Source organism: Oxyura jamaicensis, chromosome 2, assembly GCF_011077185.1.
Source record: "Oxyura jamaicensis isolate SHBP4307 breed ruddy duck chromosome 2, BPBGC_Ojam_1.0, whole genome shotgun sequence".
Lineage (NCBI taxonomy): Eukaryota > Metazoa > Chordata > Aves > Anseriformes > Anatidae > Oxyura > Oxyura jamaicensis.
This window is the reverse complement of record NC_048894.1, coordinates 18,634,718-18,706,806: the sequence shown is the minus strand read 5'-3', so window position 1 is coordinate 18,706,806 and position 72,089 is coordinate 18,634,718. Positions and strand designations below refer to the sequence as shown.

Sequence of the window (72,089 nt, the reverse complement as noted above, 5' to 3'; positions counted from 1 at the left end):
GAAACACTAGCAGCTTACATAGAGACCCAATATTATTAAAAATGTTACTTTTAATAATGCAAGTTTTTTTTTTTTTTTTTTTTTGAACTCTAATAAAATGCTTGAACATTATTTCATTGTAAACAGTCTTTATGCAGTAAGAAACTTTAAATTAGTCCTCTGAGATAATTACTAGATTGGATGTTTTTACTTAGAACTTTCACCAAGTCCTGTAGAGAGACTAGCACTAGAGAAACCAGTAGTGCTAAGGAAAGAGCATGAGCAATATTTGAGAAATTAACTAAGACTCTGATCTGGCAGTGGTCAACTAGAAACCCTGCAAAACAAACTTACTTTTAAGTAACTGTTACAGCTCCTAGTGGGCTTAGGTATTTGTTCGCTCACCCTGGCTATATATTATCATCAATTGCTGATGCTCAAAGAAGACCCTTTAGTCTTAGACAAAATAAAGCGATTTGAAATGGAAATTGAATGAGCTTTAAATGGTATCGCAACTATAAGCGTGGTCATAATATTTTACTGTTTTAATGAAAGGCTGTAAAACACCCACAAGACGCTTTCTTCCCAAACTTCCCCTTCGCAGATTACTTAGGCAAGCTTTAGCTCTAGCTCCACCATCTGCCAAGCCCAAGAACTGCAGGTCATTAACTATTCAGTCTCCTGCTGCAATGAGGACACTCATTAGCAAAATGAACAAAGGGACAATTTTCTGTAGCTACAGTCATCTGTTACACTTTGAGTGGCAGGTTTTGTAGCAATGTTCTCTCTACCATCTGCCCACAGCGGTAGCGTTTGGCTTGCTTAAACTGGGGAACTTTTAAGTTGTAAGAAAAAAGGGCTAAAGGTTGGAAGGCGATTATAGCATGGATTGTACAGGATACTTCGACATTTCTCACCTTACCTAGTTTATTGCCACCATTCTAACATTTTTACCACCTCAAATTAAAAAAAAAAATGCATATTTTAAGCCTTAATAAATTCAACTATATATTTATTTAATATTAACTTTTACTGGTTGTAGACTTTTACAATGAGACTTCTATTCTAGCTAGATCTGCATATATAATTTTGGACTATAACAAACTTTAACCAGATTCATCCATCGATAAGCACAGTATTCTAGACAAATAGTCCTTGAGGTAATATTGAGAGAATGTAGCTATTTGTTATGCAGTTGAGAACAACTCATTTCACTTTGATATCTTGTGGAATTTAATATACACTCAAAATATTTGTCTGTTTGAATAACAAGTATGATTTTTGCACTTTTACTGCAAAGAAATAAAATGCAAATTACTGATGCTATCTTAACATATCAAACAAGAAAATATTTGAACTTATGCTAGGCAAAATTATAAACTGAAGTTTGGATCTGCTGCTGATATATTATGAATTTGCCTTGAAAAAAAACCTATTGTGGAACATCTGTCATTTAAATTATGATGTACTTTTCCCTTTCTAAGCTGTTCTTTAGGTATTTAAAGTCTATTATTTATACCACAAGAGGGTGCAATTGTACAAGATGTCATGAGAAACATTCAAAATATATGAGTTTTGAGTTGGAAGGGAAATGATCATTTAAATGTTTATTTATGTTTACTGCTGGAAAATCATATATCCATAACATGTTACATAACACATTTATAATTTTAAGTCTTGCACTGAGTATATGTATGCATCTCCAATATTAAGGTTGAGTGTGAAAATTTCTAGTATGGCCAATGGTTGAACAGAAGCCATTACCTTTCAGACAGTCACCCTCTTATTACACCCCTATCTTCAAATCAGCTAATGGATATATTCTAAAAGGGCTTCCAGTCTTGAAAATTTCAGGATATCAAGATGCTTTTATTCCTTCGGAAACTCACTCCAATCAGCAATCATTTTCCTAGGTGTTTTAATCTCCTAGCCAATGTATTTGATTATGTCGAGTCTTTTAAATGTAACAGAATGGAGGCACCAGCAAGGATGAGATTAACAAGTAACTACTGGCCCAAATAGCTCCTTTTATCTTTTTAAGGAATGACAGAGCTGGAAAAAAAGTTAGGGTAGTATAGCTTTGGAGGGAGAATAGGCATTTCATTGCAAATTCCTTGACAGAGGAAAACAGAATGTTCCCTTTGGTATAAATGCAGAACTCTTGGAGAAGAAGCAGAGTTGATTCCTCATTTCCAGGTATTATTTGAGATCTTTCATTGCTGGACAAGGGTTTTGCCCAAAGGAAATGTTACCTCTTTCGTAAATTATGCAAAGTGCAGGACCTGGACAGAATCCTATCTTATTGGAGTGACAAAGACAAATGTCAACAGGAGATATTTACCCTACAAGCTCCACAGTCCACAAAACTAATGTAACACTGAGGTTCTCCTAAGTGAAAACTTCACCACTGTGCCTCTTAGTTTTCCCTGCAGGCAAACGGCCTCATCCACGAATACCCACCTCTACCCACGGTCTGAAACTACAGACTTCAAGGAGCTTCCCACCCCTATAGTTGAAGGTCACATAGCTAAACTTTAAGGCATGACATACACATGTAGCACATTTAATGCTATATTTTAAACACTGCTACTAAATCAAACACCTTTCAAAAGTCTTGTGTTGACAGGTACCATCCAAACAAATAGCTATCCTACTGAAACAACGAAATCAGCTTTGTCAGAAAATTTCTATTTTGTAAAATCTGCAATACTGATTAAGAAAAGCCAGATTAAGTTTTTCATTGTGTTAACATACTTAATACAAACAGGTCAGCTCTCTCTGGGGTATTCCTGAACCTAAGCTATTTGGGTTTCTTTATCTACAAATGCTCACTCTCTGCAAACATTTTAAATCCTTTCTGGAGGCTAGTAAATTAGAAAGTAATTGCTACCCTGTGATAGAAGCACATTGTTCTGCCTCCTCCTCTATGCAACACATCCTTTCTTAAAATGCCAGGATTTTCACATTATAACCAATTCAACAATTTTCACGTAATAGTAAGCTCATGCAACTGCAGACATTTCCTTTGCTCCCAATATGATAAGATCATTTTGTCTTTAATATTGCCATTTACAGTTCTTCGATTCATTGTCTATTTTATACCCTTCAGAAACTTCCAATGTTAGTTGGCATCATTTTTTTTCCCACATTTTTTATACTCTGCTTTAATTTACATCATTTACATGAGATAAAGAAGCCCAGAAACAGCTGTGAGAACTGCTGAAAAAGGATGAAACTAACCATCAGATGGACTTGAAGGAGCCTTTGTCACAGAGTATAAGCTAAGTTGCTGTGGGAATTTTATTATAATTACTCCTGTAAAAATGGTAAACAGGGAAACTCCTAAATGGATATTTATTAAGGGAGGGGCTTTGTAAATAACAGAGATCAGTTAAGTGTTACCACAGTATATATCGGGTTTCTGGACATAGCTTGTAAATTAGAACAGAAGTCTAAAAGGAACAGTGTCTAAAAGGACACCCTTAGGGAAGAGGGCAAGGCTGGATAGGGAACCAGTGCTGCGGCCAGAAAAGTCTGCCAAGGGCTGCAACCCTTTGGGCTGTGACTGCCGATCACCATGACCCTTACCGGACCTCTTCTAGTCCTATTTGGGGTCAGTTTCTTGGCCCAAGCTACGACAAACAACTGCAGTCAATGTGTAACAACTACTAGAAAAGGATGGTGGAACTCCCAAACATTGGTGTATCATACAATCTATGACTGTAAAGGGGATGCTCTGTGCAGGGAAGGTGACAGGACCGTATGCTATGATCCAAAAGAGCTCCCTTATCAATATTGGGTAGGAATGAAGACAGATTATCAATATTGAACTATTATTCAATTCATTCTATCATGAAACGGAAACTGGAGTAAAAAAAATGAAATCCCCACAGTTGTTAAACCTTAGTAACTGCTGTTTAGAGATTGATGATGAAGAAAAAGCTGTGAATGAACTTCTAAAGGAAATGAAGAAAATTGCACATCCCGATTCAAACTTGGAATTAAATCAATTTAAGAAAATTATGGGGGAACTTTATGGGTGGTGGTTGGCTCACTAGGATCGGGATAGTTGTATTGGGAATATGTGGAGGATTGTTAATAATTCCATGTTTAATACCCTGTTTCACCAGATTAATACACTCGGTTATACAAGGAATGCAAGTATCTGTGGTACCTGTTGACCCAGAACCAGGGGAAGGGAAAACCCATTCCATAATGATACTAAAAAGATCCAATATTGGAACCAATTCGGCAAATATTGACTCAGTTGGAAAGGAGAACACGAATCAATACCATGAAAAAGGAAATGGGGGATTGTGAAATATGTTCATCTGATTCGTGTCAATGTAGAGCAATGCTAGGGCCACATGATAGAATGTGACTGTCTTATATATCCTTGTATAACCACAAGATTGGAGAAATGGAGATGGTTAATGTTTGTATATAGTTATTGTGTTTGGTGATCAATGAATGTATATGGTTTTTACATTCGGTGGTTAATGTCTGTATATAGTTCTTGTGTTCTGCTATGGCCACCTGACAGGAACAGCCTGGACCAGTGTTGTTGCTAGGCATAAGACTGTGGGGGGGGGGGGGGGCGTGCATGTGGTTTGGGGTCGAGAAGGTTCGAGAAGATTCCAGAAGAAGAAGGCATGCTCGAAGGAGGACACAGCCACCAATGAATATGCATTAGTAGAGGAGATATAAGCCTGAAATGGCAACTTTGGGGGTGTGCATCTTGGTGGAGCAGAGATTCCCGGTGCACCCAGCGCTGTTTGCTTGCCTTTATTCCTCTAATAAATTGCTAACTTCAATTGGAATTCTATTTGAGACTCAATCATTTATCACACTTCTTTCTGTACATGAGAACTACTGACATAGCTTAAATATCCATTTCTAGAAAAGGTTGAATAGTTATTAATTCCAACTGGAAAGAGAGCTCATTTCCTTACAGGGTACATTTGCAACCCCACCTTTTTCTTTTACAGGTCAAACTGACTATCTTAGATGGCTGCCAGAAGCAGATGGCATTTTCAGATCTCATTAGTACTATACATCTCAATGATGTATAGGGAGATGAGATGAAAAGATGAATCAAGTGTCAGGCTTTGCTAGAACCTCTTTAAAGCATGAGAATGCTTTTCATCAGTCTAAGCCATATGTGAAGTTTGGAAAAGGTACTACAGATTTCTCAATTTCAGTGAGCTGCAGACAAGTATACTTAATTTGCGTAGGACATGTTTATGTTACAGAAGGGATAAGAAGATGATGTATGAACTTAGGTGGCTGAATTATGTTTACCATTTGAAGGCTACAGACTGAATATTTAAGACAGCTCTTAGCCTTTGTATCTAGCTATTTATGTCTGCATTTGTGGGGGGAGAAGAATCATAATTGAAAAGGGCTTTTCTATTAATGGGAGTGCCCAAGTAACTGTCATACTCAGATAACTTCTATTGCAGGAGTTAAGAAAAATTAAACATAAGAGATTTTAATCTTCATTTGGATACTTGAAATACCAGTTTAAATGATTAACAACACAATTCTGAAGAAAATAAAATGATTTATTCCAGAAGTTATTTAGAGACAGAAGGAACAAAGAGAAACATGAGAGGAAGTAATCTAAGTAAATTCTGTAAGAAGCAGTAGGACAGAGATGGACTTTTTGTAACTGAAATGTTCATGTATGGAACAAAAATAGCATTGAAACCAATATTTTATTGAAGATTTATAATTTTTAAAATGTTTTTGTTAAGTATTTATAGAAGTGTTTTAATATATTTTTTATTTTATTAAAAAATAGACCAAGAGACAGTACCACTACAAACCCTTGTTCAGACTATCACTGATACAAAATTGTGTGACGTTAATACAGCACTGTAGATTATTTTAGTCAAAGTACTTACCTTTAGCAAGGGTAGTGTGGTAGTATTTCCCATCCTAGTGTTTTCGATAAAAATAATGTGACTAGAAGTATACTTTGCAGAAGGTGTTTAAAGATTTCCCCATTCAGACAATGAGTTTATGATCTTTTTTTTTTTTAAAACAAACAAACAAACAAACAAACAAACAAAATACAATTTTAGCCCTTCCATTTTCTTGACATTCCTGCAGTTTTCTTTCCAGATTTTTAATTATGGACTCCTTCTCACACAGTTTGTTACATAAAAGCCTCAAAAGCTTTCCTGGTGAACATTCTGTGTCTTCTATATTTATGTCGCAATACTTCTATTACAAGAAGAGATTCTTGAATGAGAGTCTTGCATAAACCACACAGACCTTTTTTAATTCTGCGTTTGTTTTTTTTTTAAATATTATTATTATTATTATTGTAATGTAAATACATCACAGGACATATTTTACATTACAGAGTTCTGTTATGGTATTGAAAATAAAATTTTACTGTATCTGACATTTCAAATATATAAGCAAGAAGTATGTTATATCTAATACACAATTTATAATACCATTAAAAAACACAAAGAAAAATGGGGAAAAAAATTCCATATCTTATATATTAATATATATATATATATATAAAACTCATATATAAAACACCTCCCACCACACCAGGTTGCCCAAAGCCCCATCCAGCCTGGCCTTGAGCACCTCCAGGGATGGGGCATCCACAGCTTCTCTGGGCCTGTGCCAGGGCCTCACCATACTCATAGTATCAAATTTACCATTACCCCTTGTCCCATCACTATACTCCCTGAGAAAGGGTCCCTCCCCAGCTGTTCTGTAGGCCCCCTTTATGTACTGAAAGGCTGCTGTAAGAGGTCTCCCTGGAGCTCCAGGCTTAACAACCCCAGCTCCCTCAGCCTGTTTTCATAGGAGAGGTGCTCCAGCCCCTTGATCATCTTCATGGCCCTCCTCTGGACCCACTCTAACAGCTCCACATCCTTCTTGTGCTGGGGGCCCCAGAGCTGAACACAGCACTCCAGATGGGTTCTCATGAGAGCAGAGCAGAGGGGGCAGAATCCCCTCCCTCCCCTGCTGGCCATGCTGCTTTTGATGCAGCCCGGGATCCAGTTGGCTTTCTGTGCTGCAAGTGCACATTGCCAGCTTGTGTCAAGCTTCTCATCCACCAATACCCCCAGGTCCTTCTCCTCAGGGCTGCCCTCAATCCATTCTCTGCCCAGCCTGTATTTGTGTTTGGGGTTGCCCCAGCCCAGGTGCAGGACCTTACACTTGGCCTTGTTGAACCTCATGAGGCTTGCGCAGGCCCACCTCTGAGGCCTGTGCAGGTCTCTGTGGATGCCATCCCTTCCCTCCTGCATGTTGACTGCACCACACAGGTCGGTGTCATCCACACACTTGCTGAGGGTGCAATTAAGTGAAGATTAACTATTAAAATGTTAGCTTCTGCATTACTGGCATTTATTTTTGCTTCTTCTTGATTGCACTAGTAAAGTTCTTAAATTGCATTAAAGCATTAAAAAAATAAGCATCTACAATGGATGATTTACTTCCTATGTAGTCACAAAATAAAAATATGATATTCAAAAAAAAAATGTGTAGCCTCCCACTATACAGAAATGCATATCCATGGTGGTATAGGGCCAACAACTGGCCATTACAAAACACTAAGCTTAAAAGTATGTGTGAGCTCTTCCTTCATCAGTACCTAGACACCTAGTTTAAGTCTTTTTCCAAGGTTAGGTGATTAAATATTGTTTAACTTTCATAAAATATTAATATTAGCAGCAATAACTACCTCTGGTGCAATACCTTAACAATTGTAGCACTCACTGAGGAATTGAAAGAAGCAGGGTTCAATTATTTCCCCAGATACAGTGGAGTCAAACTCAGTTCTTTCTTGGGGCACCCTACTCACTGAGCTTGCATGCCTAGTGTGGGGGCAGTCTTTACCTGGTTGCTAAACCTGGTCTGAAAGTATCCAAGAATAATGCAAGATTTTCCAAAGGGAAAGAAAACCAAAGGGAAACCGACCCTGCGATTCAATTCCCTGCTGCTACTACACACTCCATGGAATTCAAAAGTTTTTAATTGGGAAAGAGAACTTGTCACACACAAAATAAAGCTTCCATTATTCCAGATGGCCTGTGTAGCAGTTACTTGATCATACGCAGACGTTCACATTTTAACTAGTCACACTTTGTGTTTTTAATAGAAGAAGAAAGATAAAATTTAAGTTCCATACTTTCTAACTTGGATCATTCTTACTGTTCCCGTTATACTCTGAAACCTGTTAATACAAAAGTTGGTGGCACAGTCCCTAGAGGGCAGTAGAAAGTCACTTTGCACATGATCAGCCATCATCATCTCTACCTGGCAATCTCAGTGTTACAGTATCAAATTTATCAAGACATACTCATTTTTGTTGAACACTGAACAGTATTTTATGTGATCACCATGTTTCTGCTTCTGAAGAGACCTAATCACAGACTGTCTAGATTTATAGTAACATAACTACAAAAGCATAGGGTTCCTCTTTTTTCCCCTTTTAATGGAACAGACTATGTTCTATATTAAGACAACTTCACCCACCTCTTACAGCTGCCACATCTTTAATGTGAATTCAAGTTTACCTTTCCACTAGCGAGTAGTTCCAGGAAATCCCCTCGCTTGCTTTGACTTCTCCTATCCTTGTGCAAAAATAAGTGCTGACTTGGGTCTAATTAGACCCCTATTTGGGTCTAATTCTTTGCTTTTTAAATATTTTGTGGTCATTTATTTTTCAGTAGTCAAGAAATGCAAAGCTGTGCAATTTTTGCTTTCTTCCACTGATGCCTACTACCATACTCCTCATGTATGAGGTAGTAACACTGTTACTTACCTAAAACTGTATTCAAGTATGCCAAACTGCCCACTTTAATACTAGAGGGGGGAAAAACGGTACTTGTAAAAACAGTATTTTGTGCTCATTACATTCTTTCTACTTAATATAGTTTACATGCTTAGCCTTCATGGAAAATTTAAACATATCCTTCTCCAGATTTTACAAGAGAATTGACTTACAACATATTACTACTCCAACCAGCAGTCTACTACTAAATTAATGGTTAAAACCCACCTCAGTATTTGCTCTGAGAACAGCCAATGCATCACATAACTGTTGTTGGTAGCTTTGATGAATTTGGATTTCCTTCTGAAATTTGATGTGCAATAAAAGGAAGTAATCACTAAAACAAAACAAAACAAAACAAAACAAACAAACACCAAAGAACTTGTACCATGCCTTCTTTTTCTTTCAGCAAAATTAAATGTTATTAAAACTCTTGAATTTAAAAGAAAAAATACTAAGCTTATGCTCCTTTTCTATCTTTTTTTCCCAACACGTTCTTTAATCTCTTTTCAGCTTTTGGCTAATTAATCAAAATGTATCTCTTCCTCTACAAAAGGTAGGTTCAGAAGTGCTTTAAATACAAGCACTTATTAAATAAGGGTTGTTTCAGGTGTTTAAGATGGGAATTAATACCTTGATTTTTTTTTAACCTTTTTCTTCTTTATGCTCATATCAGAAGCTTAAAAATGAGATTGAATGTTTACTCATACTTCTCCCTTGTAGTGAGTGCAACCTATCTGCAATATGATTGCCTACAAGCATTAATGCTGCCGTGGACTGTGGTCCATGAGACCCTGAAGATCTCATGGAAAGTCCTAAAGATCACTGAACATGTGAAAGAATATGTCAAAGAAATGCACGGGAAAAGAACAGTAAATAATGTATGCACACAAAGTGTGCAACGTTTCTTGCCTATTACAGTATTATTATGAAGAATTTTGCTAGAAATAACTACACTAGAATTTAAGATGATTTCATAGCTATCATTGTTAGTAGGCAGAGTACAACATAATCCAAGTTTTGTTAATTGCAAATTTGCAAAAGACACCTTACACAGTCATTTTTCAAAAACCTATGCTAGCATTTTACTTTATTTTCTTATTTTTAATACTTCGGTGAATTGCTTTTTATTAAATATCCTATTAACCCACACAAGGAGGATATATGAATGAGAACTGGCATATATTGAAGGTTAACATATAAGTGAACAAGAATTTTTCTCTTTACCCGTTTATGAAAAGACTCAAGGTCTGTCAGTCTATCTTTTACATATTTACAGAGATTTGAAGCCTGCTCTTCAATTTTTTCTTCATATTGTGCTTGAATGGTGCTTTTGTAGATGAACAAATCTTGCTGGAGGGATTGAGTGAGCTAAAAATCAAAATTCTGTTATTATTTATTTTTATATACAAAGTAAGATTGACAAAGAAAAGTTTAACTATTCCATTACTGTGTTCAAGGCTATCATCATTCACAGGTGGCATCATTCATTCACCTAAACACAAGTATCTATTGCATTTCTATGCCCTGTTATGTGTAGAGATATTTAGCTTTCTCAAAATGAAGCATTTTAGGAATACAAAAATCTGCCAAATGATAACTAGCTAGATTTTGCAGAATAGATCCATACACGTGTATCAATACAGGTATCAAAATGAAAGCCTAGAAGTGTTCAAAATCTGTTTATAAAACTTAAGCCAGTACTCTGCAAAGTATTTTACAGGGAAAGAAGAAAAATATATGCATTTTTGCAAAAAGTGACAGAGGAAGTGTTGTAGGAAATGCATTCTGCTTTCCACTGACTTAGATGAGCAAAACAAATCCTTCAGGGATGTGAAGTAGAAAGAGATATTGCTTCTACAAGTAGTACCAAAAGCACTGAATTTTAATGCTTGTGTATATTTACGTACCATTTGAAAATTGGAAAGAAAAGTGTTTGTTTGTTTGTTTGTTTTCTTCTAGGAAATTAACTTTTTGAACACATAACTATTTTATATCCTGAAGCACCTTCTTTTGCAATTTCTTACACAGTTAAGGGACAAACAGAAATGTCTCATTTTGATGGAATGGATCTCCCTCCACAGGTCTCTGGCAGCACCAGTCTTCCTTCACAAATTGTTAAGGCATTTATGTTAAGCAGGCTGCAATGTTCCTCATTATGGACTGCATTCTTCCTCCAGAATCTAAGGATTAAATTTCAGTGAGACACTGTTTAGGTTACATATATTACTGTGCAAGAGCAGATAACACCATTTGGACCTTCCTTCTAACTTACTCTGTATATGATTTGTGCAAAGCAGAAGCACTGCAGTATTTTATTAAATCTCCTTAAAAGGATGTGTTAAGTCACCTTAGCTATATTGTAACTGAGTAGGTAGGTATCAGTGGAATGTATAGGCCCACATTCAATTCCAGACTTTTAGCCCCTATCAAACAAGTTTAAGTCTGCAGAATTTATCATTTTCAGCATTAAAAAATGGCAACACCTACATAATCTCTGATGCAACAGTGTGCTATTCTATTTTGAAAACAGAAATTTATATGATTTGGCTGAGATAGGTATACGAAGACAGAAAAAAAATCAGAAGATTGCTTAAATATTACACAAAAAAAGAGATGACTGACAAAAGTATGAATACCACGAGGAAGACTAATACTTTCCTAGTTTACCTTGATTAAAGCTTGCGTAGCAATCTCTAGCTCATTTAATTCTGGTATCTCTTTGATATCTCTTTGCGTTGCATGATCTCTGCTGTCATATCCTATTTGTAAATCATCTGAAATGCAAGGCCTGCAAAAACAAGACAGATATGAAAAACAACAACAACAACAACAAAAAACATACACACTTGAAATAGTATAGTAGTTGCTTTAATAAAATTAATTGATCTATTAATAATGGATATTCGGAGATAAAGTGCCTATAATTTCTTTCATAATTTCATTTGTATGGCTTTTTAAAGATAAAGGGTAACGAACACATTAACAGCTTCTGTGTTTCATGAAGACAAATGTCATGAAATCAAATACTGAATAACTAAAATTCAAGCAACACTACCATTATGCTAAAGAACATAAAGGAGAATGCCAAAGAAGTAATTGCATTCTAACATAAAATAATTGTCAGTGTTCTTTAGAGAAATGTATCAGTCCAAAAACTGGACTGTAGATTTATTTAGGAGCTTGATCTTCTATTTCACTGATAGACTTGATTATTTGTGTATTACTAATTTTCTCAAAATGACACTTAACGCTTTTACATTCTTAATAAAACATTAGATCATTGGATTGTTAAAAATTTGGGATTTTTGGCACTGTCAGAATTCTGTTATAAATGGATAGTGTCAGACAATTCTTGCCCAAGTCTACCTAATTTATAGGTAGGTGATCACAACTGGACAAATCGGTTTAAAATTTAAATAGTACTCAGCCAGAGGTGTTCTGAAGACTCCTTTATCCTCTGAACATTCCGATACATTCCCAGTACTATTATTGTCAAATAAGAATGGCTATGAAGCTGTATTATCACTTCCCAAATCTCTGCGTTTTAGGATGGGATGCATGAAACTTCTCACCGAAGCGAGACTACACCATAAGGAGTACAATCAAAAGGCCTGGATGACCGTGGGCTACATTAACTTTAATTCAGCACGCAGGGAGATTCCTTTCAATTTAAGCACAAGGAGGTTCCCCAGGACCGGGGACCCCAGGACCGGGGACACCGCCCGGCCTCACCGGCGCTGGGGCAGGCAGCAGGGCAGCGCCAGCAGCTCCAGCGTCGCCGGGGCGAGGCACCCCCACCTCACGGCCGCTCACGGCCGGGCTGGGACGGGCCAGGCCGGGGCCGCAGCGCCGCAAAGCAGCGCCCGCCCCCGGCAGGCGGAGCGGAACGAGAACGCTTCCGTTCGGGAAGGGGAAGTGGCTGCTGTCAGCGCGGGCCCCCGGCCTTCTGCGTCGGGTGAGGGTGCGAATCGTCCGCTCGCAGCCCCCTCTGCGTTCCAGGTAACCGCGGTTAGGGGCAGCTGGCTGCCCGTGGAACCTGCTGGATTGAAACATAAATGGTCAGGCCTTCTGGGAGGCGCACTGAGCGGTACCTGAGGAGAGCTGGTGCACTGTATCTGAATTACTGACAGGTGAAGAAACTCCCCCCCCCCCTCCCCGTCATGGCGTGTTGCAGAGGAATTTGTTAATTGTTTTAGGTGGTCATCGGGCACCCAAATGCAGCATGGATCATCCTGGAGGCGATGCACCTCTCCCTCCTCCAGTCTGCTTGAAAACAGAGGTGAGAAGCCCAGGTGGGCTCTTTGAGCTACATCAGAACCAGAAGCAAAATCTAGAGGAAATAGGGAATGGTGAGTTAGGTGCTGGAGGTCGAAGAAAGCCAAATGTCTTCCTCGTTATGACTGCAAGCTAGAAAAGGGTAACTTATCAGTCACTCATACCAACATATTTGCTTTCATTGTAATAACAAAGGTAGGTTTTGATTTTTTTTAAATGTTTGAGATGCCAGTATGATGACCAGAAGCTACTCAGATTTTTCTCATAAATCTCCCTTGATAGAAGTCCATCCGAGTATGGGCTTGCTGGAAAAAAATCCTTAGTAATTTGTTTGTGTTTCAATACCCTGTGATCTGCAGTGCTCTGAAATCAATGTTGGCATTTGCACTAAAAATCATGTCAATTTTGTTTGAACTCAAGTTGCACGTAGAGAGAAAGCAAATGTTTAAGAGCAAACCACATCAATACAGCCCAATCCTTTAAATACAGGAGCAAAATAATGCCTTATTAGCAGAAATCATAAGGATTTTTAAATGGGATGAATTCTTCTAATTTTCCTAAGATTAACACCTATGTCTGTTCAATGTGATACATAATATTTATGAACCAGAAGTTATTACAAACTTTGTATACACAATAAATCATCATTTATGATATTTGGAGTCGTTAGCATGGATGAAATCTTTCCAATTGCTGTGAATCCACAAGGTGTGGATTCATACGGCTTATAGAAAAAGTGTGCCTTCCATTTTGAGAAAACAATTTTATTAATTGTGCCTCTTTTTTGCAATCTCTGGGCACCATTTTACATTGTCCACAGAAGAAATATGGAAAGAGATAGAAACTAACGTGAAATTTAAAATGCTAGATTTTATTCTCTTTCTTGAGCTTAAGGTGAAAAAGATGTAAAGCAACAATCTTTTTATATGAGAGAAGTGTAATTGGTAAGAAATGAGCAAATGTTATCACTTGTTACTTTCACAAATGCTACTAAATTTAATATAAAAAGAGTGATGTCATTTTGATGTCATTATGAAGTCATGTGCTGAGTAATAGTTTAAACTTATGCTTGTAAACTTATGCTTGTAAATGCTCGGTGTTCTCCGACATTTTCTCTTAGTTTAGCAAAAACGATAAGGGCAATTGAATGAAAACCAAAAATATGTTGCTTGGCTTACAAATACCATTTGTAAAACTTGCCTTACTTTTAGGACACCTTCCAGCAATAATAATGTACAGAAGAGTTCATTTTGTTTGGGGAAGAAGTGTAATTTTCCATTGGAAACAGACAGAAAGTTTATTAACATAGGCTGTAGCGTGATACATGGGAAAAACTGCCCCAAATTATACGTGTGTTATGCTGACATACAGGAATCAGATTAAAGGTTAAGAAAACTGTTTTTCATAATCCCATATATTGCTTGGATACATGTGAGAGGAACACCGGGGTACCGACCTGATGATTCACATTTATTTATAAAGAGAAAATTCAGCACTTTGCTTACGATGTATTTTATCCTGTCGTCGTTGTTTTCTTACTTTTGATTACAGCCTGGTCTTACTATTGTAACTACAACGTTTACGTTAAGTGGCTTGATGCTTCATACCTTAATTACTGCTGTCATAATAACCTTGTTTATTTAGAAACATCATTGCTGTCTAGTCGATTCAAGGTCAGCTACTGAATCTTCTGAGATGATAATCAAAAGTTATTTGTTTATTGTCTTTGTTCATCAAATTCCCTGAAATGGATTTCATGATATTTTAACCTAGTTAGGAGCTGCTGAAAATGGATTAGGAATGGTGCTGTTGCCAAATCTTAACTAATAGCACTTATGGCATAATAAAATATTGGCTTTAATTTTACAAAATGAGGTTGGTTGTCTCTCCAGGACAGTTGCTCTTTCACTAGTGGATTGGGTTTTCTCTTTCCTGTGGTTCCACAAGCAGGAGATGGGGCTTTGCATCGGCACCACTCCTCACCATGGCTTCTTGCTGAGCTTAGATGAACTTGACCTCTAAGGTACTGATGTTTACAGTTGAACATAACGTCTTTTCAGAACTAGATGCCCTTTTATTACTTAACTAAAACACAGCATTTAGGGTCCATTATATCAGAATGGAACAACAAAGCTTTTGTATCTTTACATGATAAGCTTGTTTGTCTCTTCAGCTGGGAAATGTCCAGATTCAACAACACAGGGGAATTGGCAATACCCGATAAAGCTCCTGTCCTGTTCAGCTACCTCAGATTTTGCTTCGGATTCTAATTATGATCATTTTACGCATCCTGCCTCCTTTGATTGACAGTCATCAAGAGTCAATGTCAGGCCATGAATTTCTGAGTCTCCAGGGTAACCAGGTTCATCATGTGCTAACAGTTCTTGACATTTTTTCTTAAAAAACAAAATTTGTCTTAGTCCTATATTTCAGAGAAACAGAGGAGGTGGCAACACAAGTGTGACAACTCAAACAATGCATGTATTTCCCATTTTTTCCTGATTATCGGAGGCATTTTTGACCCAAGAGAAGTACAGGAAGTCTGTTTTATTCTCACTGTCTTTGTTGGAATGAGTAAACAGGTATTTAGGTATATAGTTTCTTTTGAAGGCCATTAAAGCAGCAGCAAACTTCAAACAAAATGTAAGAGACAGTTGCTCTTTGTTCAGACTAATGACACAAATCCCTCGAACAATTTGTAAAAAAAAAAAAAAAAAAAGTGTAGTAGCACTTTCAGAAAATGGATGTATTTGCAGGAGGAGAGAATGACAGATCACAAACCCCTTGGGAAGCAGAAATAAATGGAGCAAAGAAGCAGGATGAGATTTTACTGCACATTCAGATTAAAGTCTTTACCAAGCTACTGCCATACTGATATCATTAAACCAAAATGGTCCTCGCATTCACAGGCCATCCTGTTTTCAACATCCTGCTACTAGTTTTTTGTTACCAGGATCCTTTCATGAAATTATTTGCAATTATGTCATATCTGAAAGCCAAGGCTATGAGTCAAGACTAAATTTATTAATTGCCAGGTTGTATCCATTTCATTTTGGCCAGCGCTGTCCTTTAACTTAATGAGCTCTTCTTGCTCCCTAGTATTTCATCTGTGAGATATTTATAGACAGCCCTTTTCAATCTTCTTTAGATAACGTAAGCCAAGAATGCTTGGTCTCCTCTTGTTAGGGAGTCACCAGTGCTGTGATCATTTTAATTCCCCCTTGCTTATGTCCCAGTCAAAATTTAACATCCTTAAGCAATGTTGACCAGAAATAGATGATATTCCAGATGAAGTGATAATGATGAAGCTATTCCACGACTGCATAGCATGTGTTGATTTTTCTTCTCTCCTGATGATTTCCCACAGCTGATATTCTTCTAACAGCAGAAATACTTACCTGTCACCAGGTGGATGATCTTCCATTTGCAGTGCTGAATTTCATCTATCCACGTAGGCAACTCTATTCCCAGTCTCCAAATGTTTCCAGTATGATATTTCAAAAATCATTGCAGTAAAAATGTTGCTCAGCTCTACAGCCATTAGTGAAAGTCAACAGCACGCCATGTGCTGGAGTAATTAATGAAAATATTAAACAAAGTCAATCCCAAGACCAATCTTTGAAGAACTCCACTAGCAAGTTTCTTTCAGCATAATGATTCCTTTAAATTATCTTCAGTTTTCTCTCCTCTAATGAGTCCCACAGCCGCCTTGTAGTTGTTGTTCTAATTCCCATTTTCATTGGTTTAATAATATTTCACACAGTATCAGAAACTTAATTTAGATCCAGCAAGATTAGATACACTAAATTTCCTCCAGTAATTATATACCAAATTCAGAAGGGCATGCACAAAGCCCTGTGTTCAGCAGAAAGGCCCAGGTCTGATACAGGAAGTTAATTTTAGTTGGGATTCTCACACTGAATTACTAAATGAGTAATTCATTTTTATAAAATTTTATAAAATTGTACTTTTATAGAAATCACAATTAGAAAAATGTTTATATTTTCATGTATGGATAATAAATGAGAATTAACTTGTAATTAGTAGTTTTTTATAACAATTTGAATGTTTCAAATGTATTTGAATAAGTACAGAGATGGAGATTGCTGAAATTTAATTTTTAAATGTCTATAGATGATCACTGATAACTGTAGAAACACTACTTTGTTTTTCAGGCTGACCAAATTGAGTTAAGATTCTATCTTGTTGGTAGTTACTGGTATAAATTTACTAATTGGAATGTAGTTGTTTCCAGCTTCTTCCAGTGAGAAAGACATTGGACTTGGGCTCACTGTTAAACTCTTTTCAATTACCTCTTACTATATTGGAACTTTGAAAATGTTGAATCAGAAAAATAATGGTGTATTCTACATTTAGGCATGAAAAACTAGGTTAAGAAGGTTTGCCTGTTTACAGGGTAGGATGTTAATAAGGATTAATTGATGTCATCCCTCCTCTCTAATGGCTCTACCTGCATTATTTTTTCTCATTAGACAGTGGAGTTAAATAGCTGTGATCTGACCTTGCCGTAACAGTTAGCTCTACGCGACGTAGGTGGAAACAAAGCAGGTTTGTAATTGCGATGAGGTACGTTCTTTCCCTAAATTTCATCAGGGCTAGAACATTACTCGTTGAGCTGGTTATACCGTGCGTAACCACAGTCCTTTCCCACAGGATGGACCAAGCAGTGGAATAACAAAGGTATTTTATGTAATTATATGCTATTCCATGACTCTGAAAACATGAACTATGCAGTGTGGTTTTCTGCTACAATCCTTGTCTGTATGAAGTGATGATACCTCCTTTGGCAGCTTCCTGGTGGAAAAAAGGTAAGGAAAGCTCTGCATTGCCAGGTTTTGGAGGATAGAGCAGAGGAGACTGCCGCTTGAATCAGCATCAGTCTCCAAAGCCTTTCTGTTGCAAGGCCACCCATGGAAATGTTGTCTACTTATTGCCTCACTGAAGCATATCTTAACTTCAGGAGTAGGCAGTACAGCAGCTTCTTTTCTGTCACAGTTTTCTTACATTTACAGATGTGGTTTTTTTTCATCAAGATTAATCTATTAATGATATTTCCTGTAATTGTACATGGCGATTTCCTGCTTCTGTTATTTCTGTATTGCAAACTTCCTCTACTACCTTCACAGTCTGTTCTTGTCAGAACTCTGTTCTGCTCTTGGTATGAGCCAGAATATCCACTTGCCTCAACCCTAAATTTGCCATTGACCAACATGAAAGGAAGAAAAGTTAACTATTTGATTTCCTATATCCGATAACAAAATGTAGACGTAGCAAACACTTCTATATCATTTGACGTTTATTAAGATATAACCCTTTCTAAATTACATACACATTTTGAAGCTTGTTTACATCATGTTATTATTTTTTTTCTCAGAGAAAATAGCATTGTTGATCCCGTTATTTTTCTGATAGCATCTCAAGGCTGTATTCACAATGACCACCACAAATGCCATCTACTCTTCTGAGTAGAAATGAGAGACTTGACCTGCGTCATAGCTCACATTTAGAGGGTCGCTTATCAAATGGGATATGAGTATGAGGCCCTGAGATATGAGTGAATGTCTATATTTATCACCAACAGTCCTTTTTCCACAGTCTTGCCACATGATGTCACAGTCGGTTACATCTCTAATGACTAGTGCACCCATACAATGAGTATGATTTTAACATGACAGTATAAGAGAAGCTAAACAACAAATTGTGAGGCAACTCTAAGATACATCCCTTGTTTTATGCACCATATTTATACTTCAAAAGTGAATGTTGGTATGCTTACTCTTCATTTTATGTTACTGGTATGTTAAGGGTTGAAGGAAGTAGATACAGAGTCATCGCAAGGCCATCACAAAGAAGCTGGCATCAAGAGAAGAAGAAAGAAACTGGGAATGGAAAGAGCAGAATTGGTTCTTGTGGCAGTGCTGTTAGTTCATGATGTCTTCACAAGTTCATTTAACTATATGCTGAATAACTTACCTGTAAGTCGGCAACTTTATCAATGATATGATCACCTGCAGCAACAAAGGATAAAACTAATGATTCGGGATGTTCTTTCTAGTTCCAGCTCATATGGATTTCTTCCCTGTCTTGGATGATCCTTGGTGTATATCCATAGTATGTATATATTTCTTCTATTATTTTTTAACTTTGTCCTTGATGTACTGCTCTAAACTATTAATAAAAATAAACATCTCATTGTCCAATTATGTACAAAGAGCTATCAATTCATGAAATACTTCAGCCAGAAATATCTTTGGCTGAAGGACAGTTGTGTTAGCAAGAAAAAAAAAGGCTATGGAAACGCTTATTCAGTGTCATTCAATACATCATTTAAGCTAACTTCTCTCCCCTTCTTCACTAATAAATGATCCTGCTGATGTAATTAATTTGTCTCTTCTGTGTCAATCATTAAAGTAGTTCCACTCTCAGGAACTTCAGTTTTACGTCACTGAATGCCACCGTTTTTCCACAGCTGTTTTTATATTGTGGTCTGCCTTCTAAACAATCTGAACAATTCCTGGAATGTACAACGTAACCAGGAATAATGATTATGTCAGGAGAAACTTTAACCTCAAGAGATATTTACACTTTATTGCTATAGAGATTGCTTTAAGATCTGTTCTGTATTAGCAAAGGACTGTACATTCACCTATACTGAATGAACCAGAAACCTGGGAGTAGTAATTTACTGAAGACAGTCAAAGGCATTTCCATGTTGTGTTCTGCTTGCTTTACAAAGCCTTCTCGTGCCTGTGTGGCCACAGTATGGAGGCAAAAGTGACAAGCTGAAAACGTCAGAATATTCCGGAAGCAGTCAATCTGCACATCATGTTTTATCCAGGCCACTCGGAAAAGCAGAGTAATTTTTCCCCAACAGCTGCTGTACATCCAGCTCAGAGACACTGCAAAAATGCATCTTCTGGTAGTAAAAGGTACAAAAGGCATAACCATGTGCTCCATCCTTGTATAGATATCATTGCTTTGAAGAAGTTCAAATTCTTCCTTGAAACTTAATTCTCACAGGGATTGTATTCGTAGCACCTAATCATTCCTCTCTGTTGCCACCTTTTTCTTCAGCCTGCAACCCTTGAGCAAACCATGGATTAAGAGGTAATTGTTAAAAACAGAAGTCAGATATTTAGAAAATGACCTTTCAGGTATGTGCTGACTTCTTGGTAACTCCTTCTATGAAAGCTGAGAACTAGCCATGAAAGGCTTGTGCTGCAGAGGCTCAATGGGATTTTTGTCACTGATTTCATGAGAGATTGGATTCCACCCAAGTGACTAACTCTAGGTGCTCAGTCACGGAAAATGTTGGCCACATTGCACTGTCAGTGTTTAATAACAGGTAAAACAACATCAAGGTGAACTTCTCTTTCTATTTACTTTGCATGGGAGGTAATTAATATGTTGAAAGCAGTATACTATTAACGTTAATACAGTGGTATAAATGTTTGTTTTCTCACTAGTTACCTAGTAACAGATTTTTGTATTTTAACATTATTAGGAAGCTGACTACATGCATTTTAACTGAAAACAGGAATGGCATTATTTATACCTGTTTATAGATGAAAAGAGAATAAAAGAATGATCCATCTGCTGACATTACCAAAAACTGCTGGTATATTTAACATCTATTTCAGGATGCTCCTTGGATTTTTATTCAGCTATAAATAACCTTTTTGTCCAGAATACGCTATAGCAGAGCATCAGAATATTTGGCAGAAAGTAACCAAATGAGGTTTAACAAAAGCAAGTAGAGTCCTGTACCTGGGAAGGAACAACCCCATATATCAGTACAGGCTGGGGGATGACCTGCTGGAGAGGAGCTCTGTGGAGAAGGACCTGGGGGTCCTGGTGGACGACAGGTTGACCATGAGCCAGCAGTGTGACCAAGAAGGCCAGTGGGATCCTGGTGTGCATTAAAAGGAGCTGGCCAGCAGGTCAAGGGAGGTGATCTTCCCCCTCTAGTCTGCCCTGGTCAGGCCTCACCTGGAGTACTGTGTCCAGCTCTGGGCTCCCTGGTACAAAACAGACAGGGATGTCCCGGAAAGAGTCCAGCGGAGGGCGACAAAGATGATACGGGGCCTGGAGCATCTTCCCTATGAGCAAAGACAGAAAGATCTGGGTCTGTTCAGCCTGGAGAAGACTGAGAGGGGATCTTATCAATGTTTACAAATATCTTAAGTGTGGGAGACAGAGGGATTTGGCCAACCTCTTTTCAGTGGTGTGTGGGGATAGGACAAGGGGCATTGGTCAAAAAGTGGATCACAGGAAGTTCCGCACCAATATGTGAAATAAATTCTTCATGGTGAGGGTGATGGAGCACTGGGACACGCTGCCCAGGGAGGTTGTGGAGTCTCTTTCTCTGGAGATATTCAAGGCTTGTCTGGACGTCTACCTGGGCAACCTGCTCTAGGGAACCTGCTTTGGCAGGGGGGTTGGACCTGATGATGTCTCGAGGTCCCTTCCAACCCCTACAATTCTGTGATTCTGTGATCAGAATACTAACACCATGGAAATTTGGGCATACATAATGAATCTGGTTCTTTCCTCAAAGGAAGCACCACAAACGTTGTACCTCCTTGTAACTAACAATCAGAATAAAAGAGCTGCCCATCGGTTACTGTTCCACTGTTCTATGGTTTTGGAGAGGCGGAACAGTCATTATTGGGTGTTTCTAGAACATCCTAGGAGAAATAAAACTGTGGTACTGAGTATTCAAACTGCAGCACTCATTTTTAACAGAAGTTACTCTACTGCATCCATTCAGTGCTCTCTAACAGAAAGAGCTGCCTCTCTCTCTTCCTTCCCCCCCAGCTCAGTTACCAGACTATCTAAGACCTTAAATCCACCACCCTGAAGTCAGCTCTGGCATTTACTTGTGGGCAGAACGATTCACTAAGAAAAAGTAGACATACCTTTTTTAAACTAAGAAAGGTAGGCAGAAGAGCTGGTGAGCATTAAGTAGTGTACGTCTTTATTACAGTAACGACGCAAAAAACCCACAGTGAATTGGCACATTTTAAACCCTCTGGGAAGGGACAACTTCCAGTGCTTTCACATTAGATCACCTATGAATATATTAGAATTCATTTTAGCTTGGGAATATACCTTGTAAAATTTTGATTAAGAAGCAAAACTAAACAGGAATCTTTCTTTTGCTCCAGGCCTTCGTTTTAAGGAGGAAAGCACTTTGACTTACTACCACTTGGCTGGTTTGTTTCCTCTCTGAGCAATTTGTCATCCAGAAATACAGATTCACTGACTGATCTCACATGCTATATTTAAGGCGGAGTGCTGAACATTCAGAAATACAGGAGTCATTCTGTAATTTCAGAGCAGCTGCAATACCTTATCGCCCCGTAAGCGGCTGCCAGAAACGCTCCTGGCTAATGCCCATCGCCATTTGTCCAGAGGTGTCAGCTTGCTGGCTGGGGCAGGGAAATCGGGGATTTGATTCAGAGCTGACACACCTCTTACACTTCAGAGGCAATGATTTTGGGTATGTGTTGACTCTAAATTTTTATGGAAAGGCTCCCGGTAGTGCATGGGGTTGGACGCTGTGTTACAGCCAAAACAAAAAAAGGGAAAGCAGATGCGAAAACTGTGCCCTTAAGCACCCCCAGTTTTTAGCACTGAAGATTTCAGTGTTTTTCACTCTACGTGCAGGTTAGGTGAGGAGGTCAGAAAACGTTTTCTACATAGAGGATGAAATGCTGTGTGGTATTGCTGCTACCACTGGACATCCGTTCAAAAGACAACTAAGGCTCCAAAGAAGAAGTTATTTTTGACACTGTGGTGGTTGGTCACGAGTGGTTCTGTTAGTTAAGGCTTTATCGTTTAATGTAAAACAGGAGCAAGGGATCCCTGTGATCTTTTTGAGCACTGTGCTTTCAAACCGCCCCCCCCCGCGCCACTCGCCCACCGCCACCAACTTTGCTATGGACGCACCAAGGCGGCCCAGGGGGCGTGGCCATCTGGCGGGGGCGTGGCCACTCAGAGCCCCGCCCCCCGCATTCCAACGTGCCCAGGCCCTGAGGTAAACACAGCGGCGGCCCCGCCCCCCCCCGGGCCCGGCCTCCAGCAGCTTCCAGAAGGGCCCGGGCCGCGCGCGCGCGTGCCCGCGGAGGAGGAGGAGGAGGGGGCGGTGCCGCGCGGCGGGAGCGCGCGGCGCCTGTGGCGCAGGCGGAATTGGGGGCGGCGGGGCGGGGAGGGGCAGGGCCGTGCCGTGAGGGAGGGCCGGGCGGCCAGGGGGTGATGCCCGCGTTTATTTTTACCCCCGCCGCTCCCCGCTCCCCGCCCCGGCTGCGGCGGCGCCGCCTATAAAGCGGCGGGGCGGCGAGGATGCAGCTGTATAGCTCGGTCATCACCCACTACCCGCCGGGAGCCGCTCCCCCGGCCACCGCCGCGGCCGTCTTCAAGGTCTCGCTGCCGCCGGGACCCCCCTCCGCTGAGGCGCCGAAGAGCGGAGCCGCGGGGCCCGGCCCGGCAGCGGAGAGCCCGGCTAAGGACGGCTCCGTGCCCGGCGGGGGCACCACCGCCACCACGAGCAGCGCCATGCCCGCCTTCTCCTCCTGCCTGCAGGTGATGCCGGCGGCCAGCCCCGCCGGCCCGCACTACAGCTCCTGCGCCCACATCGCCGTGGCCGCCCGCCGCCGCCGCCCGCTGGAGCGGATCGTGCCGGTGCGCATCGTGCAGCGAGACGAGGCCCGCGGGGAGACGCTGCCGGCCCCGCCGCACGGCCGCGCCTGGCTGGAGGGCGTCCTGGAGGGCACCCTGGTGCGGCAGCCCGGGGGGGACGCCGAGGCCCCGGCCCCCGCCGCCGCCATCCCGCGGCCCGCCGAGGAGCCCAGCAACCGCAGCCTGCGCCTCAGCGAGCACCGCCAGGCGCTGCAGGCCGCCGCCGGCAGGCCCCGCGGTGAGGGGCGGCCTGCTGGCCGTGAGGGAGAGGAGGAGGACGAGGAGGAGGAGGAAGAAGGCGGCCGTGCTGGCGGTGTGCCCCCCCGGGGGTTGTGCGGGCGAGCGGAGCGCAGCGAGAAGCTGGCGCTGTACCTGGCCGAGGTGGAGAAGCAGGACGGGTACCTGCGGCAGAAGGGCCGGTTCCGCTTCCACATCATCCCCGACGGGAACTGCCTGTACCGAGCCGTCTGCAAGGCGCTGTACGGCGACCAGCGGCTGCACGGCGAGCTCCGCGAGCAGACGGTGCACTACATCGCCGACCACCTGGACCACTTCAGCCCGATCATCGAGGGCGACGTGGGAGAGTTCCTCATCGCCGCCGCGCAGGACGGCGCTTGGGCCGGCTACCCGGAGCTGCTGGCCATGGGGCAGATGCTCAACGTGAACATCCACCTGACGACGGGCGGCCGGCCCGAGAGCCCCACCGTGTCCACCATGGTCCACTACCTGGGGCCCGAGGACCCGACGCGGCCCAGCATCTGGCTGAGCTGGCTCAGCAACGGGCACTACGATGCCGTGCTGGACCGCCTGTGCCCCAACCCGGAGTACGAGGCGTGGTGCAGACAGACTCAGGTGCAGCGCAGGCGAGACGAGGAGCTGGCCAAGTCCATGGCAGTGTCCCTGTCCAAGATGTACATCGAGCAGAATGCCTGCTCATGAGACCGCCTGGCCTGCGGGCTGACAGACTGACGGAAGGTGCGCTGGCTGTGATGGTGATGCCTTAATCCTTAACGAAGCAGCAACACCCCAGACTGAGAAGAGCCACAGGTTGTGGGGGATAAATCCAAACGTATTTGTAATATTCTGTTGTAAAAAAACCCTTAGCCTCGGATTATTTGCCAGCAGATTCTCTGTGTATGTTTGTGTTTCCCCTCCTCGCTGTTTCTCTATTTTCTATAAGAATGTATTTTTGCACAATATTTTTAAACTGTTACCTCCATCTTCTACATCTTGTGTTAGTAGTATCTGGCTTTGAGCTGTACAGCCAAAAACATTTGTAAACAGTTTTTGTAGATAAGGCTTATGATGTAACAGCTATTTTTTGCTGTGTTTTTTTTACCCATAAACCTTATATTTCTACCAAATGAAGTTGGTGTCAAACGACCCTCCCTAACTGATGAAAGCATCGTGGGTGTTTCTTGCAAAACAATAGTTTCTCTAGAAGTGCAGCAAAGTCTGAAAAGATTACTTCTCAAAACAGTTGCTTTCTCTGCCTCCAGCGCAGAACAGGTCCTTTGAGCCGGTTGGAATGCAGCTCACATGAACAGTACAGGGAGCAATTGACTCTTCTGTATTTAATTACTGTTTTGAGTAAACTGTCCTCTTGTTGCCTGGTTGGCTTACCCTCTGCTCCATTTATGTTATTTATCTGTAATAACAGAACATTAACTTGCAATAGAATGTTGTGACTAGATAATAGCCTCCCGCTTTGGCAATAATTGCCTTGGCTGCACCTCAGTGTTTGTGTCTGGTTTCTGGGGTTATGGTGTCTTTTGTACAAGCTCTGCTTCTTTTTTGGCACTTGTATTGCACCAACAAATCATTATCTGATCACAACATTTTATTCATTTAACGTTATTTTCTAATCAAGAAATCAGGAATGGTGTTCTGTATTAAAAAGTATTTAAATTGAGATTTGTATGGTTTGCTGGGTCAAACGTTCAAATGTTTCCAATCTGAATTCTGTTTCTTCTACTTTCTGATTAACTTGTTAGATATATTTATTAAGTAATGCAGTTTGTACTTTTTTATTTTGTAATATATTGTGATTTTGGAATTTATACTGTATTTGTATAATAGGAGTATTCTCAGCTAAAATGGAATGAATAAAGAATATAATTGTGCTCTTTATTGCACCCTTTGCATTCCTGGTGTGGTGAAAATCTGCAAGTTGACTCCCAAGAACTTTTATGTAGTTTCTCTGTCCTAGTTTCCCCAGTTAATAGGCAGGAAGCAGGGACATGATACTTGACAAATGTGAACAACCAATAATTCTGGTGTCTGTGAATGTGTGAAAGAAATGCAAACATTCAATGATGGAATTATTTTGTGATTGTAAGAGATCTTAGCATTTATCTTTGCCAATGAGAAAAATTTTTGTACATTATATCTTAGAAGAGGGGTTCCCAAATGCGGTACCTGCAGTAGCAGTAACATTGGTTATGATGAGCCAGCTCCCTGCTGGGCCCCTGCAGACTTGCACTTGGACCTCTGTGGTTGAGGAACCTCTGTTCCGCAGCTATTCCCAGACATTTTAGATTAGCCCTGTCACTATAGATACCTCTGTAATGCTTTTCTTGTTACTAGGATGGAGGTAATATCATAAGGAAATACATCTTTTTCCTTCCCTTATGAGAGTGAAATGCCTTGCGAGTTGCTAAACAGGGCCGTGGGTATTTACAGCTATCTTCACTCATCTCTAAAAATACTAGGTCATCCTTAACAGGAGAGGAGTGGCTTAAAATTAGGATTAAAGATGAACTAAGCAGCTGAAATGCTGCAGTCTTAATTGAGCACACGTGTTATGATAATGAGCTGCAGGGCTGATCATGTGTATATTTGGTACTCTTTTATACATTGCAACGAGGAAATGTAATAAATCTGTGTAATTTCCAAAACATTGAAGTGTTACACACAGAGTATATTCCCTCTCCCCCCTCCCCCCCCCCCCCTTTTTTTTTTAACGCATGCCATCATGCTCTTTCTTTAAAGGCCTAATGATGGTGGAAAAAGCAGTCTTGCTAGTCCGTTATTGCCTAGCTTGACTGAATCTCTGGAAAACTGGGTTCTGGGGTGAGAACAAGGCAAAGACAGGGACATGGGTGTCTCAATGAGAAGCAGAGATAGCTGATGAAGAAAACAGCTACTCAGGTGCCTAAGCACAAAAATGCAAGCATCGCTGTGTATCAAGGATGCATTAAATGTCTAAAACTTTGCATCCAGACTGTTTAGGTTTTGGGTTGGTAGTCCAAAGTTGTCAATATCCCATATTTGTTTAAAGAAACTAATTTTATTTTAGGTCTTCTAAAATTACCAGTTTCAGCTATATCATACATAGAATAAACCTTAGAAACACTCATGGAGTAAGTTAAGCAAAAAGGGATTGGTATTGCCTAGTGTTCACTTTATGAGAAAAAAAAAGTCTATTAAGCAAACAACAAAAAAGTAGCAGTAAAATGAACGTCACAGAACTCTGAGATAAGTTCCCAGAGGGTTCCTTAGTAGTTCTGATGCCATTGCACGGTTGAGTGGCGTACATATAACTTTAAGGAATTAAAAAATAAATAAATATTACTTGCTGAACTAATTTGCCAAGCTGTTAAGGATGTTTTGCTGAAGCATATAACAAGGTACTTTGTTTTGTGGCTCACATACATATTGTGTCAACTTTAAAAGGAAATGAAAACATGGCATGTTAGGTACCTAAAGCACGTGAAAGTGAAATTTTCTTTGTAACACCAGTGTTTAAAGTTCAGCTGAGACACTGAGTTCAGCTGCAAACTAGTGGCATCTTGCCTGAGCAGTAGTGTTTCATAGTGGCAGGGATCCTAACATGGGCAAATGTCTACTTGAACCTGTCTGAAATAAACTTTACTAGCAAAAGCACAAGTAGATCCCTTACTGATGCCTGTTACTGATTCCAGTAACTAAGGAAGAACAAATGTTGCCCTTGCTTATAATTTCAGTACCTGATTATTTTAACCTTGGCTAATCACTTGTATAGCCCAGCTAATCCTTAGACCTGTCTGGGGACTTTGGTCAACAGACTTGTTATTGGCCGTAAGTGAGAAGGAGAGCTTCGAGTATTTAGTTCTGTGGTTGTTTAAGGGGGGTAGAAAATGGTTTAATTCTCAACTGAGCAAACGTGGAGTCTGCTCCTGCAGGCTCCACATCAACATAAAACTTTGTAATGCCATCTTCTCTGGTATTCCTTAAAAGAATTGGGAGCTAGATGACACGTTGAATACTTCATGTCAGGTGTTTCTTAGGTTGCAAGGCCATGCCATTTTGTCTATTCATGTGCAATGGGTGTACTGCAATCCTTATGTGTTTTGATCAGGTGCTGGTACACAAAACAGGGTTTGTAAGAATGGAATCGGTTTGTATGTAAAATGAACACATCCCAAAATGGAGAAATGTGAGTGGAAAAGGAAAAATCTGTTCAAGTGTCATTGTTCTCCACCTCAGTCAATGGTTTGCTTCTTGGAAAGTTCAGCGGATGATTGTTCGTGCTTAGTAACTCAGTAGGATGTATAAAAGTTGCCTATTGCCAGATACTGGGCTTAGCCCTTCTGTTGTACTTTGCTAGTACACCACATGTGTAAAAGATAAATCTGTTACATTCATGTCACTTGTAAATAAAGGTGTATTTCAGTACTCCTTGTATACGTACCATCTGCATCCAAATGTTTCTTCTGTCTGCTTTTGCTCTTACTATGCTGGAATTGGTTGATAGGATTTTTGAGGACAAAAATGTGATTTTTGTTTTGTGGTGTGCTGGAGTGCACATCTGAATCTGACCAGAAAATTACCATAGGTATCTTGTAATACCTGGCATTAATTTTGCTTAAGATCAATATATTAGTTTTGCTTATATTTTTCATGCATAGTTAACAATTTATTGATATGATTAATAAGTGTTTGTAGGATGCTGGTAATTATAGTGCAAAACAAAACAACCTCAGCTTTGATGTTAAAGGATTCTCCCATTTTTTAATGGTATGGTTGCATGAAAGTATGCAGCATGCAGAAAGGCTTTGAATAACAGTTTGAAAGGACATCAGCTGTGTCAGATTTAATTCTGTAGTCATGATGACTTCTTTAAAGAAGCAGAAAAGTTTTAACTTTGAACTTTTAAAGTAAAGCACAGGCTGATTTATAACGTAGGTATGCATTTTAGTTTAAAGAAGTGGCTTTTGCATTTCATGTTCATTTTATATTATCTTTTTTGAAGTTTATAGTATTAATGCCATAGAAAAGCAGTAAGATACTGTCCTTGATATATATCTTAATAATAATATACTTAATATATATCTTTTCCAGATTTAGGATTTAAATTGTTTTTTATACAAGGAAACCCATTCATGGTATTCAGACTGTAAATTTACGGAATTAAAACACTGGCAAGTTCCAGGTTTCAGGCTGCACGAGTGGTTATTATCCTGCCTCCTCACGTATTTATCCTCATTGCTGAACAAGATGAGGATTCTCTGGAGAAAGTTTGTGTGCAATCGTAGTAGCATGATGCTTGCACACAAAGAGAGCTCATTTAAAATTTGGCATTTCCTCCATTTTTAGTGCCTATTTTTAAGCCAGTATGCTTTCAATGAGTGTTTTATGTTGAGTTGTAGAAAATAGACAGTTGTGTCCTTCTTACAAGGCATGGTTGGTAGCGTTTGAACCTTCAGCACTGTAGCACAGTTTAGCTATGTGAAGAATGGCATTTGAAGTAAGGAATGATGAATTAGGATGGGAACATGGCTGGGGGTGAAAGTTGGAGCTGGGAGATAGTTGTGAAGGAGTCCAGGTTGTCTCTTGTCCTTCACCTCCTGTGTTCACCCCTATCCCAAGTGCTGGGATCTCCCAGCTCGCTGTGATGTGGGGTGGGTCTGGGCTGTCTTCTGGTGGCAGCATGCATCTGGCTTAGTGCTGCTGCTCCTTGATGCTTAGCTACTGATTTCTTCTCCTGCCAAGCTTTTTGGGGCTTCAGATGAAAGAAAGGATGCAGCACTGTATCTCAGAAAAATAAATAAATAAATAAATAAATAAATAAAACAGAATTTCACAGAAAAAGTCAGCGCATTTTTCTTGCCTGTGAACTTTGCGTTGCTCCATACCAGTGAGTTAAAGCGTGGGTCACTAGCAAAATGGTTTACAAGAACCAATGCAATTTTAAAAAATCAAATAAGGCACATGTTAGCAGCTTTTTGAGACAGCAAAAACATTTGATTTTTTTTTTTTAATTTATCCAAAATGTCATTATTTAGACCATATTATTTTCACACGTGCAAGGGTCTAGCATTGTTCCTGCACATAACTTCTGTTTTTTGCTGGACATAAAACTTATTTTTTTTCAGCTATTCAACTAAGTGACAATACTGAGCAAGAAAGCACATGTTTTTGGATCTCTGGGTAAAGTTTGGAACTTAGAGAGCTCTGCTACTTTAACCTAATAAGGCTAAGAGCAATACTTTGGATGCTCTGCTCAAGTTTAGAAATAACACGAACTTTTGGAACTCTAACAGAGTTTCTTTTGATTTTTTTTTTTTTTTTTTTTCAGAGAGAGATGGTGACTAAAATATACTCCTTTTGTAAATAAATAATACAATACATTTTCTATTTCTCTGTTTTCCATTTGACTTAGAGGTTGAGCTTTGACTAAGCAATTGACTAACTTGTTTATATGATTTGTTTGCCTTCCTGCCAAACTTCAGCTCCACTGGATTAGGTTAGTCTCAGAGGCTGACCTTGCCTTTTGTAGCTTAAGGTAGGAGTGATGACAAAATTGATTGTCCCGATTACACACAATATTGCTCCTGCAAACCCTACCTACAGTCTTTTCATTCCTTTTAATTTCATTTTCTATTGATTGATGATTTTTTACCCTTTTAAATTTAAGCCCAGAAACTAATTATGCTGTACAATAAAGCCTAATTAGATAAGACATTTGAGTGAGTTTAGGAGTTGACAGCTGTTTTGCTGCTTGCCTATAATTGGAGGGAAAGGTGGTTCCTGAAATGAAGCAATTGTGAAAGGACTTGTTTTGCTCTGAAAGATGGTTATGTCAGCTTGTGTAGCATTGTGACCATTGATCTAAAAGCTTTAATGCACTTGTGTTTAATGTTTAGAAATAATCAGTGTTAGTTCACAAGTTATGTTTTTACTAAGCTGAGAATGGAAACACACGAGACTAATATTGGTAGATTAAAAAAGAAAATAATGTTCTGCTGTTAGGAGCCAGGAAGATATGTTTTTGTTGTTGTTATTTTTCATTTATTTCCTATCATGTCTACTATCCAGGGAAAAAAATAAATCTTAACTTTACATAAGGAATATTTGTGCATATGGCTAGCATTCTTCCCAAACTGATAGGCTGAATACATTTAGAATAAGACCTTTGTCTTCAGATTTATACCCACAGAAGGGAACTTTCCTTAGCTAATAGACTATCTTTTATACTGTAGACCATTTAGACCAACAAAGCTGCAATCTCACCTGGGACTTACCGGAGAGCCAGTGCTACTGACAGCTGCAGTGAGCATATGCTTTGCAGAGAACTGGAAACTTAATCTCTCACTTTTTGTTTATTTATTTATTTATTTTTTTGGTATGCATCTTATCTTGCCTATCAGGAAGTAAATATTTATGGATGCTTTCTCAATTAGGTAGCTGTCCTTTTGTATAAACTTACAACAATTCATGTGAATATGATTCATAGTAGATTTCCAATTTTCAGCTAGTGGTTCACAACAGCTGCACCAAAGAGGCCCTGTAACATATGAAATTCCTAGTAAATGGGAGCAAACCACAGGTATTTGATTGTGTATTTAACAGGATTTGTGTAGTTGGTTTTCTGTCCTTGTAGAGAAGCTTGATATAGTTCTGTCCAGAGAAACAAACATGTTTCAAAATGGGGATATAGGCAAATCTGGGCACTGCTAGCTAAATGAATTAATATCTTAAAGGGAAATAGTTATTCTGGAAAGCTTCACATTATCACAGAGGGGGCTGTTGGGATAGCCTAGGATATATGTTCTTCCAAACACTTTATTTCCACTGTTTTTTCAACAAAAACAAAAGAATGTCATATTTTACTACAAAACTATTCATAAAATGTCTGGACAGAATTGCAATAGTTCTCTAACAGCTTTATCCTACGTGACAGTGTCCCAGGTATTTTCCTGTTGTGTTTTCTTCCAAGAGCCCTTACAATTACTAGTTAAATGATAAATAACACATAGCAGTTTTAACACTTTATCTTTTGTGCCCCAGTGTGTGGTTAGTTAGGGTGGGAAGTGAAGGGGCAATATGCTTCCTGAAGTAAGCAGCACTAGTTTGTCCATACATCAGCTTTCTCTGTCTAACAGTAACCACAAGTTCTGCATTAACCAGTTTCCAAAAGTCAACTTTGTGACCCATTTATGGGTCACAAAAGTCCCTGTAATTTCAACTGAGAAGCTCAGCAGAGATGCATGACCAGACCATAGCAACACCTAACTGATGCAGATTGTACATTGTGTTGAATATTATTTGTGTGCTCAAACCTGCAGTTACAATATGTACCTGAAATACACTTTGGTCACAGGTGAGGTCCATCACCAGCCAACTACAGCATGCAGCCGGGCAGCGGTGAATCCTGAATGGTCTCCCATTCCCTGGGGCGTACTTGACCCAGGTTCTCTCAAACCCACTCCTCGCATTCCCCTTTGAAACTCTAATTTCCGTTACATTATTTGGTGGGTAAATAGCTGCTTGTAACAGAGAACTTCAGACTTTTTGTTGTTGTCTGGAAGCTTATGTGATTTATGGCACTAGACTCATCTCCAGGTGACAAAAGACAAATTGCTCCAGGTAGGCTGCGTTTGAAAGAAACCAGGCCTTTCCAGAGACAGCTAATACAAGAGAAATTTTGGCAGTGGCAATCATTCTGCCAACCAGACCTTTAGCCCTTGAGACCACATAAGTAGATGCTCTACTTCAGTCGAGGGATTGAGTTAATCTCTGCTAAGACTTTTGGTGCTTCCCCAAGCCTTTGTGCTTTATCTCAGTGCTCCCTGGATTGGGCTCTAGCCAGCCAGCAGCTGTATCAAATCTGCAGGTGCTTGATGTTGATAGAGGAGGTAGACACGAAGCAGGTGCTGTTACTGTGCAGAGAAACTCATGATCCAGTGTGTCTCATTGATCCTTCCACCAGTTTCTTATATCAGTCTCACTCTTGTCTAGGATGATGTGTGAGGAAAAAGGGTTTATATACCACAGAAACATCGAATCAGTCTCTCTCAGAATTCCATTAAAATCCCTCAGATAAAAATCTTCAAATCTGCTCCAAACCAGTTATACTTTTTTTTTCTTTTTTTTTTCCTTTCACCAAATTCAGCCCTTGATTCAGATTTATATCCTGTTCAGATATTTATTTCAGTCTATTTACTGCCACCATTATAAGTTTATTCCCCTCATAAACTTTTATGTGTTTGTTCTCATTGTATAGAGAGAAAATGGTGGGTACTGTTTGCAGTGACAGTGAATACTATCAAAACTGGAAGGAAGGAGGAGAGAGGAATATCTTATGGTATGGAATGGTACATGGGTGCTTTAAAACAACAAAATGCAAAAAAAACCAACAAGTTACTGACAGAGACATTTTAACTTTCAGTCTTCTTTTTCTTTTTCCTTTTTTTTTTTTTTTTGTTGTTTTGTTTTGTTTTTGTTTTTGTTTAAGTGAAATTGAGGCCAGATCTTATGTCTAGGTTGCTTTTCCATGCAGACATCTGTAGTGATTGCAGATGAGGAAGAACAATTGTGCGAAAACACAATTTAAGAAAAAGACATAAAATTTTATATATACACCAGAAAGATTAGGAACAGATTTCTGTCCTCTCACTACAAAAAGGCTGGCTCTTGGAAAAAATCTTTTCAGACTGGAAGCCTTCTCTAGAGAGCCTTTATTCTTGCTAAATATTCCTTCTACTGACTGTGCATGCTTACACAATTCCTAAGTTCCATGAAGAGAGATTTAGTGCTGTGTGAACAAAAATGAAAGCAAAGTGTCTATCTCTGAGGTTCAAGTGTAGCAAGTGAGGAAACATTCATTTCTGAATGGCTTGATCTGCGGATTTTACATGCCAGTTATAACTTGACTTTAATTTATATGGCATAAAAGTGTTTTTCAAACTTTTTTTGCAAAGCATTGCCTTTTCCCACCCAGAGCTTACATATGAATAGAAATCTTAGTTCTTGGGAGCTGACTTATACAATCCCATAATCACAGGTTGGGTTGGAAGGGACCTTAAAGATCACCCAGTTCCAACCCCCTGCCATGGGCAGGGACACCTCCCACCAGACCAGGTTGCCCAAAGCCCCATTGAACCTGGCCTTGAACACCTCCAGGGATGGGGCATCCACAGCTTCTCTGGGCTGCCTGTGCCAGGGCCTCACCACCCTCTAAGTAAAGAATTTCTTCCTAATATCTAATCTAAACCTACCCTCTTTCAATTTAATGCCATTGTTCCTTGTCCTATCAGTACACTCACTGAAAAAATACAAGTCCAAAGTCCAAAATACATTTTAGAAATTTCACATCTGATAAGATTTGATTTATGTGTTGTTTTCAGTTTCACAAAATTTATGGTGTAATTCAAGCACACAGCTGGGACTCTATGAAAAGTAAGTTTCTAAAGAAGTATTAATTCCACCATTACAGCCTTTTAAAGTAAGTGTTTACAGCTGTGTTAAGGTTAATAAGCAGTAAGGGAATTCTCAACAGGAAATATTACATGAATAGGACGTTATAAAATCTGATGTTTCTTACATACTTTGTTGTAAATTTTCAGCTTAGATTTGTTAGCGGAAGAAGAGAATTTGGAATGGAGCTTGTTTGAGCTCTTTGCTGCCGTACTGGTGGGGAGCTCCTCCCAGCAAAGCCCCATACCCAGTTCCCTTCCTGAAGGAGCAGCCTTTGTGGCTGCTTAGTGCAGATGTGCAGAGCCTGTTGACACAGACTCTTAAAGGAAATGTTTGAAGGATGGAAAGTAATGGCCATGGCTGTGTGGAAAGTCAGCATCATTACCTGTGCATTATTTGAAGTGTCATTTTCTGTGTTTTCTTCCCTCTGTGCTGCCCAGTGGGGTGCAGGATGACAATTACCCCGCTAGTCTTGTGTGTCTGCAACACCCAGGGCTGTGCAGGCACCCATCCAGCTCAGCAGGGAGGCAGCGCTGCAGGGCCAGCACGGTGCTTGCTGCGTGGAAGGAAGCAGCGGTTTGCTGAAGGAGGTGACTGGGATCCTGAGCCTCACGCAGGGCTGCTTTGTGGTCTGTCCATGAGTACAGGGCACTCTGGTGAGGTTCGGTGTCAGCACCCAGGGGCACAGGTCATCTTCTGGGAGAGGGATTTAACCCCAGGAACTGGATTTCAAGGCGTCCTTATGCAACAGTCTTACAATACCAAGCTGCGATGATTGCATGAGGAGTTTGTAGCCCCAGGAGAGCATTGCAGGCGCTATGTTACAGACCTATAAAAATTCCATATATAACTAAATTGCTATTTAATAGGAAACAGTGGTGACTGTAAACAGGAAAATGGTATAATGGTTATAAATAACTCACTTCCCTGCAGTTCTTTTGGAGGGAAAAGAGGGAATTAATTACATGACAGCAGCTCAAGTCAGGCCCCTAGCTAAAACAAATTAGCTGCTTTGTCAATCCTTGGGACTCAAGGGTCTGAACTGCCCCCACCTACAAACTGCTGCGCTGGAGATACAGAACTCAGAAGGCTGGCCCAGAATAACAAGGTGGTCTACAGTAACATTGCTGTGAAATGTTGACACTTGTGTTTTGTTTTGTTTTGCTTTCTGAAGGTTTAGGAGGAAGTTGCCTGTTCTTAGATCATGTGCAAACTTTAAAGGTCAAAATTCAGCTCCTGATGCACATGCCAAACAGAGTTTCTTTGCTCTGGCTACTGGAGAAATATGGCTTTCATCCTCTGTTATCCCAGACAGGGCTGTCTCTGTCCCACCAGCATGTACTCGTATCACTGTCTCCTGCATCATGTTCAGCCCTGCTCTGACCCTCTCAGCCTATTCTTCTGCCAACCCATGGCCATGCTCATGCCCAGAGAGGGGCCACCAGCTATCCCCATGGACAAGAGCCTGAAAGCAGAAGAAAAAAGCAACCAAATAAGCAGAGAAGTTGATGAGACTGATGATATGTTGCTATTTCTGCCTATAATCACACAAGTCTGCCGGGCTGTGGTACCTGTTACCTCTTCACCCTTGGAAAAAGTGGTGTTTTGTGACATCTGTATTATTTTACATTTTAAAAAAAGTAACGTTAGCATATTCTTCTGTTTTTGGGACATCTTGTATTCTACATAGCACACTGTAAACCTGTCAGCCTGGCTGGGAACTGTAAGTTAAAAACCCTGAAATAGCACAGCTTTTCCCATAGCTTCACCAGTGAGCTGGCCCATGGCTGTGACAAGCCATTTGCCTGCTCTTACTCAGCTTCTGCACATCAGAGGAGCAAGCAACAACTTTATCACTGCATTAATGTGCCATATACTACAGCTAACATGCTTTATAAACAGAAGAAAGTACAATGAGCTACTATGAGTCACGGAGGGTTTGGTACATGCACTTTATTTTTCCTATTTTTCTGTGCTTGTAAATTGCTAATTCATGATAGATGCAATTGAAACATTTGACATTTCTAGTTTTCTATTCTGTTAGGCTCCTTTTGCTGTTTTTCTTTAGGCTGTAACTCTTTTCTGGCAAACTTGCTTTGCATTTGATTGTGAGAAGGTAGCTGTGCATGTGACCATTTATATACTAAAATATAGCATTTACCCTAACGATTTTAGTAAGAGAGAAAAATAGCATTTACTGGTAAAAATGTAAGTATTCACATGTTGAACAGAAAACCTACACAACAGATCCAGCTATTAACTGTTCTGCTATAAGCAGTCTTTATAAAAGACAACAGAATTATCTTATGTTCAAATATGTAATAATTAAAAACTCTTAATGAGCATAATGTTGCAAGGATAGTCTCTCATTTGAACAGAATGATGTCTCAGATACAATTAGCATCTTTAAAAGTAAGTACTTTCATATAGTTATCATTAAAACCGCATTTCTTTCAGTGAAGTTCAAAATGTTCAAAAAAAAAATAGAGACTCGCTACACTTTTATTTGTATATATTTTGGCCAAGGTAGAACACCACGCCAGCTCTTTTATTAATAATAACTTGTAAAATAAGTTTCCTCCTCTCAGGCTATTTCATATCATTAATTTGTTTTCATTTTCTGTATAAAAGATTTCTTCTCTATCTCAAAAAAAATCAGGGATAGAAACATGTTCCCCAAGCTTTTTGTCCCTAGACATGAGCTGTTTATTGTAGTATCTCTTCACTGCCTTTAGAAAACATAAGGAGATTATAAACCTCAGTATGTTATATTACAGTGACAGATGAGATTGAAGCTTTTTTTACCTTGCATAAGTGGATAAACAATTCTGCAGGAAAATAGCATTATCATGATATGTTATTCTCTCAAGCAATATGTGCATAAATAATCTTCAGAATAAATGCCTTTAAAAATAGAAAGGGAGAAGTGAGATTTGCTGAACACCTATGGGTTTCATTTCTACCAGTACAGATATATAGTGAGATAATGCGCTACCCTACTATTTCAACCCTGCAGAAAAATTGGTCCCGTGTAAATAAGTATCACGCATGCGGCCACATATTGCTGCAATGATAATTCGTGATTACTTACCCAGTGCTCAGAACTCCTGATACTCACAGTGCTGAACCTGTAAATAAGTGAATCAGACACCTGAATAATGGGAATAAGAATAACAGTTATGCTGTTCGTGATGTTTCTCCTGTTTCACTACTCTTTGCAGTTTCTCACAGGTTTTAGTTGAAGTCTTACTTGGGTTTAAAAGTCAGTGTGAACTAAATGTGCTTTTGGCTAACCTTCAGCATTACCTTCCTTTTTCATTGCTTTCAGTTAGCATGCCAGAAAAGTTCATCAATCTTGAAAAGAGACACCATCTTAATTTGTTACATATGTCACTACAACAGATGCTTATGATGGGAGAATTCAGTAGCTTCTTAAAGAGATCAACAGATAACATTACAGTTTGAAGGGAGCATTACTAGAAGATTAGAAGCCTCTTTTAATGACTGAGATTAAAAGCACTGAAAATCTAAGCTGTTACATTGCTCGATTTGCAAAGATAGGCATGTGGGTGTGCGCTTTCTAACCTTATGAATAGATGTGGTTTTGGCTGGTGTGGAAGGCCAGAACAGGAGCCAGAAATTCCTAAACATACCCAGAACACCTATTGTAAACATACCATGAGCACCAACTCTAGTTGTTAGAGAAGAGGATAATCACTGCTTACCTTTGTAGCATATTGGGGAAAAAAAAAAGCTGAAGTGGTGAACTATTATTCTTAGGTACAATGTTTATTTCAACAAAAAATGGAATATGCATGGAAAATGTTTTTGAAGTTATTTTCAATTGCATTTTAATTTAATAATTCAATCAACTTTTACTTAAAAGTGTGCTGTTAGTGCCATATGTATGTAGTGATTCCTAAAAGCCAGGAGTTTGCTAAGAGCTATTTGAGAGTGCATCTATTTGTAATGTTTTTAAACTTTTCATATATACAATTAAGACCAAGCAACTGCATTCCTCTAATGATGTATAGTTGGATGGATAATGGCTATCATTGTAGCAGTGCATGCGAAATAATTACTTTAGTCCTCTAAAACAGCAAGCACTTGGAACAAATCTAACACATTCGCAATATACAGCTGGGCCCTTGGACCCAAGTGGGTGGTATCTGAGTTCAACATTTTAAATTTTCAGTTCTACAGTCTAAAAAAAGTTTTTACCCAGTAACAATGATCACCTAAAATGCTTGTATTTGCCAGAGCTCTAGTTTTGTTACAAAACTATGCCCCTCACTGTTGTACACTCTTGGTAGCCTGGAACCAGTTCAGAAAATAACTCGAGGGTTATAGACTATCAAAAATAAATCCTTTTCAGATATTTTTCCAGTCTTTCCAGGGATTGGTCTTCATATTTGAATAACCTTGCGTCACTTAACTCGCTGTTAGAAAAAAAGAAATACCTTCACTGAATGAATCCAGTCTGACTGTGCCTCAATGGGAAAAAAATAATAAATAATAATAATAATAATAATAAAAAGTAGATAATCTCCATAGCTGTGACAGCCCAGATCCTACTTCTGCATTTTGCAGAACAATATAGGAGTCACTGTGCTGGTTCAGATTGAGGAGTCAGGAGTGCCTGGTATTTTCTCTGTCCTGTAGTAGCTACAAGCAGTTGCCTGGAAGGAAGACTAAGAACAGGCTCAGCACATGGGATATTCCCTACTAATTTTTTCCCAACTCATGACTCTTCATTGCAAAGGGAATTATCTGTTGGGGTTGGTCTCTTTAGTTACTCCTTCTCTTGCAAACATTCCCCAGGTAATGAGGACAAACCCAGCCTCCCCTGAGCTCCCTTGCTTCTACAACTTTGGCCATGCATGGCATCCTTTAAATGCCTTACACCTCAACCCATGCTCCACACGTCCTCTAGAACACTGCCAGGATAAACCTGAACAGCTCCTGCACCCAGGCTTGGCGGTGCTGACAGAAAGCAGCCTCAGCGCTGGGCAAGAAAATGCCTTAAAAAGATGAAGCTGAACCTTCTGAAGATGAACTAAAACTGTGACAATAGAGATACAGGCTTACCTTCAAATCCACAAGCAATAAATGATGTCTCGCCCCTGTTTTCCTCCAAGACATCTTACCATGTTGTTTTGCTGCTAGTCTGTCCTAGAGACTCCACTTATCTTTTCTCTCAGATAACAGAATCATAGAATCATAGAATGGTTTGGACTGGAAGGGATCTTAAAGATCACCCAGTTTCAACCCCGCCAGACCAGGTTGCCCAAGGCCCCATCCAACCTGGCCTTGAACAATTCCAGGGATGGGGCATCCACAGCTTCTCTGGACAACCTGTTCCAGTGCCTCATCACCCTCCAGGTGAATAATTTCTTCCTAATATCTAATCTAAACCTACCCTCTTTCAGTTTAAAACCATTACCCTCAGATGCTCAAACTCAGCATGCCTAACTAAATTCAGAAGAATTGCTTCAGCTTGTGTTTGGTTTTGGATGTTGTTGCCCTGTCTGGGAGCTGAAGAAAGGCCTGCAAGCTTTTTCCATTCTATATCAGCTGGTCTATAGACGATCCTCTTCCCTCAGACCCTTCCTTTCTCATGCCCTTGGGCATTGATGATGGTAAAAATTATTGTCAAAACAACCAACCAACCAACCAACCAACCAAAAACGGATCTGAAAGGTATGATATTTTTAAAATGACTGCTCTTTCTTTGTTTCATTTTTAGGTTGTATTTAGTGTCAGTAACAAAGACTTAAGCTTTACTAGCACTGAATCCCAAGTGCAGCGGAAGTCAAGGCTATGAGGTTAGGATAATTGGGTAAGTAGGCCAATAAGTAATTATGATAAGAAGGTTAGAATAATTAGTAGCAGCAATAAATGGTTAGAGTTATCCTCCTTGAGTTCTTCGTTCTACATTTTGTCAGTGATCATTTTCTTAAAACTAGTTGCCAGAAACAGCAGTAGATTGTTAAACACTCTTACACTTATAGAAGTGAAAATTAAATGGTAGAAATGAGGAACAACAGTGATGTCTAATGTGAAAGTATAATGTAACTGGTGTTAGTAAAGTGGAATATTTTACACTGAGTGATACTCATTGACTGAGTACTTTCAGTCCAAAATAGAAGTTAATTCAAATAGAAACATAAGAAAGGTTTAACCAGTGACACTTTCAAAGCCAAACAGGACCTGCAGCTGATGTGACTAAAGGGTGGAACGTGGTTAACATTTTGGTGCATCTATGATTAATTTTTGCACACAGACTGTGTTCAGCACTAAAAAGGTAAAATTCCAGGTGAAATATAGAGCTTGGCTTTATTTCAATCTCTTTTCTTCTATGCTGACTAGGGTTTATGTCCATTGCACCTAGGCTTTTCATTCTTTCTCCTCTTAGTGTTGGAAGTCTGGAGGACTTTAGGCCTAGGCCAGCATATGTGAAGCAGACTATCCTCTTCCAAATAAGATCCAAGTCAGATCATGGGCTAATTCTTCTGTCTCAAAGTGCAAACTTGTACTTCAGTAACTGTCCCTGTTGTCTTGTAGAGCATGTGAGTGCAAAGAACCACATACACATGTGGGTTGAAAGAAAAATGATGACTACTCAAAGAAAGATACAGCTTTGCCATGAAGTTGCCCAGATGAAATGCCAAGGGAAATCTTCAGAGAACGCATCACAGCTACATATTCTGCTTTCTTGCTACTGCTGATGTTTTACTCTTCTGTTCACATTATGCTAGAAATTAAAGTCAGAATAAAAGACTCCCATCTGAAAAACCCACGGGTTAAATAATCAGTCTCATAACCTGGTCACAGTATGCTAGTTTTTGTTTTTTATCTATGTTAGTAGAAGTTACCAGGCAAAGATTATACTCTAACATTTTCTTAAAAGATCAGGAAAAAAGTGATCAGTGACTGTGTTACTACATAAATTATGTCTTTCTGAAAAGTTAATTGTAGAAAAGCTCCAATGACAGTTCACCTGCAGTGGGGAGGAAAGGAGCACAGGAGAGAGTATGATTATAACTTGTTCCTGAGCATCTTCTGCAGTGCCCACTCCAGGTAATGCTGGAGAGGGATGTGCACCACTATCCTCCATGCCTCCACAGGGGTTGTATCCAGGCTCTGCAAATCTGCTCTGGACACTTCCAAAAGTGGCTCAAAGCAGTCAGGCAAAGATCCCCTAAGCAAGTGCACATGTCCTTTTTGAAACAAAATAATCAACTTCACAGACAGATCTACATGTAAAGTTTGCAGTTTGCCTGTAGCTTGGAGGAGGAACTGAGAAATTACTCTTGCTCAAAGGAAAGCATCAGTGACAAAATCATCATGTGGAGTTTGAATTCTTCGTGCTTTGCTTTTTGGTCACATGCGATAGTCAAGGCTGGGGAAAGTTCACTTTTTTCCTAATATATTCTTAATAGTGTTGGTTTAGAAAACTTCCTTCTTTCTGTTCCATATTACCCAAGATTATATCACTTTGTAGGTGCTCAGAGCATGCCAATTGGTAAGTTGAAGCTTTAAAGAGTGGAGCAGCTCAATATCTGCTGTTTTTTATGGATTTTCTGCTGGGGCTGGATAATCCACCCTGTTCCTGCTGCATTACTTGGGTTGCAGGGGCTCCTCTGATTCTGAACTTCCCCTTTCCAAAACCGTTTTGTTATGAAAGGCTACATTCCTACATGTAGTTTCATTAGTCTTCAGTGGCAAGAGAAATTCTGGAGAAGTCCCAGAAAAGAGAAATAGGAAAACACAGTCACTCTCCTTCCTGGAGGAAAATGAAGGGAAAAAGAGTATCGTTAAGTGTTGATGGTACTTTTGGAACGGAGGATGACATGGGATTTTCTTATAAATATCATTGGGCTTTAACCTCATGGTTATGCGTATGTTGATTTGATTTCAGTTAAGGATATATAGAACATAGAACAGAAATTGCAGGATTCATCCAGTTCTCAGAGGGGTAGTATCTCCAGAAAGAAATTATTCAAGCCATTGTTCTTTCTGGATTTCTTCTACTTTGCAAGTGTATCTTTCTATTTGAGAAGAAAAATGCAAATTCTACAGGGATGTCAGATCTACCAGAGAAGGTGCAGGCCTGATCTGAATGGTGGATGTCTACAGGGGAACAGTTTTCCATAATTTCAGTTTAGCCGTGGTTAGGGTCCTTCAAGACCTACAGGGATGTATAGGTATATGACTAGACATAACCTCAAATAAATCAGAGCTTACATGCCTATAAATATCAGGTACAGTACTAATGTATAGGGAATCCTAACACAGATTGTGATAAGCACTGTGTAAACAAGTAACAAAACCAGTCTGTGCTTCAGAGAGCTTGCACAAATGAAAAACAAGTTGTAGCAGATGAGTGAAATAACCCAAATGATTTTTCTGTGTTCTGAAAAGATCAGAATAATGAAATGAATAGTTTAGTCAGAGTACCAGCCTACTGCTTGGGGAAACACTTTGTAGTTGATGTTGTGGCATCCACTCTTTTGAAAACAAAGCCTGTAAGTAATAAGTATCCTAAGACATTTATCTAGTACAAATGCATCCATGCATGCACATATATATATATGCATGCACACTCTGTTGCTTAACATAGGTCAAAATACATTGCTGACAGTAATTACAGGTTCAGAAATAACATTAAATTTCTTTAACTTAATAGAACCATAAACCCAATAAAATACAAGCTTTAAATGATCCTTCTTTTACTCAGACCTGGTATTTTTCTGAAGTTTCATCTCAAAAATTCTTTATTATCTGCTGCTTTGTCATGAATTAAAATGTATCCCGCATGACTATTAAGGAGTGATTCACTTGAATTTTTCATACCCTATGGAGTACAAGGGATTTAGCACTGAAATGTATTTTACCCAGGTAACTATCATCTCTGAGGCTCAGCCAGAGGATGGTGGGTTTCCAGCAGGGGTTGTAAGTTTGAAACAGAAACCTGAATTAATGTGCAAACAAAAGGTTTCTTGGGGCCTGTTTTCTCTGTGCTGTCTTTGCTTCAAAAGTTGAGGTTGGGGCCCCTGTCTTTTGTGCTGAAAGATTCTCTAATGCTCCCATTCTGAGCTAAAAGATATCAGTTTCTTCTCCACTTACAATTCAAAAAAAATTAAAAAGACCAGGAATGCTTAAAAAAATTATATGCGTTAAATGTTGTAATTTCTTTATATAAAAAATAGGAAGCATGGTGGTCATCCCATAGAGGCTTGATGAGGTTTCCTAGATGATTTGAGACTACTTGGGAGATAAGGTAGGGTAAGGTATTTAATAAACATAAGTACTGATGCGATTGCTTGGGCAAACTCTGTTTCTTACCAGGTGGCTCTGCATATCACTATGGAAATAAGTTGCTATAGTGGGAGTCTTGTTTACTCTTTGGATGACTCTTCTCTCTGTGACTTGTAATTGCTAAGTGGTGGGATGCTTCACTCTAAGACAGGAGAAGCACACAGGGCAAATGAAACAATGATGGTAGGCAGAAAAATCAGTTTGTCATACTTTCATCTTGCAAAAGGTATGTTTAAAATCAGTATTTCCATGGCTGAATGGAAGCTAAGTAACATGGTTTAAGGTATGAGATTTCCTAAACTGAAATAAAAATGGACGGGGTTTTGATTTTCTTAGCATTATGTAAGAAAACTGATTCTAGTATCTTGCTTAGCTTTTATGGGAAAGCTAACATGGATTCTGATCCTGATAAAAGAAGGAAAGGATCAGATTGCTAGAACAGTAACTAAAGATAAACTACATAATGGTAAATAAGTTATGCTTATGTTGAAATAAATATTTATGTGTTGCTTCCAGAGGACATTTATTTAAAAACAGCTAGCACAGACTGGGATGAAATGAAGGTAACATGGCATACTAATTAAAGGATAAGATGATGATGACATAATTTTTAATGTTAAAAGTTACTGTGAAATTTAAACCCAAGCATTCAGAACAGAGAAATGACACCTAGCACTGTAATTCTTTCCTAATGTAAGGTAACATCAGTCTTGCTTTAAACTTAAGCCTGTCCCTGCTGACTCTGCCAGTACAGTCAATAGTTTTTACCATGTTACCAGTACACATTTGGGGTACATCCACAAAGTCATTACCATGTGGCTTTGAAAAGTTCAGTCTATGTCTGTATGAATTTTAAGTTGTTCTTCTTTGGGTGATTCTTCCCACATACACAGATGAGGCTCCTGTATTTCAATGAAAGAAGATATATTTGAGTATTGTATGGATAATTTTTAGAAAATTAAACCTTGAGAAAAAATGGAAATAAAAATTCCTCAGGGAAAAAAGACAGTAAAATGGCTGGTATGTAAGGTAGGAAAGCATTTGTCACTTGGAGAAATCCAATGCAGGTGTCTGAGTGGAGGCAATTAAAGAGTGTCTAGGCAGCAGGATGCATATGCATCTATCTGCAGGAGAAGGAGTTGACTCCAGCTGTGTGTGGATTGCAGATGTACAATACAGACAATTTGCTGAACAGCAGCAACACACTGACATCAAACATGTGGGAATTCATGCAGATAATAAATCTGATTCTAGGTATTTTTATTTTTTTGCTTTGGATCTTGGAAATTTTACTCTAAGACAAAGACCTTGGTATTTTGTACTCAGTAAACTGGTGCAATACAATTACGCTTAACAGAGGTTCCAATCAGTTGTTGACAGGGGTAGGTTGCAAATTGCGATCCCTTCTGTCTTGATGACACTGGTGTTCCTGCAGCCCATCACCATCTTCCACTAACCCATACTGACAACAAAGCATCCTCTAGCTGTTGGGTAGCTGTCCCATGCCCTCTTGTTGCTACCCCATTCATGTTTTTCTTGCCTTTTCCATCCCTTTTGAGCATATTCTGAGATATTGCACATGGGGTTTTGTCCAGAAAGCACTTGTACATGGCTGGTTATTTTCAGTGTGGAGGCTGAGAATTCACAAGCCTATATAATTGCATTGTGTAAAATTTCTGATAAGGGTGGCTCTAAGATAACTATTTTAATCTTGCAATTAAGATATTTTTTTACAAAATATTTTAAAAGATATATGTGCCCTTATTGTGTTAGATAGATTTTGTAGGTCTTTCAGACTATACTTGTAATCTAATTAATGCCAGGCTAATTGCCAGATTGTTAGCTCAGTTCCTGGCATAGTTTTGGCACGTGTCAATTAGCACATTTCCCAGAAATGCTGGACCCCACCCAGAGCTCAGCTTCTGCTGGGCACTGCTCCTGGGTGGCAGGACCATCTCCTCTCTTGGAAGAGTGAGAAAGCTTATCTGTAGGGATACAAGCCAGACCAGGTTCCTTGGTCTCAAGGCCAGAGGATGAGCCTTGACTTCTTCTATTTGCTAATGTAGTAGTAGCCTAATATTTCTAATTTGGTTTCCAATGGAAAATGTCAATGCCCGCCTTTCAAGATAGAATAGCTCAGTATTGCCACCATAGGGTAAGTACAGCAATGGGACAAGAACCATATTTGAGGGACAAAATGAAGCATGCTTTATATATTGTTATGCTTTATGTACAGATTATACAAAATAACCTGTGTAAAGGTCTCCCTTCATGCAACCAAAGCTTAATATGGGACTGTGTGAAGAATTAATGACAAATAAAACATTCAGAGTACTATGGAGTAGCTGGGAGAAATACCTGGGGATAGTATTCCCTGGCTGGGTCCTTGTCACCACAAATGGGCAGTAAATCCAAGCACTGCAGCTGAGAGGAGCGAGGTGAAAGAAAGAAGAGTAGCAGCAAAACAAGGGAAAATGATACCGCCTCTTTTGTCCTTTTGCTGTTCTCTTCTGATTTTGTGATTGATGTCTCTGCCGGGAAACCTGTAAATGAATGAAGCCATTTGTTGGACTGAGCAAATCAGCAACAATCAACAGCTGGACACAGTGGAATGGGAATATAATAAAGACTTCTTTGTGAATTGAACTAGCTTCTTTGCAAGTTTTTTCTTGATATGGCCTGAAGTGATCCAATGAATCATGATGTTTGTCACCAAAGAAAATGTCAAGCCAATAACTAACCATAAAAAAAATAATTTCTTTATTTTCTTTATTGAACATACATAAGAGAGACTAATCCTGATGGGATAAGTGAGTTTTTGGCATGTGTGTTCAATTTAGAGGACTTGAATTAAAGCCTGTGCTTATTTGCAGATTGAACAAGGAGGAAATACTAATCTGGTAATAAAATCTCTTATTCTAATATGTACACAACAGTTATAAGGTAGGTCTGGTGACAGGAAAAGTTGAGATAATATGATTTAAAAACAAAGAAATGGGTTGTTGTGTTTATTGAATTTTGAACAGAAAATGGAAAATACACAAAGCATATTTGGAATAAATTTTAATTTGACAGAGAATGGCCAAATGTATTTCAACATTTGTGGCACTGCTAACTACTAAAGGTATAATTTGGTGTTTAAAGTCAATGAGTGCATCATAAAAGAGCATATCCATGCAAAACATTTTGATAATCAGCAATACTGCATGAAGAAAATTATATGCACAACAACATAATTTGATTTTTGGTAACCCAATTACATTTTTAAAGTTAACATAGTTCACTAAGAGCTCTGTAGTCTGCCTCTTCTCAAAAGGTTGTTCAACTCATTATCATCACAATTTTTTGAGTAATAACAATAAAACGTTTGTCTTCTACATACAAAGTGCTGGTGAAAATTGCTGTTGCTACCAAGTGTATATGGAAATGAGATTCATTTGGTTTTATGTGGATATGTGCAAATATAAACAAAAATGTAGAACCATAAATGTCTGCATTAACCTCTAGCTTGAAGGTTACTCTCAGCCTGGAGGGAATGTTGGATAAAACAAAGAAAATTGAAATTGAAATAAAATGTAATTTTTAAAATGTAATATAATTTTAGACACTACCAAAACCATGCAAATAAATTAATATTCATGTTAAAGATCTCTCTAAGCTTTTAAGCAGAAGGACACCATAGACACATGGAAATGCTGCATAATGGATTAGTGTTAAGAAAACCAAGTCTGTCTTTCAGATTCACGCTGCTTCCCCTTAAAACAGAAACATACAATGAGAACAATGAAAATATAAATAAAGCATTAAATAGAGAATTCAAATTTAGGAAAATACAAGAGGAATCATATTTTTTCTCCCAAAGAAACAGTTACATCTTCAAGAGAACGTAAATCCTACGTTGTCAGCCTTGTTAGTTCGTATTGCCATCATGCTTAAGAGTGCTGCTCCAAGAATCACTCAGCTCCTGTAGAGATTTTATTTCTGAGCACAGAATAAAAAGACTGCTTTTTGAGTGTTTTTTTTTTTTTTCCTTTTTTTTTTTTTTTTTTTTTTTTTCTTTTAATATAACATTCTAGGCCTATTGAATTTATGAGCTTTTAAGGTAGCACGAAATGTTCTTTAATAAGCTGCAACACATTGTGACTCCCTGGTCCCTCTATATTACTTAATGGTCTTAGGTCTTGTTGCCATTAGGCTAAATTGAACAAATCCTTCAAAACTTGCTTTGTTAACTGGGAGGAAAGGGGCAAATGTCATTCATTAGTCATTAATTGTTTTTGCTTTTCATATCTCACTTTACAAAATCTCTAAGGGGAATACACTGAATGCTAAATATGTTTTAATTAAAACAGAGAGAGAAAGCCATAGTGTCAAGCTGAAAGAGAAGCATTTTACTTAGTTCTTCAGAGTAATGGAGCTTTAAGACAATTTGCATTGGGAGGACCATTCTAAAGCTGATATTTTTAGGGCTTTCAGCTGATCAGCAGTCATCGTGTGTGAACTGCTTGCATCATATTTAATGCCAGCTTTCTTGAAACAAATAACATTAAAAACAAAAATACAGCAATGTCTACCAAACTTCAGAAGTTACCCCCTCTGCAAACAAAAGTGGCTTCCTTTTATTTCCTCAGCTGATGAAATACCTGGGGCTTCCCAGGCTGCTGGAGTGGCTTTAGCTCATCACAGATGGGTAGAAAACACGGTGTTCAGTAGGAAATGAATGATAGAAAATAAATCTCTGCTTGTTCTTAATTATTGTTCATTCTTCAGAGGCCTTAATTTGGCAGCTCCCCAAGTCATTGGTAATTCTTTGAGAATGCTCCCCTGATGTGCTCTGCTCTGTGGGATGGGATGGGGTGGGGTGGGTTTGTTTGGGTTGCATGTTGGAGTGGATTTTCTCATCCAGGGACTCTGGATGTTGTTTGTCCTTCTGTTCCCACTGATGACAGCTGCTTTCTACTGCCTGCTGCTGTGAGGGGTCAACTTGTGGTGTCCAGCTACATGTCCCAAGGTAAGCTGTCACACTGCAGTCATTTATTTTGTCATGTTTCAGAGTCCACTGATGAGACAGTGCTAGAAAACTTGTACAATAATCACTGCCTGAGGATTTAGGCATCGAGCCTCTAACACCTTTCCACTCCAGGAGACAGATGGATAGTCAAGTGCCAAATGTTAAAATGCATGTTTTTATTAGTGGCCACTTCCCTGAGAAATGTACATTTTGCATTTTTTCTCAAGAAGTCCTAAGCCTGAGAATCAAGTTTAATGTTATTTTTAATAGAAAGGTCAGTGGTGGCTGGCTGTATTTCAGAAATTCCTATGTGAAAAGATTCAGCTTGTCTCTCAACAGAACTGCTGACAAGCAATGATCCAAGCCCAAGAGAGGTCAAGTTCAGCTGCCCAGGGGATCATGATGGCTCAGACTGTAACAGTGATTTCTAAAAAACAAAACAAAACTGTGGCATTCTACAGGCCAGCCAACCATGCCTGCTGTCTGTGAAGAAAGGGCTTTATTCAGTCTGAGATTTGGCACTGGATTTTCTCTAATGCTCATTATTCTTCAGCTGCTCCTGAGGACCAGTCCCTGTACTGGTGCTCCAGCCCCACCTCTGCCCTGATGCAAGCTCTGCTGCAATCTGGCTCTCTCCCACCTTCTGGCCACCAGCAAACTTTGATTTAATTAGCATTGATTTGGTTACAAATACCTCTGAATTCACTGTGGTGCTGTTTATACCTTCCCGTTCCAAGCAAATGCCCTCAGCTCAAGCCATCACCTCGTCTTGTGGTAAATTTGCTTCATTGGAATCTGGGGATCTCCACGCAGGGGTGTTTTGACACTGAAGCTCATGGCACCATTTGTAAATTATAATACTCCTCCTTTAGAGGAGTATTTTTATTGTGCTTCTTGATTGCTTTCATTTAAGAGAGGTCTTTTCCCAGCATTGCTTTTCATTTGGGGAATGGGCATCATATTCCCTCCCTCACCACAGAAGATAGGTTTCAGAGAGATGAAAATCTCCTCTGGAGATGTCTCTGATATATTCTGTTCAGATTTATCCCGCCAATCTCCCACCTTCCCTGCTGTTGCAATATCCTGTTTTGGATCCTAGGCAATAAAGGAGCTACATTAGTTTCAAATGTTTTATTCCCAGAAAGGTTCATATGAACACAAGGGCATGCAAGGTCAAGTCCTTGTGTGTGGTCCTGCCAGCAGCTGCTGGTTAAAGATGCCACACTCGCATGGGGAGAGCAGAAACCCTGTGGGTGTTTAGAGAAAAGTCTTTCCAGAGAAAAATTGGTTCTTAGAGGTTAAGCAAGTGTGATTACGCTCATCTTTCTGTGGATTATTTTCTTTTCTCCCCTCTCATTTTCCCAACATTACAGTGATTTTCTTCCTCTGATTCTTTCTCTGATTTCTTTTCTGAATTTCCGACTTCTTTCCCTTGTCATGGAAAGCTATATGGAAGTGGACGATAAATATATTGTGCATGGAAAAGTAGCTGATACTGTATGCCAGCCAGAGGGATGTTCTGCAGCACTGGTTTGTCCTATAGGATTTGACCCAGGGACATTTGAGTCAATCAAGCAGCGCATTATCATTGCAAGCTCAGGGAGAGATACACTATTAATCTAAGTGAGCTGCAGTCAGACTTGACAGGAGGGGTACAAATCCCTAATCAATCTTTTAATCACCCACCTGGGGTGGTTTGAATGAAGTCAATTAAGGGATCTTTCATCAGCAGAAAAAGCTGTACTCAGCTAGTTGTAGAAACATACGTGAGATCTTTGTGAAGATGTCTTTAGAATAAACTAGTTTTTTTTTTTTTTTTCTTTTTCTTTTTCTTTTTCTTTTTCTTTTTCTTTTTCTTTTTCTTTTTCTTTTTCCCTCATTCATTCATTGGTCTGCTATGGTGTCTTTATAAAGTTTCAAAAGAGTATATTCAAAAATATCTAACTGGAAAAAAATATCTCATTCTCCAGAAGTGCTGTAATTGATTAAGAAAACACCAAGCAGTAAAGAAACAGGAATACCTAATATTTATTTTCATAGACCTGCTAGCCGTATACAACATCACAGTTAAGTAATCCTGTGAAGTGTTAAAGGACTGTTTTTGCTATCCTAGATAATGAAGAAGTGTATGGTAAGAGAAGAACATTTTATCACTTGCTTTTTCTCTGTTGGCTTTTCTGATGTATATCTTTACTAATATTTTGTATTCAAAACTCCTGACTGAGTTAGTGAAGCACAGGATGTCCATAGAAAGGAAAACCTGGTTGTAATTTCTAAACAGAGTTACTGTATTTTAACTTGTCAGGGTATGCATTGAAGTCCTGAGTATAAGGTGATTCTTTCCCATCAAGTCTTGAACTGTGTCATTTGCTTATTGAGACTTCATGTTTACAGATCTGTGAACATATGACCTGTTGTGTAATTGATTTGATTTTGAAAAAAAGTAAGGCCACCGTGTTGTAACCTGTAGAGTTTGTCATTTCTGTAGTCTTGTTGATTTGAAGTACTAAAACAGCTTAATCTTAAATCTGCCTGACAGTCCTGCAGCCTGACCTGCAACATGACCATGAAAATGTGATTAAAACTAAAAAATACCTTCTCAGGACATCCCTAATGGATCCTCTGTTAGTGAGGGAACCAAATTGCTGGGGAAAATTTCAGGATTAACTTGTGAAAACAACTCCTTTGCTGTGGTTGCTAGACTTATGCAGCCTCACTTTAAGAGCTTTGTTGGGCAAGCCGTTCCCTTCATTCTCTTTTGAAATATGCCCTGGATTACACTGCTGTCCCTTCTGCACTGGGAGGGATCACAGCTCTACACCAGTACTGTGACAGTGTTTTCTCTTCCACAAGAGTCATTTTGATGCTGTGTTGGGGACTAAGTGGTAAAGGTTGAATTGAGCTGACACTTAAAACATACATTTTTATTTTCTTCACTACTTAGATGTCAAAATGAACAAACCCACCAGCTCCTGATAATGTTGTCTCCCACTCTTATCTTTACAGATGTCTGAGATAAATTTCAAAAGACACAGCCAAAACCTACTTGAGAGGGGCCTGACCCTGCAAGAGGTGCAGGACTGCAACGATGTTTTCTGTAAGACACTTGGGCACGCTTTTGCCATGGCCTTGTGTGGGCAGCTGAAAGAATTTCCTTTTTGTCTTTCATTGCAAACCAAAGCCCAGAACTGCGGGAATGGTTGGAAACCTGACTTGGACACCTGAAAACCATCAGTGCTGAAGCCAGTGGGTGTCGTGCACCCAGTTAGTGTTTGGCATTGCTGTGCATCCTTGGGTGCATAAGAAGGGGTGGCATCCAGACAGCCAGGGAGCTGGCTGAACGCAGTCCTTGCTGTATGCACTGGCCCCACACTGCTGACAGCCCAGAGCTAATGGGCTTTATAAAAGGAACAGACGTCTTCTGGACTACTGGACCCACGCCCCTGCTTTTGTGGCAGTTGTTCTGGTTCGGATATTTTAGTTCTAAAATAAGAGGTGGATTTGCTGGTTGCTGCACCTGGCAGTGGCAGCTGCTATTTCAGATTTTGTTGTCCAGCAAGCCAGCATAGGGGATTTCACCCTGTTTCTGTTGAAACCATAGGAGAAGACAGAGACCACCACGAAGCACAGCTCTCTCAGAAAAATAAACATCACACCACAAAGTCCACAGGACTGCAAGGAGGAAAGGTCAATTAAGGCTTATAAAGGCAAAGTCCCTTTCCAGTTATTCTGGCGTATCTTCTTCTACTTGCACAGGCGTTCATGTATGCAGGATTACTGGCCTGGAGGAGCCATGAAGCCACTGTGTCTCTTCTCTCAGGGCCACCTTCAGCACAAAGGCTCCCTGGATGTCCCCAGGCTACTGGTGTGACATTTGCTGTCCCTACAGGGACATGCGTGCTGTGCCTGGGATGGATCAGAGAAGTGGGCTCCTTTTGCTCTGCATTGCCACATGACATTCCCAGGCTGTGCTGTAGCAGCACAACATTAAGCGGAGCAGCCTCAACCTACCTTTAATCCTGGGCTCAGGTTAGGTCGCAGCAGTATCTGAGAGTGTGTTACAGCACCTGGGACAGCCCACATCCCCTGTCATGTCCTTGCTTCCCACTTATCAGAGATCAGCTGCGTGCATGCCCTCTGTAATGTCTGGGTCTCCGAGGGAAGGAGATGGAGCCTCTGGACCAAAGGGGACCTGCACAACAGCTCAGTCCCTTCCCTTTACAGTCACCTGGGGCACCAGGGCATGGGAGTCCAGATACAGCCTCCCTCCCTCACTGTCTCCAGACTTAGGAAAGATTGTCTTTTACCTTTTACAGGTGCAGTTCTTACAGTCAGAACCCTGACAGGCAAAGCTGACCACCTGTATGATTTATATTCATCTGAAGGATGTTGCTGCCCTCCATTTGTACAACGGCCCAGATGGCAGCTGCCTTCGTACAGGCTGGAAGAGTCACTGGAGTGAATGAGTGCCATGATTAAACCCTTCTTCTCTTCCAGTCCCCAGCAAGTCTCTGAATCCTGAGGAGACAATAATTAATGCAGCACTTTAAATAGCTTTTAAGAGAAGCAATTCAGGTTGCATGTAGTAGACACAACTTTAATAAGTATATGGAAAACAGATCTACTATTTAGAAGAAGGTTAAATTTCATTCTTAATTACAAATGTCTCTTTTTTTGTATAACAATTTTAAAATTATAACCCCCTGAAGAATAAATATTCCATAAGACTGGATAACAAGACAAAGTCTAATTTATGCTATTTAGATGCAAATGATCATTCTGGTATGTAAATGCCCCAAATCAAGTTGAAGGTAGGCAGACACTGAGGGCACAGAAAAGCAATATGGAAAATCTTATTTTTTTATTAAGGTACAAGTTTCAAGGGTTCAGATACTCAAAGCCCTTTCTCATGCTGGTCCATTGACTTCACTACAATCCTCTCATGAGAGCCCATGTCAGTGGGGTCATTCCCATGAAAAGACTGTGTTTTGAATTAGTGTAGCTTTTCTATTCTTAAACAACAAAAATCTGAGATGATATGTGCAGCTGACTTTGGATTTTTTGGAAAGTAGAGCTGCCATAAATCAGACAGTATAAGGGAAATCAGAAGATTAAATAAAGCAGCAAAATGTTTATTGGCAGCATGGAGTCTGCTTCAGAAGACTATTTTAGAAGTGTGCAGTAGATGTATACCACCTACCAGACAAGTTTTAAAAGACTGAAAGGAAAACAAAATGCTGTCATGGTCAAACATCAAGGCAGTAGAAATCACTAAATGGCATTAAAGGCACCTTTTAAAAAGTGGAAGTCTTATCTGAACAAAGAAAAATAGAAAAGAGCATAACCTCCTGCAAGTTGAGTGTTGACCTCTAATCAAGAAGGGCAGTGAGGAAACCTAGTAAAGTTATGAAGGCCTTTATAGGTATAAAACCTTTCTCAAAAACATCAGGGCAGGAAGCTGACCAGAAAGTCAATAGGACCAATATGTAATGAAGGTGTAGAAAAAGCACTCCGTGAAGACAAGACCTTGCAGCAGAAATAAATGATGTGTTTCTATTAGTGCTGGTCACAAAAGAGGTCACTGACTCCCACTGGCGTCATTCATTGCAGGAGATGAATGTGAGAAATGGACTGAAGTGTCCACAGGAAGGGTTTGGAATAAGTCAGTAAACTGAACCTAACCAGTTCCCCTGGGAACAAATTCATGCAGGAGCTTCAAGAGCATTCTGGTGCAAAATTCCAGGATGGGAACTGCCCCATTTGAGTTACTGCATAAACCACTTGTCCTGGTTTTAGCTAGGAGAGAGTTAATTTTCCTCCCAGTAGCTGAGAGAGTGCTGTTTTGGATTTAGGATGAGACTAATGTTGATAACACACTGATGTTTTACTTGTTGCAGAGCAGTGCTTACACCAAGCCAAGGACTTTTCAGCTTCTCGCTCTGTCCTTCCAGCGGGCAGGCTGGGGGTGCAGCAGGAGCTGGGAGGGGACATACCCAAGACAGCTGACCCAAACTGGCCAAAGGGGTATTCCATACCATCTGATGTCATGCTGAACAATATATAGGGGTGGCTAGACGGGGTGGGGGGCCGGCTGCTTGGGGATAGGCTGGGCAAGCAATTGCATTGTGCATCACTTGTTTTGTACATATTATTATTTCTATTATTTTATTTTCCTGTCCTAATAAACTGTCTCTATCTCAACCCATAGGTTTCATTTTTTTTTTTTTTTTTTTTTTTTTCTCATTTCTCTCCCCCATCCCAGAGAGAGAGGGGGGAGGGTGAGCACACGGCTGTGTGGTGTTTAGCTGCTGGCCAGGTTAAACCACAACACCACTTAATTAAAGCACCATAAAAATAAATAAATAAATAAATAAATAAATAAGGGGAGAGGGGACACACCAGTCTTTACACAGGTATTGAGCAATAATCAAAAAAACTATGTACTATTAAGTCTGCACTCCATACCAAACAGACCAGTAGAAGCTAACATAATTGACATTCTTAAGGAGGCTTTTCTATGGGTCTTGGTCTGTATCACTGGCAAAAGATGTCAAAACAGTGGTGTGATACCAAAGAAACAATATCTCTTTGAACAGAGATGTAGGGACAGCCAGACTGAAGTTTCACAGCCCACGGGAAAGCCTTTTTTTGCAGGAATGATACACAATGTGGAAGAGCATGCAGGGATGAGAGACTTTCAGAGTTCACTTTGTGTTCAGATACTTCATGAATGTGTAGGTAAGAGCAAAATCCCAATATGCCTTGATCCCCATCCAGTGTGTGCCTAGGTTTTGCTGGCAAGAGTCCCTTAGCAGCGAAGGGGCTGCCATAAGTGCAGTGTGAGCAGGGCAGGCGGAAGGTACAACACCTAGTTATAGGACAAGCAGTAATGGTTTTAAACTAAAAGAGGGTAGATTTAGATTAGATGTTAGGAAGAAACTACTTACAATGAGGGTGGAAGTGCCTTAACTATGAGGCACTGGAACAAACAAGAGTGCATGGCCATGCTGCAGTGCAAAACCACGATGTGTCTTCATGTCAGCACTGTGGATGACGCCCTAGGACTGCAGGTGGGCAGCTGGCTGCCTCTGAAGAAAGGACTTGAAGGTTTTGGGGTTTTGTATTAAACAGTGCATATATGGCCAATTCTTAACAGCTTTGTTAAAAATTTTGGAGCTCATATGTCAAAAAAAGTCTGAGGCTCTGTCCCAGGAGCAGTACTGTATGTAGGGTCCCATGGTCAGCTTAATAGTAGGTGCTGCCACCCCTGCCTCTATAAGGAGGGAATACAGAGACAGCCCCTGCTCTAAACTGCCAGCTCAGCTATGCACCCAAACCATGGTCAAGCCTTTTGCTTGCAGTTGCTGCTGAGGCCTGAGGACGTGTGTTTCGGGAGAAAACTTTCCTCAGCATGTGGCCTTCTGACTTCATCATGGATGAGATTTTTTTTCATTGTCTGTCTTGCCTTGGAGAAGGAGAAAGGAGAGGGCAATCCTTATGGAGCGTGCTCATTTCCTCCTCCATCAGGATTACAGTCTGGAGGTGTTTGACCTCTGTGAAGAGGGACAAGCTGGGCTCTCAAGTCCAAGTTAGCAGTGACACTTGGGCTTTTCTCTCACAGACTGCCTGCAACAAAAATGTGTGCTTGTTTTATTCTGATGTTGAGTGCATACCTTTCTCTCTGCCTCTATATAAATATAATGACCTCTGGAGCAAACATTTCTCTGATGACCATTACACAGACTACAGACAACTGCAGTGAGTCTGTGCTCCAAGTCCAATCTAATGTCTGACTTTTTTTTTTTTTTTTTTTTGGCTAGATTATTTTACTTAATCTAGAGGTTTGAGTGATTGTGCTTAATTTTTCTCTTAGTATCAGTGGTAAACTCTTGCAAATGAGTGGTAAATATAGAAATATTATCTGGCTAATAGCCCAGATGGATTAGCTAGGTGAATGTAATAAAGTTGCCACAGTAAGGTAAAATCACTGCTGTGTGGCTTCTTAACACCGTGCTGCTTTGCCATTAGTGGTTTGCTGGCTGGTGCTGGGACTTGCACAGAGATGGAGGCTTAGTTAGGTTCTGCTGGGCAGAAACATAGATTTTAAAATGAAAAAATATATTACAAGTTAAGACAAACTATTTTCTCTATCAATAACAAACCAGATGGTTCCACCAGTTGGTTTGTCCATCAATACTCTAGAATTGTAGCTTATATTAAGTTGCAGCAGGTTTGAATTTCACAAGCCAGGGACGTTTGTTGAGCTCTTCATCTTCAAAAAGTGCCCTAGAGCTGAGCTCTCAGCTAATCTCTGTTGAAATTCAGCTTCAATTACATTTTGAGAGATTAGGAGCTGTTTGTGATGTCTTCAGAAATGACAACACCAGGCTGCAGCAAATGTGTAAGTGTGCTGTTCTCGAGTCTCCTGCTGTCTCTCCTCGCTAAGTGTTTTGTAGGCCTCGAATTTGTATAAGAGCTGCAGGAACAGAGACCTTTGCCATCCCACTGAAGTGAGCAGAGCTGCTCACAGGAGTAAGGACTGCACAGCCTGACTTATCAGCCCTGCAAAAATGATATCTGGGGATGACATATTTCCATTCATTGGGTCTATATTTATCAATATCACCTTCCTGCTAACTTATAAGCACAACTGTGTTCGTTCTCCATAAAAATGCTAATAAATTCCTCTTGCATTCATTTAAGCATCAATGAAATAACTTCATGTTCCACAGTGACACTTAACATTCCAGGGTAATTATTTTACTGTGGTGTATTTGCTATACTCTGAGCAATCAGGTTGGCCCTGTACTTGTCATTTGCTCAGCATTTTGCTATGCTGAATGAACAGGATGTCAGTGAGAAACTTGGGAACATTCAGATTGTTTAAAAGGATTTAGATGGGGGAGCTTAAACTCACCTTTGTATCTTCTGGGATCTGCTTGTTCTAGCTTTTTGCCCTGGAGCACCCACATTCATACTTTATTTACAGATCTCGACAGGCTTTGCCTTGTCAAATATTTTGAATTCCCTAACGAGGTGTGTAATGTGTGTTATATAAGCTCTGCTTCTTGCCTTACTAGGATGCCTTGCTGTTTTGTGCTGAAATGGATTTGACTGCTCATTTTAGTCGTTTCACTTTTTACTGAGGGATGAAGAAATTTAACATTTAGCTTATCCTCTTGCACCATGCCCTAACCAAAAGAAAAAAAAATCCCAAGCAATTGCCCTGCTTCAGATCATCGGTTTCATTGTTTCAAAATAATATCAGTTATTACTTTTTTATTATTATTATTTTTTATTTTGATGGGAAATAGAGCAGTAGGGCCAGAAACTGTTCATTGGAAAATGGACTATGAGCAAATCAGGTCACACAAGCTGTCAGTCAGACACTACCTAACAGTAACTCTTTCACTTACTCTATTGAGAAGAAATGGAGGTCAGAAATGTGTAAACCTAGAAGGTACTACTGAAAGAAAGAAATACAGCTCACTGGAGAGCGCTCACTTGTCCTGGATGAAATCTTCATTAACGGTGTGATGGACTAGATATACCATCTGAGTAATTTCTGTTTATGGACTGGCTGTCCAATTCATGTTTTATGAGTTTCCTCCCAGGCAGAGCTGCTCTGGTTGGTTTATTAGTGTCTTGTCAGAAAAACAATTGAGAGGATATTAATCTGCAGCTCAAATACCATGTCACTTAGCAGGCGGGGGCTTTGAGCTGTGGAATCCAGAAAGTACTTGGCAGAAGAAATGCAAAGAAGCCTTTTATCAATGAGAAGGTCTTAAAGCCATAGATATCAACACTTCAGTCCCCTTCCTAAATATGATCTTAAAATAGTTTACAACAGATGCCATCTGTGAATGACACTTGGTTAAGCTCATGCTGTAGATAAATGTGTTAGAACAAAACTTTACTCTCCTGGCAAATATGATTCAGAGAGGCAAATGAAGAGAAAGGTGACTCCTCTGGAAGCTGATGACAGTGAAGCATTATTTAGGAGCCCCACCCTGAGCATGGAACACATTGCTTGGGAGCAATACGCTGTGGGAGAACCCTGTTTTATTGGCATGCAAAAGTTATGGGGTTTTTGGCATGCAAAAAATCATAACTTTTGCATGCGATCATCAAAAGAATCTGTGTGATCTCATTTCCTTTCACCACAGTGCGATAAAACAGCGTGCTCAGGAAGCTGTGACGGGGATCGAAATCCGGGGATTATGGATGAGCGTGGTGGGGCATTCTTGTCTGCTGCCTCAGCTCTCACTGCTGTAAGGACACTCTGCTGCTGCTCCGGCAGCATGGGCCGTGCTTGGTGGAAGCGGTTCCAGTTCCAGGTGCAGTTTCTGAATGTTCTATATAAAAATAAATACTTCATGTTCCATTTGCAGAAGCTGGTGTTGATGCAATTGCATTAAAGTTTATACTAACAGTGCCACAAACCTTTTTCAACCACTTATGCTGGGTAATGTAGGCATAAAAATAGTAAATAGGAATTGCAGCGTGTCACATTCACTTTGTAGGTTCAGAGCTATGCTTGCTTCAAGGCAGGAGGCAACTAAGACAATAACTTTTTATCTATAAAAAAAACAGCTACATGAGGCTAGAGATGATGGTCTCACTGCCTGTGTGTGCTGCCGTCTCAGGTTCCTCCCAGGGGATGAGCTGGGAAGGCATTTCAAGCTGGGGCTCACGTGCACCTTTCAGGCCCTTACCATACTTTCCAAATGCCCTAGGAGTGGCCACACAAAGCAGCACCGTGTGTCCTTGGGATCTCCTACCCTACAGCGCTTTCAGCACCATTAGTAAGGTCCTTTGGGGGAGAAATGCTTTCTGCATGACCTTCCATGTAGCTCTACCTAAGTGGCCCTGCTTGACTCTATTCATGACTGACAGTGTGCAATTATAAGAACCAAAGAAGGGAAGGAGCTTTTCTTTTGCTTACCTGGCCTTTGCCTAGACGTCCAGAGCCCCAGCCAGTCCCACTGCTTCCTAAGAGTTTGCCTGAGTCTGAACAAGCTGTGAGCAGAGCTCCAGCAGCCGAGCCGCTGCTGGGACCCTGGCACCAGGACACGCAGTGATCTGTACCTTGCCTCTCGTGCTTGTCTTGGGCTCAGTCTCTCCCCAGACCTTTGTCCCAGCGGAGGTCCCCAGCACCCTCACTGTCAGCACAGGCCCCTCAGGAGATAGGGAACTTGAGACTATTCCTGTCTGGGTGCTGCAACTAGATTTTGACAGCTTCCTCATGGAACTGAGTCTTGAGTGAGACCATACCTTGTAGAACAATAAACATTTTGGGCAGGACTCCAACTGGGCCACCTGACGTTAGTCATCTAATGTATGTGTAGATGAGGTTTCTCAGCTCCCATTACAGCTGGTGAAATCCTGGTCCATAAATCTCAGGGGATATATGCCAAGCATGGACAATGGGGTCTGGAGATTGAGCCTGCCCATGATGAGGAAGACACTGAGAGGCTCCATTCAATTGTCCCCTTAGTGGTACTGATAACCGTATCCTTGAGATAGGCTACTTGATTCCTGAGGCTATCTGCCCTATTGTGGCTTGCAGATGTGACATGGGACCTAAAGGAGACCTTAGCTCTTATGCAGCAGCAGCTGGAGGCCATCCAGAAAACTCCATGACATCTCAGTGGTGCTAGGCATCAATACTTTGGCATCTGAATTACAGCTTGGTTGTCTACCGATTGCAATAGGAACTGAGATGCCCAGCTCACAAACAAAGGTGAGCTCACAAACAAAGGACTGCCCAAAGCATGGGGATAGAGACTGCTTACTCCTCAGCCTCCTTGGAAAGCTCCACAAGTCGAGTCGGAAGCAAAGACTGTACAAAAGATGGGAAGCTTTGAAAGAAATCCAGCTGTAGCCCTTCACAAAGTTTTTGAATCAGATATACCCCCACAGGCCAGCATTTGGGCCTGACCAGCACCAAATGGTCAAGAAAGGGCACCTTGCACCACCCCTCCTTCTGAGTACTGCAGATGAGAGCCCAGCCAAGGGCAGCACCTTCTCTGTACACTAACCTGGAACAAGTACACACTGCCACCTCCTTTCCCTGCGTGAGGGTTAGGGACAGACCCTCTCCACCCTCACCCTTGGTGTTGGGCTGGGGACATTTGGAGCTGAGAGCTCCATTTGGGCTGAGAGCAGATGGTGGTTCCTTGCATCACCCCAGGGAAAGCACAGTCTCTGTCAAAATCCTGCACCAGGCACCAAGTCTCCTAGAGAGGATCTTCTATGAGGTTTACCTGTGAGGTGGGTACTTCCCTTCTTGTGGTCTTTCAGAGCTCATATTGTCACTACCAGCTGTGGTCTTCGATACAGTGATCACACCAATGACCGTACAACATCACCTTCCGTGTCCATGGACAAGACCCTGTGAGCACAGCACAAGTGCTGATATGACTGTGCCTACAGTGCTTAAACTTCAGAAAAAATCTATCTTCTGAGAAGTTACTGCAGATATTTTTGGCATTATGTGGTGTAGAAAAGAGCATGACACAAGATTTATATACTTATTCTTCATCCTGGAAATGTCAGAGAGGTACTTCTTTGACTTAAAAATAGCTATCAGTTACACTTCCTCATACAAAAAATAGCTCTGATTGCAGAAAAGAATAACAACGTATTTCATATTCCTTGTGGGTTCTATTTATATGTTTCTTAACAAAACAATTACTGTAGCTGCACTGATTTATCTGGGTATAAAATTTACTAGTATAGAGGATAAAGTCATTCAGTGGAGTGTCAAGCTGCACATAATCTCTCCAGTGTAACCATTGTCATTTTATGTTTGTCATAATTGGTTGATAACTTTATTGCTTGATCCTCCAAGAGAAGAAAATGTATTTATTATTGTTTATGTTAAGTTTTATTATTACAACAACCATTCAGATCCATATCTTATATACAGCATACACTGACACCCACCAGACTTCTTTGGCAAAATACTTCTTCCTAATACTTCATTTAAAAGTACCCATCCCTACTCCTACTTCTCCTTCTCAGCAAATAGCTGATTGCCTCATCAGCTAAGAATGTAATTGTATGCAACAGAGATAAATGACACTGTTGAGAAATTTTCAAGTACTGCCTCTTGGATCTGAAGAGTGTTGTGTTTTAGAGATGCAAGCTACTATCAAAGAGAAATTCACAGCAATGCTTCTGTTTGGGCCTTCATTAAGAGAAACAGAAGTTCTGGAAATGAAACGGTAAAATTGAGACAATATGCAAGAAAAAACTGAAGGTGGCACTGTAGGAACGGACTTTCCCCTTCTCAGAAAACAGATGGTAAATGCGTGCTTGAGAGAAAGAGAAGATCGTAAGACATGAACCATGTTTGTCCCTACCTTCTCACTTTTCATTAGTGATACATATTCAGCCACACTCTTCAGAGGAGGAGGGCTTTGAGGAACGCATCCATGCACTCGATGTCCTTTCCTGCAGAAGAGATGCACTTCTATACACAGCTGTGCTTAGGCTGCTGGTCCCCCAGAGCAGCTGGGTGGTGTGGAGCACCTGGAGCTGCAACCAGAGAGGCAAACTGAGCTGCTCAGATACCACTGGTGTGTTCTCTGCAAATCACTTTCCAGGCAGAAGACATATCCACAGGGGCCTGTCCATAACTGTGTATCTTAAAAATATTTTAACAGAGATCCTACAATGCAAATTTTCATATATTCTATAAGGTTGTAAAATATGCTTGATAATCTAACTCCAAATATACCTTTTTACTCTGGAATGGACGGTCAAAATTCCACAGTCAAAGAGAGCAATCAGGTGGCCCTGTGCCAAAACAGAGGGCAGGCAGGCGGAGCCATTCCTGTACTTACCTGCTGTTGGGCTTGATATCTCTTGAGTGAATTCCAGGCCTAGGAGTTGTTCATTGTGACACTTTTCTTTCCCAGATGAGTCAGGTTATTTACTCTCCATGGATCTAACCCTAATGAAGGGCACAAAGAGAAACTTATCAGGAGCACATCTGAACCAACTAGCCTTTATACAAAATGTTAAGGGTTATGATTCACCCCTGCGGCTCTTCATTCCCGTCAAGTCTTCAGACTCTGTTTGCCTAAACTCCATCCTTTCCTTTGCCACTTTGAACTCACTCAGCTCTGGATTTTGGCCATGCTGGGCTGCAGGAAGGAGTGCTTTCCAAATCCCTTCTTTCTGCAAGGAATCTTGTCTGTTTGGCGGAAAGGTTTAGGGTTTCAGAAACTATGGACTAGAGCTTTAGAAATGTCCAGCAACCTCTCTGGGCCATGGAACAAGAACAAAATCTTCAACTATTGCACAATCTATATAACCAATTTGATCACAGAATAAATGCCTAGACTGGGAAAAGTTTCAGGCCAGATACACAAATCTCAGAAGAAAAATGTGGATTATAGGCAGCTTGTGGTATCTATTCCAGTGCTGTTTCATAGTACTAGACAGCATTTTAAGACAGAGATCTGACTTCTGTCTCAGTTGCAAGAACTGGACTCGTGCAGGGAAGCATGACCTGGTCTGGGAGTCATTTTGGGCAGTGGGAATGCAAAAGCATGAAAAGTTTAGTATTTCATTTGAATTTTGGTGCAGTTAGAGGATGCTTTTACTTTCTTCTGGACTTATTTTGGCTTCCCTGAAGGTTCAGACTTTTCTAGGCAAAAGTCTGCTCCTATTGATCAACAGCAAAATGTGTTGTTTATTTAAAAAATAAAATAAAATCACTTAGATTTTAGACAAATTGTTTGCCACTACAGGCAGAAGCAGACATGTAGGGCTTTGAAAATTCGGAAAGTCACAAAGAACTGTACTCTGCACCAGGAACGGGGTGCAGAGCAGTGCACCAGTGTGCACTGCATCAAAACAAGACAAACCTTCAAGCAGTGCCAGCTGGAGTGCTGGTTAGCTGGTGGGGAACCAAAAAGTGTAGCAAACCTCTGTGTGTATGTGTGCATGCGTGTAACAAAATGGAAGTTTAAGGCAGAGATATCACACAGACAAGAACAGCATATGTGATTCATTATCAAGGTACTAGTGAAGAAATGAGAGTATTCAGATGTATATGGTAGAAAATAACAACAACAGAAGCAGCTATTGCATTGAGCTTGTACAGTTCTCCTGCATGCCCCCCTTGTGTTTAGCCCAGGAAGCCAGATGCTTATCTCTGTAAGCCTGGGGACAAGCAGAGATATCCCCACCAATGACTGTGGCAAAGGTTTCACAGGTACATGAGAGATGTGTGAGGCATTCAAACATTAGTAAAAATAAATATCTAGGGAAACTTGTTACTTGTTGTAGCAAGTTGCTACATCTTGTAGCTCAGTGCCTGTTGTAACAGGTTCGCAGAAAGCTTGCCTTTACCTCCTGTGAGGTTGCTATACATTTTGTACCATGGAGGTTAAGGTGCACTGCATGTTGATGGTGCTAAATTTCACTTTGAAGGAAAAATGCCAAAGAAAGAGGAGCTTTTTCCTTCACTGAAGGTTCAATAGCATGTGCTCTTCTTGTCCAAGGAAACATTCAGCTGAAGTTCTGCAGCCTGACACAGATTCAGGGCCCTCAGTTTCGTTTCTGTGTCTGTCACCACAGCACCCTATGTCTGAGCGTGGGCTGTCAGACAGGAAAGGCAACCAAAACAAGCACTTGCTGTGTTTTTTCTAGAGATGCCAAGACAGACCACGTAGGTGTGGAGCTGGAATCAGCCTGGATATTGTGCCATAGGAGACTTCTCTCAGTAACTCTCAGTTATGGCCATGATGAACACACATGGATATCAAAATCTTCATCTGTGAGGGACCATATAAAAACATGCCTATTGCTCAGGTTTATTCTAACTGCCAAGATTATAGCTTCTGTGAAAGTGTTTTATTTGCATGTGAAAAGCGAGGACCACTGTGAGGAGGTAGGTACTCAATGTGGCTAATACCACCTCTTGTTTTGTGTAAGCAATGGTAGATTTGCACACAACACTTATGGCATTTGAATTATGAGAAAACTGAAATCTTTTCTATGTCTCTTTCTTGCTCTCTTTGACATCTTCCTGTTCAACAAGTCCCACTCCTCAACAGGAGGCAATTCATATGTCAGTGGTAGGATAATGGCTGACTGCAAGGTAGCAGATAACATAATCTGCCTCTTAAAGTTCTCCAGAAACTGTCCTTTCTATTTATTTTACTTGACCTGGAAAGAGCAAAGTGCTGTAAGCCAGCAGGTTTGATTGATTGCAGATATAAATCTATCCCCAGGAGTCTCGCCTATCAGTAAGTTACTCTCAAGTAAGGATGTGTTTGATTTGCAAGCTTTGTCCTTAATCTACAGCAATATGTAATAGAAAGTTAGACCTCGAGTCATAAACTGTTAACAGTTATAAATAAAGGTAATCACTATGAACCAAAACAAGTTACTCATTCAGATGATTTGTTAAATTAAAATATAATGTGGTGCTAAGGCTGCTCTTTAGAGGAATTTAAACATTCTCCATTGCTCAGCTGGTGACTTCACTTGGTAGCAATTGATTCTAAGAAGGAGAAAAATACAAATTATTCATTTAGATGTTATTCTCCCACACATTCACAAGCGATGTCTATCTTTAAGAACTATAATGCTGCTGAGGCTATGACAGCTCTGCTCTCTCAAGGGAGTATTTACCATTAACCTAGGGAACTTTGTGATTTATAGAAAATTTTGAAGCACGACAATTATGAGACAGCATGTAATAATCTTTTAACTGTGTGTTTATTCTGATCGCTGACGGAGCAGCTGTGTATTCTGCTCTTTGATTGTGAGCCACCTAGTGGTAACATAAATAGAATTTCTTTGCCTAAGAGCTGTGAACCTTTCTTAGCAATTACGTACAGGTTAATGGGAATAAACTCAGCAAGCAGAATTGAAAACTCCACACTGTATAAAGATCCTGTGCTAAGATTTAACCTTTTTTTTTTTTTTTAATAAAGATTTATTATTTATGTGTGTAAAAGTATTGATTTCAACCTTCTGTCTCTTTTCCAAAACTTTTTTTTTTTTTTTTCCTATAAATACATTAAAATGTCAATGTTACCTAACAACACAGATTTAAATCATTCCTTCACATTGATCCTGTCAGTGGACTGCTCCAGGTCTCTGCTGAGGCTTCAAGCACTATTTCCCTCTAGGAGTCTTTTTTTGGGGAATTTCCCAACCTGTCAGCTATTGACATGGTACTTGGCAGAAGTGGCAGCAGGGGTACACCTAATATGCCCATTACCTCAGCCCAGTGCTTGCTTTCCATGGAGAGTCAGGCAGCACTGGGTCATATTGCTTCTTCGCCCTTAGGTAGTGATGGTTTGAGAAGATTCCCCAAAATATCCTTGCATTGGAGCCATGAGGTGTGAATGAAAAACCCTGGCTCTCATCCTGGGCTTTGACATGTGTGTCCTCAGCACTTGCTGTGAGATTTCATTCCCCAGATCATTTTTATCCACCGGTTAAGTGATTTTAAAAATAGTATTTTCCAAAATTGAGCAATTCATCCAAATACTGCACCATGTAACTGAGCTAGAATTAGCAGGGAGTATTATATACCCATATATCCATGACAGAGCTGATTTTGCAGGCCTGTTGTCTGGATGATAATCCATCACATGTCCTTTTGCACTCAAAGAAGCAAAGTTAATTACAGACCTGCTCAGTGGTCTATGAGATACACTCAGCACCTCGGATATACTGTAGCTAATTTTAGGGTTTTCTAAATGGGAACTGTAGATCAAAGTATGCTTCATTTTGTCCATGTTCTCATATCACAGTCTCAAGAGCATCCAGATCACTAAATCTTTATTGCTAATCTTGCAGGTTAGAAGCCACAGTCATCTTTCTTTTCTGTGTTGAATTCTTGAAGCCTTTCTAGTCATTGGCCATTACCATTTATACCATGTTCTGTAAATGTTCTTTTACATTCAAATATCTCTCAGTTCCCAGAATATAACTTCCCCTAAGTATTACATGCCATATTCTCAGTTGGATTTGGCAAAATATGCTTTCAGAGCAATCTTCAAAAATAATTAAAAGGGGAAATCCTCTGGTTTTAACACACACAATCTAGAAAAGCAGGGCTCTTCTCTAGAGAGGAGAAAAAAAAAGAAACAACAAAAAAAACCCACCTTGAATGTAATGTCTTTAGTGCTTCCTGAAGGTTAAGATGTTCAAATGAACCCCAGAGCCTTAGCGAGGAGAATATGCCTTGCCTTCAGTTGCAGACTTCCCTTCTTATTTAGCATTTGTGATTTTTGTGTGATACCTCAGGCTTCTGAATTGTCATGTTTCTATTTCATTTTCCCCCTAAATGCACTGGGCCTATTAAGCTGAAAAGATAGTTACAGGAAGCATATGGAGACAGGTGCTTGTTAATCCTTGTTAATTCTGAAAAATGTGTAGGGGGGATTATAGGAATTCCTTGTGAAGTGAGAGAGGAAGGAAATGTCAGCTGGGATAGGGAGACTGCAGGAATGGCCCAGATGGGGAGAGAAGTTTAGACAGATGTTTGTTATCATGTTTGAATGCAAGGAAGCCAAAAACCAGACTAGGATAAGCTTGGCCAAGGAGAGGGATTTTCTCCCTTCCGCTGAAGGGATGGATCCAGAAAAAGATGTGTCATTTCCACATTACTGCCTGTGTGGTCTGAAATGAAGCTGAGTGCTCACCATGCTGGCTGTTTTCAGGGATGGAGTGGGACAGATGGGGGGAGAGGTGGTCGTGGTACTCTTCTGAAAGAGTGGTGGAGCCCAGCCCCTCTTACAGTCAGTATGGGAGTACTGCATGTGAAGTAGCAGACCCCAAATCACCAGCAGTTGCATCCAGAGAAGGATTTAGGAGTACTGTTCAGACAAAACTCCCGAGAGTAAGCAGGCTATTTAGACATCAAATTCTTGTAACTGTAAGGCACAGTAGCAGTTCTTTAAAGCCTGACTGTGTCTCATGTCAGGGTTTGTTTGCTCAGAGGAGATGGCGAAATTCCTTAGCAGGTCCTAGGGACAGGCAGTGTGATGGAAACACTTGCTGCCTGGGCAGGAAGGCATGGAGCTGCAACCGTCCCAAGTCTCGTTGCAGTGGCAGTTCCACCTGGCACAGCTTTGGGGCAAAATCTGCCATGTTCTTAATCAGAAAACATGAGAGCATTGGTTTAGTTCATGCAGTGACCTTGGGCAGCCAGTTATCCATGCAGTGGGGGCAGATGGATCTGAGAGTCTGCCACCTGTCCTGTTTACACATCAGGGAGGTGCACACAGACCCTGACCCCAGCCTTTCACCAGGGACCTCCTGATTTCTCTCTAGGATATTTCACTGGAGGAGGGCTGTTTTTGAGGTAAGCCCTGTCTAGGAGTAGCACTGAAGCCTTTGGGGATCCCCCTCCTCTGGGCACCTCCTCCCTGGTGTCCCAGTGCCCCTGTGTCCCCTGCTGCCCTGTCCTGCAGGCACCTCACCACAGGGCATGATTTTGTCTCACATGAGGCAGCTGAGTGGCACCAAAATTTAGCAGGCAAACTAGAAAAGAGGAATTACTGATGTATGAGAGTAGAATTTGCCAGACTGGGTCTGCCAACATTCGAAAAACATATACTGAGAAGCTGTGTGACAAGGAATGGCCTTCGAGAGGCAAAAGCACCCAAGAGGCCTACAGAGATCTGGAGGTAGTTTAACCGTATTTGCCCACAACCAAGCCCAGTTTGTGGCAGAATTGTTATTGTTGTACCAGACTGGTGGCTGTCCACTTCCTGGACTCATGTTGGACTGTGCACTACCCCAGCTTTGTCAGCTTTCCCATTTCAGGTGTCCTTCAACCACATCCATGCTGCTTTGCAGGACACAGAAAGGTCATTGCAAGCTTGGGGGCTCATGAAATTTTTCATGCAGGACATATGCTCCAGCCTTTTAAATGCAGAAAAAACGGTGTGCTTTAGCCACCAAGTACCTTCTGTCTGGTCCTGGGGTGAGCTGCACTCACCCTCCAAACAAGTCTAGAAGAGGAATAAAGTTTATATTCTGGCAAAGACTTACACAGACTCATAAACACTCACAGTAACACTTCAGATGACAGTATATCACTGGGAGCTCATGTTCAATGTTATCCACAATGCCCTCTGTAGAGCAATTGTTTTCCAGAGAATATTACTGCATAATACAAGCCACCTTATTATTATTATTATTATTAATTACTATTATTACTATTACTAATGCTATTGCTATTGCTCTAACTATTACTATTATTTCTAGATATATTATCTTGCTTTGGTCATATTCAAGCTGTTTGTTACCTGACACCACTCACATTACAAATTGATCCACCTCACTCAGTTTATATTACTTATCTGTCCTCATTATTAGTGCTCATCAACTTCTCTCACCTACAGGATAAACTTTTAATTTTTTTCTTCCTATTCAGTGATGATAGTGTACAGCTTCTTCTTGACCAGGAGACTAAGCAGTCATGTCAGCCTCTAAGATCACTGTTTTTAAGCTGCAGCAGCCAAAAGGCCACCTAGTTGTACATAGGCTGCCTGGTCTTCCCTGCAGTAATTCTGTAGCAACACCCACAGTATTCTCTCTTTTTTTCTCAAACACTTCACTTTTCTTGCAGATCATTGATAATGATGCTTCAATTCACAATCTCTTTCCTAGAAAAGTAAGCATGAAGAAAAATAGGAAGCCCAATTATTTAAAGAGAGATTGGTTTCATAAAGGGTGTCCATAATTTTCTGAACTGCATCCAAAAGCAAAGAGAAAGAGACAATATAATGTGCAGCTAGTTAAGAAATAGCATTCAGACTCTATTTGGTTGTGTAATGTTTTGATGTTGCTCATCATAGTTAGACAATAGGGGCATGACCTGAACATCCTAGGAAAATGCCAGCTGCTCTGAAAGAAAAAAAAAAAAAAATTAAAACCATATGGTGAAACTGGTAATGCTGAGGCTTTTAACTTGACAAATTTCACAGAAGTTAATTCTGGTGGTAATGCAGTTTCTTCCTGGAACATTTATCTATTCACACTCTATTTTCCAAGAGAGGCACATCCTGTTTTTTTCCCTGAGGTTCACTGTCTCTGGGGAATTTAATTCAAATCTAATGTTGCTTAGACTGGTCTTCAAGCGCACTGCTCAAACAATGCCTTGAACAGCACAGTTGCCTCTCTCTTCAACCAAGCCCTCTCTCTGCTTTTCACTACCTTACTTTCAACCTTACTCTTAAAGCTTACTAATTTTATGAAGGATCTTCCTCTCACCTTAACACTTTTTTATTTTTATTTTTTTTTATTTTTATTTTTTGGGGGGGGGGGTAGGGTTGTCTGTTTTCTTCACAATTAGATGCTTACTTCCCTTAAATCAGTCTTCTACTTTTTTCTCCAGGAAGATATCTTGAATCAGCTTTGACACAGTCTGCTTTTCTTTCAGCTTTGTCAGATGGGCTGCCAGTAGCTCTCCCAGACTTGCACCAGCTGTTGAAATCCATAATCGTGTCCCCGTCACCACATCTTGACTATTGCAATTTTCACTTATGGTTCTCCTAAATCCTTGGTGTCTAAGTTCTGAGTTTTCTGGGATGTTTCAGTGCCATTAGAGATGATGCTGGTCTCTCTCAGGTCAGAGGTCTTTAGACTGCTCTGCTTCTTGTGACCTGTCCTAGCGGAAGTCTCTCAGCCATGCAGCTCCATCAGCACAGGCAATTCCCTTCTTCTGAGAACAGAACAAAACCTGCATTGCAAACCCCTGAATTACTGTCCCTGCCTGGAAATTGCATGTGTTAATCTGCATGAGAAACTACTTATTTTTAACAGGTTGATACACATTTCTCTGTATATTAGCCCAGCATAGGAATGCATTTTTCCTCCCCGGTATAAGGACACGTTGACTGCCTTTCAAATTTCTGAATTCCATTATTGAGATTCTGTCTCCATCTGTAACTATGATTTTTTTTTTGGCTTCTCTCCGGTCAGAATTTCACAGATAATCTTCATATTCCTTTGCTGCCAAATGCATTATTAAATTACAGAGAAAGAAGACAGAAACTAGGGTTCTATGAGGAAGAAAGATGACATAGATCAATATTTGTGTGCAGTACGTAAAAAGATGCCAGTATACAAGAAAGAGCAGAATTATTGGAGCAGAATTTTCTCCATTGAAGGTTTTTTGTTTGTTTGTTTGTTTGTTTGTTTTTTCCCTCCTGGCTTGCTAAGCCCCTGAGATCTGGGTGTGATGGGGGGGGGGGGGGGGTGTTTAGAGCAGGCCAACCCCAAACCTGGGGTGTGGCAAAAACACAGGGCTGTTACAGGCCTCTGGGGTTTCTGAATGAAAACAAGAAGTTTAGCAAGCATCTACCATAAACCTCTCTTAATCTCAAACTGTTTCTTTCAGCATATGGAGTGCATTAAAAGAATATAAAACTACTCTCAGTGGAGGTTTACTGTGTATTATACAAAAATTGAATTGTTGTAATAGCAACTGCAGCTGACTACCACCCCTAAAGATGCGGCATAAATCTAAGTTTTAGTGCCCCATATAGTAAACATTTAGTGGCTAACTTTGCAGTCTGCACAAACAATAATATGGAGCACTGCCTCTGTACCGAAAGAAACACTCTGCCACTAATCTGCATTAGAAAATAAGGAGGCCACACAAAATTACTAAAAATATATGTTAAACAAAGCAGACCATTATTAGACACATAAATCTAAGTTGTTGTGAGATGTTGTTTAGCAATAGCAGGATCATAAAATGATCCTAATAGCCTATAGAGCCATTTGGCTTGATATAAAAAGGCACATATTCCTTTGACATATATAGGAGTGGTATATTGTTACAGTAATTACCTTAATCTCACAATTGCCATAAATATTTCTGCTTTTCTAGGGCTTGAGAATGCTCTGGGTAGCTACTACTCTTACTATAGTACTTTTCTAGTTTCACAAGGCAATTATTTAGCATTTGAATGTGACTAATATCTTCTATATAAATGTATTTAAATGTATTTAAATTATTAACTGTGACTAAGAGGAGAAATAATAGAAAAAATCAGGACTCAACACAGAATTGTGGTAATGTCTCATGCATATATTTTTCTGATTTTCCAGATTTTATGTAATTTCCCACATTAATCACAAAATATTGCTATTCTTCTTTTGTTTGTCAATGTGTTTTGAACTTGTGATTTCTGCTGAAAATGTACATAAAATGAATTGTTCAGACATCCTTAAATTCATAAGCAAAGACAAATGGAGAAAAAGTTTTTTCTTAAGTCTGATGAATTAAAAGAGAAAATATCAATGAACAGTAAAAAA

At 40.1% G+C, this 72,089-nt stretch overlaps 1 protein-coding gene and 1 long non-coding RNA gene across 3 annotated transcripts; one reads left to right on the top strand and one right to left on the bottom strand.

Moving 5' to 3' along the window:
• The first annotated feature begins 12,526 nt into the window (after positions 1–12,526).
• Positions 12,527–26,629, top strand: OTUD1 (OTU deubiquitinase 1). 2 transcript variants are annotated; one of them, XM_035318448.1, is made up of 2 exons: positions 12,527–12,577; positions 23,637–26,629. In XM_035318448.1, exon 2 carries the CDS (start codon positions 23,645–23,647, stop codon positions 24,704–24,706), a length of 1,062 nt encoding a protein of 353 aa, XP_035174339.1. In that variant the 5' UTR covers positions 12,527–12,577; positions 23,637–23,644; the 3' UTR covers positions 24,707–26,629. The 2 variants fall into 2 exon arrangements, with proteins under 2 accessions (XP_035174339.1, XP_035174338.1); XM_035318447.1 differs by lacking the exon at positions 12,527–12,577 and having other exon boundaries at positions 23,277–26,629.
• A 2,488-nt stretch (positions 26,630–29,117) lies between these two features.
• LOC118162337 lies at positions 29,118–47,143 on the bottom strand. The gene is made up of 3 exons (XR_004748401.1): positions 46,127–47,143; positions 37,253–37,575; positions 29,118–29,750 (listed from the first exon to the last, which is right to left on the bottom strand). It is a non-coding gene; the product is annotated as an uncharacterized LOC118162337 (long non-coding RNA).
• Positions 47,144–72,089: the final 24,946 nt, after the last annotated feature.

What these genes read in the sequence shown, in the direction of transcription:
- OTUD1 (XM_035318447.1), top strand. Translation starts at nt 23,432, where the DNA reads ATGCAGCTGTATAGCTCGGTCATCACCCACTACCCGCCGGGAGCCGCT.